This window comes from Tamandua tetradactyla, chromosome 12 (genome assembly GCF_023851605.1).
Source record: "Tamandua tetradactyla isolate mTamTet1 chromosome 12, mTamTet1.pri, whole genome shotgun sequence".
NCBI lineage: Eukaryota > Metazoa > Chordata > Mammalia > Pilosa > Myrmecophagidae > Tamandua > Tamandua tetradactyla.
In genome coordinates, this window is record NC_135338.1 from 20412808 (window position 1) to 20484486 (window position 71679).

Here is a 71679-nt window from a genome sequence, read left to right on the forward strand (position 1 = left end):
GGGTGGGGGAAGCCCTCCCTCCCCCTTCCCCCTCCCTCCGCCCGCCTCCCCTCCTCCCGCGTCCCAAACTGCGCAGGATAGCTCGCGGCTCCTCTGTCTATTTTGTGTCCAGCCCCGGAGCTGCCCACAATGATTCATGGCCCCAATTAGGGGCTCGCTCCAGCCACGCGGCCAAAGCCCTCTGAGGGGCCTCCTCGGGACCCGCCGCAGCCCCGTGGCGGCCGGAGCTGGTCTTTAGCTAAAGGTCAAGCGGGACGCGGGGGGGGGGGGGGGGGGCAACAGGTAAGGACACAGCGACCCCTGGAGACCCAGCCGCCATAGGATGAAAGGCAGGCCTCGGGAGGGGCCGCTGAAGGCAGACTGTCCGGTGAGGGGGTTATCCCGGCCAGAGGACCTGGCCCTGACCCCATTCTAGAGGGGACATGCAGTGAGCACCTTTTACCAGGTGCTGGGCACCTTTCAGGGGCCACTGCCCTCATTTTGGAGGCAGAGAAAAGAACCGTCCCCATGGTCCCTGTCCATGGGGGCAGAATCCTTGGCCCGGCACATGCCTTCCCCCTGCTGGCCAGAGGGCACTGGGGTCACCGACAGGGGCAAAAAGGCCCTGTGTGTCTCTGGGCTAGTGACCCAGTCTGTCTGGGACTCTTTCCTTCTCTTGTCAACAGGAGCTGCAGCTGAGATGAACTGTCCCCATGTATTTCTTGTCTATGTATATAAATATGTTGTATTTAGCAAACACATGGAGACTTCACTGGTGCTGGGCACTGTTCGAGGAGTTTAACTCGCATGGTAGTTGCTCCTCCTAATAACTCTGAGCCTCTGTCATCAGCCCCACTTTCCGGGTGGGAGAGATGAGGCACTGAAGGTTGTTGCTTTTAGAAGGGTCAGAGCGGGGATTCAAACCCAGGGAGTGGGCTCCAGGTCTGGTACCAGCCAACTGGCTGGGCTGCCTCTCACCCACTCTGCTGGGCCAGAGACCTCCATGTCGGGGGGGGTGCGGGGAACCCAGCCAGGCAATTAGGCAATTTCAGCTTCTCTGGGCCTCACATTTCCCATCTGTGAAATGATGCCCATTTCAGCCTCAAAATTCTAGGAGTCTCTGATTTCTGAGCAGTGACAGCTGTCCCAACCTGCCAGCTGGAGCTGGGAAGGCGGCCTGGTGACAAAGGTGCCAGGTTGGCCCCTCCATCCTCTGGGGCGATGACTTGTAAATAAAACTGGGCTTCCTCTTGGCAAGGAGGAGGACCATGCATTAAAAATAAACGGACATTTTAAAAGGTCAACTTATGTGTGAGACTAAAGCAAAAAATGTTTATTTGTTACAAAATTTATGTTTTGACTAGTGCATTTCCTAATATAACTTATGTAGATAGTTTGATTGAACATCATAAGTACTTGGAATCTCAGGTAGGACATGAGATTTTGTTGGTTTGTCCAGAGTGATGCCCTAATGAATCCCAGAGTGATTCAGTCAGTAAGTGGAAAAGTATTTGCAAAGCCTCCTTTGGGGAATAATGAGAATGGGGAGAAATTCAACTTCCCCAAGTTGAATTCTTGATATTCTCACAAGCAGTGTGGACAACCAAAGCTATAGGCTGAGCCCCCAGTCTTGGGGTTTGTTCATATGAAACTTAACCCCACAAAGGATAGGTCAAGTCTACTTAAAATTTAGGGAGAGGGCGGCCGCGAATACCCACTCGAGGCAGCATCGAACCTGCAGAGTAGGCGCCATGAGCAAAGCTCATCCGCCAGAGTTGAAAAAATTTATGGACAAGAAGTTATCGTTGAAGTTAACTGGTGGCAGACGTGTCCAAGGGATATTGCGAGGATTTGATCCCTTTATGAATCTCGTGATTGATGAATGTGTGGCGATGGCAGCTAGTGGACAACAGAACAATACTGGAATGGTGGTAATACGAGGAAATAGTATCATCATGTTAGAAGCCTTGCAACGAGTATAAGGAATGGTTGTGTTCAGCAGAGAAATCAATTGCTTCCACGTGTCCCCTCCCCAAAAGGCCTTTTTTTACTGTGATATAATAATTGGGTCTTGTACATTCTTAATATTAACATTTTTGTTAAACTTTTGTAATTGTCAAAAATGCTTTCTCAAGTGCTTTGAATATAAAATAGAATATTAGCTTTTATTCTGATTGTTTCTAACAGACTTTTCCTGATGCTTGTAATTTGAAACTGATTTCAAGATTTTCTGCATTAAAATGGAAAAATCTTATTAAATATGAAACATGGCAAAAAAAAAATTTAGGCCTAAGATTCACCCCCAAGAGAGCCTCTTTTGTAGCTCAGATGTGGCCTCTCCCTCCAGCCAACATGACGAGCAGTCTTACCACTCTCTCCCTCTCTGCATGGGACATGACTCCAGGGGTGTGGGCCTTCCTGGCAACGTGGGACAGAGATCCTGGAATGAGCTGAGACTCAGCATCAAGGGATTGAGGAAAACCCTAGAATGAGCTGAGACTTAACATCAAGGGATTGAGAGAACCTTCTCGACCAAAAGGGGGAAGAGTGAAATGAGACTAAATGACAATGGCTGAGAGATTTCAAACAGAGTCAAGAGGTTATCCTGGAGGTTATTCTTACACATTAAGTAGCTATCACCTTGTTATCCAAGATGTAATGGAGAGGCTGGAGGGAACTGCCTGAAAATGTAGAGCTGTGTTCTAGTAGCCATGTTTCTTGAGGATGATCGAACAATGATATGGCTTTCATAATGTGACTGTGTGGTTGTGAAAACCTTGTGTCTGATGCTCCTTTTATCTACTTTGTCAACAGATGAGTAGAACATATGGAATAAAAATAAATAATAGGGGAACAAATGTTAAAATAAATTTAGTTTGAAATGCTAGTGATCAATGAAAGCAAGGGGTAAGGGATATGGTATGTATAATCATTTTTTTTCTGTTATCATCTCATTTCTTTTCTGTTGTCTTTTTATTTCTTTTTCTGAGTTGATGCAAATGTTCTAAGAAATAATGAGTATGCAACTATGTGATGATATTAAGAATTACTGATTATATATGTAGAATGGAATGATATGTTAATGTTTTTGTTTGTTAATTTTTTTAATTAATAAAAATTTAAAAAAATAATAAATAAATAGACAAGAGGAAATGGCCACCTCTTTGGGGTCCCTGGTGGATATTCCAGGGGTCACAGTCCAGGGGTTAAAGGGAACATTGTTGCCAAAATGCTGGCACTGCCATCCCTCACCCAGGCCGGGAAAAATGCTGTGTCAGGAAAACTGTCCCAGAGACATGGGGGCAGGGCAGGAGGGTGGAGCCTGGCTCCTGGTTTTTTAATACCTGGCGAGAGGAGGGGGCTCATTAGGAAAACTGTAAAGGGGCAAGTCTATTTCACTGTGTCTCAGCCCAGCTAGGGGGGACTGTCTAGCCCCCCACACACACACATATGCACACCCCGGTGGGGTGCTGGTGAAGCAGCACCTGGGCTTAGCAGATCCAGGTGGGCCATCGAGGAGCACCTGGGCCCCTTAGGGCTTGGCACGTGTTGCCCTTTCCTCCTACAATGCTTTTCGGGCTCCAGCAGCTGAGATGTCATCCCAGAGGGGCTCCCAGTGCCGCCGGCCCCCCCCGCCCCCCAGGCCCCAGGCCTTCCCTTCGTCCTTCTCCATCTCAGCACCTGGCAGAGGAATTTGGTTTTGTTTTTCTGTCTCTTGCTCCTTGTCGGGCTCACTCCTGCCTCTCCTCCCCGAGGGCAGAGCCAGGTCTGACCTGCTCACTGTCAGTCCGGGGCCTGCCCAGCACCCCGACCTGTCCCACTCCTGTTCTGTCCCCCCTGAGCCTTGGGCAGACCCTCAAACCCCATGAGAAAGCCTCAGGTTTCTGCTCTGGCAGGGGGCAGTGGACCCCACCTCACAGACATTTTGCGTGGCTCCAGTGAGGGTGAGTGAGGCGCTGGGCAGAAGCCCTGGCCCAGAGCGGGTGCTGCTGCTTGGCCCTTCCCGGTGCGATCCAGGGGCTGGGGAGGTTCTGCCGCTGCCTGGCCACACTCTGGGAGGCAGTGGGCTGTGTGGGGGTGGCACACAAGGTGGAGCAAGGAGGGCCCAAATGGAGGGATGTGGGGTCTCCTCAGCTAAACTGGAGGGTCAGGAAAACTTCCTGAGTGTGCCATACATGTGGGCATGTGTATATACATGTGTGTATATAGGTATGTGCATGTGTGCGTGTATAGGTATGTGTGTGTGTGTGCACGTATATACATGTGCATATATAGGTACGTGTGTGTGCATGTATATAGGTATGCATGTATAGGTATGTGTGTGTGCAGGGGTGTGTATATGTATACATGTATAGGTATGTGCAAGTGTGCAACAGTGCATATACATGTGCATGTATAGGTATGTGTGTGTACATATGTGCACACATGGTTCGTGTGTGTGTGTGTAAAGCAGCCCAGGGTGGAGGCCCAGCTGGATATTCCCACAAGGACCCAATGACTCAGGAACGTCCTCTCTCCCATGTGTCAGGATCCTGGGAGCAGGTAAGCACAAATCTGAAAAGGAAGGCGGGTGAAGGTGGTTGTTCACCCGTGGGTGGGTGCCACGGGGGCAGGGCTTGACTCATCAGACTCCCACTGACTAGCCCTGTGGCTGTGCCTGGTTCCTTAACCACCCCCCACGCTGAGTTCAGTTTCCTATCTGTGAGACAGAGACAACAATACTGCAGAACTCCAAGAGCTGCGGGAGGATGACTGGAGACCACCAAGGAAAAGCACTGCCTCTTAACAGAGGAATTACCGCGGTGTTTGTGTACCCAAGTCAGATCCTCATCACACCCCAGGACCTGAGTCTACAGGTGCAGACTCCCCAAGTCTTGGCATCGAACCTGCGCTAGATTCTGTTAATATGCCCAGTGTATAGATATGTAGACTGAGGCACAAAGGAGGGAAGTTACTGGCCAAAGCCATGCAGCCAATGTTTTTGGGTTTGATCCCAGGCAGGGTGTCTCTGTCACCCCCTTGCTAGGTTCGCTGCTGAGATTAGCCCTACCCTACATCCAGAGATGCCAGTTGCTGGGCCAGGTATGGCCCAGGAAGGCCCATCCTCCCACTTCTCACCCATATCCCTAGTTTCATGCCTGAGGAAACTGAGGCCCTGGCAACTCCACGTCTAGACATGGAAAAGGCCGAGGATGTGTAGGAAAGGTGAGAACAAGCCAGGGCTCCTTTGCATTAACCCCTCCTGCCAAAAGGGCCCCAAGGGGCCTATTTCTAAAGGGAAAGTGGAAAAGGCCCAACCTCATCCAGCCATCCCTGCCGAGGGCAGCCGAGCCCACAGTCATCGTGTCCCGAGCAGAACTTCTTGCCATTCTCTGAACACTAGAACCTTCAGAAGCACAGAGACCATGCTGGGGCCCCCTCAAACCCCATAAGGCCACAGCCCTGGCTCGCTCCATCTCCAATTCCCCAGACTCTCATCTAGGGACTTGACAAAGCAAAGACAAATGCTCACAGGCCAATTGGCATTTGGCAACAGTGGAAAAAATGCCCCACACCCCATACCCCGCCCCCCAATTTTGCAGGAGACCCAAGGCTGTGGTCAGCACAGAGTATCTGGGCACAGCTCCCATTTGCAGCTCCCTTTAGGTTGTCTTAGCCCCAAAACTGCAGGAATCTGCCCTCAGCCCCACCCTGGGGAGCTGGTGTCCAGCCTCCGCAAGTACATTATTTTTTTGTATTTGTCTTTGCGCCGGCCTCTCCCACCGAGCCAGATCCACGGGGGGTCAGTTTCCCACATGCTGTCCCCCAAGGCCGGGCACCTGGTGGTGGCCCAATCGATGGATGAACCAGAGAGAGATGACCCTGCATCCACAACCCCACAGTGCCCTCATCACTGCAGAACAGCTCTGCTGCCCCTGCAGGCTCTGACTTCTCTGCCTTCCTTTCACCCGAGTGCCAGCAGTCAGCAAGAGCTTAGCCATGTGCCCCTGGCTCCTTCTGACCCCATCACCCGACTTCCCTTCTCTCCAGGGCCTTTGCCCTTTGCCTCCGCCCTCTCCACCACCCGTTCCCTCGGCCTCCCTCCCTGGACCCTTCTACCTGCTCAGGCCGCACGTCTTTGCTCTTTTAGAGGTAATGCGTCCTGTGTGCATTTGGCCTCTGGCTTTCTGGGGCCCAGATAAACAAAATTTATCATCTGACTGCCCTATTTTTCCCTTCTTCCTTTTTTTTTTCCTTAGGAATGAAGCAAGCACTTCTCTGCTATCCTCAGAAAGAGATTCAGACATGGAAGACCACAGGCAAAAATACATCCTTCTTCTTAGAAGGAAAAGGGTAACAGTAAAAATAAATAGCCATTAAAAAAAAAAAGCCCTGGGATTTGTGGAGGCCTTGGGCTCACAAACCATTTCACATCCATTTGCACCCGTATGACACACAGAGGAAGCAAGGCAGGTAGCACTGGCTCCATTTTAGAGATGGGGAAACTGAGGCTCCACAAATCAGGGCCACCATTCCTGGAGCCAGGATAAGTTCCTGGTGCCCTGGCTGGTGAAATGGCATTGTAAATGGTATGCATTCGCTGTGCTAATTTGTAAAATGTAAACATTAAAAATAAACAGCATGCAGGGGTGACCTTGCCTTAGCATTCCTTCATTTTTTAACACACAGTTGCTTCAGGGAGTGGAAGAGGTGGACCTTTTTCCATCTTGGGGTCTTGGGCCAGATGGCATGAGACAATGTATGTGGAAGCTGCAAACTGCTTTGTAAAAAAAAAAAAATCACAGCTTGCATTGTGCAGTCAAGGACCAGGGCACAGGGTACTGATTCTGTGAGGATCAGGTGGCTCCCAGCCTGGCCTGGCTCCTTTTAAGCTGGGATGAAAACAAACAAACAGAGGAGAATAGACCATTCTCCTCTCCAGTTGACACTCTTGCCCGCCCTCCCCATCTCAAAATCCAAGGATCCACAGCAGACTTAGGGGCCTCATAAAAGCCCTTTGATGAACATGGGGGCTGACTTGCCACTGGGGCTGATGGGAGAAACACTCCCCATAAATCTCGAATGCACTCAAAGGCTGCCTTACTGCTGGCTTCTCCACAGACCTCTGAGTTGCAGCCCGAAATCCACAGGAACCGTTTGTGTGGTTAGATCCCAAACTTCCAAGCCAGGAGGCTTCAGGGGAAGGTGGGACCTAAGGTGGTGGTGGTGGGGGATGGAAACCAAGGAGTGCGGTGGCAGGGTGCCCTCGGCTGCCTTTGGGGCAGGAAGCAATCCCCGTCCTCCAGCCCATAATAGTTGCAGCTGATGTTTAAAGGATGCCACACAGATGGTAGGTGACACCTTCACATCGTCATCTCCTTGGGCTCTTCCTAGAGATAGAAAACTAGGAGCTGATGTCCAGCTCCACAAGATGGGACACTGAGGCTGGGAATGGGATCCCCAAGTCACAGAGCTGGGAGGTGGTGAGCTGGATTGGCATCTGGGTGGCCTAACCCCTGTGCCGAGCTCTCACCCGCCCTGCTGTGGCCAGCCTCCCTGCTCCTTCCCAAATAAAGGTGTCCTTGTCCCTCCCTGGGTCCCGCCCGGGAGGCTGATGGTCAGGGCTTGCCTGCTGCCTGGGCATCCTGACTGTGCCCCCGCCGGCCACCCCGGCTTCCCTCACTCTCAGAAGCCTACACTCTCAGGAGTTGGAAAGGCCCAGTGGGCTGCGTCCCTGCCTCTGGCTGGCGGGTGGGCTGGGAAGACAATGGCCAGAGTCCCTCCAGCGCTTCCTCCCAGACACCGAGGCTGCTCCATGCCAGCAGCTGGCCTGCCGGCCCTGCTCTTTGATTTCTGCCATGGGTTGTTGGCCAGGGTCCCCCTTGATGTCTTACATTAAGCTGGGGTGGTGGGTTTTAAAAAACTTCTTAGTGATGTGTAACTTCCCCACGGAGAGGAGTGCATTAGCACAACTACAGAGACTAGGTTTTCACAAAGTGAACACGTGCGACCAGCACTGAGAAATAAGGCATGGCCAGCCTCCCAGAAAGCCCCCTGGTAACCCTTCCAGGCACCTCCCAGCCCCCAAGAGTAGCCACTAGAGCAGAAACTTCCAACACCAGATTGCTTTATTTAAAAAAAAACAAACAAAAAACCAAACAGCTTTATTGAGCAGAATTTAGATACCAGAAACCAGACAGTTCACCCATTGATAGTGGACAATCCACTGGCTTTTGGTATCTTCACAGAGTTGTGCAACCATCAGCACAATCACTTGTAGGACATTTTCATCACCCCAAAAAGACACATCACAAGCCTTCACTGTTACCCACTCCCTGCAAGCTCCCCTCGCCTCCCCAACCCCTGGCAACCACGAATTTATTTTCTGTCTCTGTAGATTTGCCTGTTCTGGGCCTTTCATATAAAGGAACTGCACACTGTGTGGCCCTTTGTGGTGCTTCTCTCACTCCCAGGCTGCTTTTAGGGTATATGGAAAGTGAAATAATCCAGACAGAAAAGGACAAATATTGTCTGATTCTACTGATATGAGGCATCTACACTAGGCAAATTCATAGAGACAGAGTGTAGATAAGAGGGTGCAGGGAGCCGTGGTGGGGGCAGAGGGAGGTGGAGATATTGCTTAATGGGTAGAAAGTCTTGTGTTTAGGGTGATGAAAAAAATTGGATTTTGAATGATAATGGCGCAGCATTGTAAATATAATTAAAGCCACTTTATTATATGGCACTTAAAAATGGTGAAAATAACACTTTTTAGGTTGTATATATACTTTAACACACATAAACTTATGTGTGTATGTTTAAACACATACACCACAATGAAATATTACTTCATACCCACTAGGATGTGATAATAAGTTGTGGAGAAACTAGAACCCATTTACATTGCTGATGGGCACATTAAATGGCACAGCTGTTGCCCCACTCCTCAAAAGTTAGACATGGAATTACTGTATGAATTAGTAATTCTACTCCTAGGTATATATCCAAGAAATGAAAACATATGTCCAACTGAAACTTGTACATGAGTGTTTTTAGCAGCAGTATTCATAACAGCCAAAAGGTAAAACAACCCAATGTTCACCAACATAATAGTTAAATAAATTGTGGTACATGCATACCTTTGTATATGCTTACAGTTATCCAGCTCTAAGAAGTAACTGTGTACTGACAACATGCCTCACCTTGGATGACTCAAAAACCTTATATAAAGTAAAAGAAGCTAGACAAAAAAGACCACACATTGTATGATTCCTTTTTTATGGAATTTCCAGAATAAGGAAACCCATAAATGCAGAAAGCAAATTAGAGGTTATCAGGGACTCAGAGTAGGGAAAAAGAGAAAGGATTTTTTAACAGGTGTAGGGTGTTTTTATGGAGTGATTGAAAAGTTTTGAAACTAGAGAGAGCCGTGGTTGCAAAACAGTGTAAGTACACTAAATACCACTGGAGTGTACATTTTAAAATGGTTAATTGTATGTTATGTGCATTTTCTCTCTACAAAAACAATAACAGGGGTGCATGGGTGGTTCAGCGGTATGATGCTCACCTTCCATGCAGGAGACCCAGGATCCATTCCTGGACCATGCACCCCAAAACAAACAAACAATTAACAGCAATTTTTGAAAACACTATTAGCGCTATTAAGCAAATTTGGCAAAGTTGCAGTGTAAAAGATCAACACAGACAAATTGTGTTTCTATATGCCAAGAACAATAAAAAAAAGAATTAAAGAACACAATTCCATTTATAATATGCCAAAATAAAAAAGTGCCTAGGAATAAATTTAACCAAGGAAGTGAAATACCTGTACATTGAGCACTAAAAAACATTGCTGAATAAAAGGAAAACTAAACAGTGAAAAGACATTCTATGTTCATAAATTGGAATATTTAAAGTTATTAACATGGCAATACTTCACAAAGCAATCTACACATTCAGCACAACCCCTATCAAAATTCCAGTGGCCTTTTTTAAGAAATAGAAAAGTCATTTCTCAAATCATATGGATCTTCCAAGTGGGAGCCGGGAGGGCTGTCAGAACAGTCTTAAAAAAGTAAAATAAAGTTAGAAAACTCATACTTTCCAGTTTCAAAACTTACTACAAATCTAGAGTAATCAAAATGCTGTGGTTCTGGCGGGCCGCGGTAGCTCAGCGGGCAAGAGTGCTTGCCTGCCGTGCCGGAGGACCCCGGTTCGATTCCCGGCCCCAGCCCATGTAAAAAACAAACAAACAAACAAAATATAATAAAACAAGAAAATGTTTAAAAATGTTTCCCTTTCTTCCTCCCTTCCTTCCTTCCATCCTTCCTTCCTTCTCTGTCTTTCCTTCCTTTCCTCCCTCTCTCTAAAAAAAAAAAAAAAAAAAAAAAAAAAAAAAAAAAAAAAATGCTGTGGTTCTTAAATATGTCCAACTAGGGAAAATAATGCATTGACAAAGAACTGAAGGATATTAGAACCCTGAAGAAATGAAGTGATAGGCATTATAAAAAGGAAATAGCTTCTGGGAAAATGGCAGAATAAGAGAGGCTGAGTTCACCCCTGCTGTGTGGAACAAGTACAGAAGTGACAGGAAAATGACCAGGACAGCAGTTTCAGGGTGCAAGTGACCAGAGAGGGGCCCCTGGATGAAAAAGCGGAGGAATGCTGACAGAGAGAACAGGTGAGTGGGCACAGTCATGACTCCACTGGGGGAACGAGGCAGAGCACAGGAGGCTGCATGTCCTGAGGGACCAATGCACTCCTGCACTCCTGCCTGCCCCTGCAGCCAGCTTGGAAGATCTTCCCTCACAGCTCTGCAGCCAGGAGCACCTGTGGGGAACCAAGAAGCCAGCAGACTTGCTTTCCATGTGCATGGAGCCCACCGTGCCAGTGCACAGTGCCTCCCACTCCTCTTTCCCCACAGAGGTTGCCTCACAGGAGTATATGGAGGGGCAGGGATGAGGAAGTTGAGCACCCCATGTCCCACACCCCACTCCACTGAAAGGCATTTCCAGGTTGGCACAGGGAAGGGACAACTGAAATACCCAGCCCAGCATCCCAAGGTCATTCCAAGTGGGAGCCGGAGGGCTGTCAGACTCATCAGGCTCACAAGAAGAATCTCCACTGAGGTTCTCCCCGCAGACCTGGGGTTGGTGGCTTCCAGCATGTACTAGTGGACCCGGCTAGAACTGTACTGGGTCGCTGGCTGCTGCAGGTTGGGAGAGGCACATCACAGGGGAAGAGGTGGCCCGAGAGCAGCAGAGGCTGGAGGTGAGAAGGCAGTTGGTATGATATGTTTAAGATCCTGAAAGAAAAAGACTTCCAGCCAAGAATTCTTTCTCCAACTAAGCTGCCCTTCATAAGTGAAGGAGAGAGTTAAATTTTCACAAAGACTGAGAGAATTTGTCAACAAGAGTCCTGCCCTACAAGGAATACTAAAGGGAGTTTTGTCAGTGAAAAAATAAAGACAGGAGTGGGAGATCTGGAGGAGGGCACAAAACTGAAGAGTGCAAGTAAGGAGACTTAGTGGGTAAAGAGAGAGGGAAAAGACATATAGATCTGACAAATAAAAACCAAAGGATAAGATGGTATATTCAGGAGGGGCCAAGATGGCAGCTTAGTGAGGTATGGGATTTAGTTGGTCCACCAGAGAAGCTAGCTAGTAAATAGCCAGGAATAGGACAGAATGACTGCTGGGGCCACATCAGTGACTGGACACAGCATACACCAGTCTGGACAAGCTGGACCGGCTGCAAGCTCACCCAGAACCCTGAGTCCTCCAAGCCATGGCAGCCAGCACCCCCTCCCCTAAGGCTGCTTCCCAGAGGGGAAAAGAAAGGGACTTTACTAACAGCAGGGGCTGAGCCCAACCAAATGCCAATTGTGGAATTAATTCACAAATTCTGACAACTAAAAATAGGCCCCCAGCTCAGCTGAACCTCAAGTAAAAGCTGAGGTTGCTGGGTTTTGCCCTGGTGTAGAAGGGGCAAGGGCTGACAGAAAAAGAAGAAAAAAATGAAACCAAAGATTTCTTGGCTCAGACAGCCAGAATACTAGAAAGGGGCTGGGCCCTGAAGGAAAGGAAGGGGCACATAGGACCTGGAGATACACAGAGCAATGTACCAACTTAAGCTCTTGACTGGCAAACCCAAGAATGGGGGCCCTGTTATGAAAAGGATTTTTTTCTTTTCATTTTGGTGGCTGTGCTTCTATGGCTTGACTAGTCTTTGGATACAACTGCAAGCCTTCTCAGCTGCAACTACCCCAGGCAAGGGCAGAACTAAGCTTGTCTGAGAGCCTGTCTGGAGGCTCTGCCTTCCCCAGGAGAGGGGTGGGGCCAAGCTCAGGTGGAGTCCCTCTCTCAAGGAATTCAGACCCCAGGGTCTGGAAAACTGAAGCAATTAAAGCCAGCCTACAACCTCTCCTCTGTCTCAACCATGCCCCAGATGGGAGAGTCTGCTGAAGTTAAAGGTACCGCTATGCTGGGGGGCCCCACAGGCAGACAAGCACCACATACTGGGCAGGATAAGAAAAACAGAGCCCAGAGACTTCACAGGAAAGTCTTTCAACCTGCTGGGTCTCACCCTCAGGGAAAACTGATGCAGTGACTCTTTCTTCCTGACAAGAGGCCAGTCTGGTCTGGGAAAATCTGGTTAGGGTCTATAATACCTAAGTAGACTCTCTTAATGGTAGGGGTGGGGAGGCACCATACAGGCAGGGCAAGAAACAAGAAAACAAGAACTGAAAAACACTGATGTGTTAAACAAAACCTAAGCTAGAGGTCCAGAATAAGCTGAACTGAATGTTAAAGAACAGATAGATAACAAATTCATCCAGCAAGAAAGCCCTAGGTAAAAGAAGTGAAAGCAATCTCCAGAATAAACCAGTTAAGGTAATTAGATGTCTAGATGCCAGCAAAAAATAACGAAACATACTAGGTAAATTAAAGATATGGCCCAGCCAAAGGAACAGATCAACAATTCAAATGAGATACAGGAGTTCAAACAATTAATTCAGAATGTTCAAATAGACATGGAAAACCTCATCAAAAGTCAAATCAGTGAATTGAGGGAGGATATAAAGAAGGCAAGGAATGAACAAAAAGAAGAAATTGAAAGTCTGAAAAAAACAAATCACAGAACTTATGGGGATGAAAGGCACAGTAGAAGAGATGAAAAAAACAATGGAAACCTACAATGGTAGCTTTCGAGAGACAGAACATAAAGTTAGTGAACTGGAGGATGGAACATCTGAAATCCGGAAAGAAAAAGAAAATATAAGAGAAAAAATGAAAAAATATGAGCAGGGAGTCAGGGAATTGAAGGACAATATGAAGCATATGAAGATACATGTTGTGGGTGTCCCAGAAGGAGAAGAGAAGGGAAAAGGAGGAGAAAAACTAATGGAAGAAATTATCATTGAAAATTTCCCAATTCTTATGAAAGACTTAAAATTACAGATCCAAGAAGTGCAGTGTACCCCAAACAGAATAGATCCAAATAGACATATTCCAAGACATTTCCTAATCAGAATGTCAGAGGTCAAAGAGAAAGAGAGGATCTTGAAAGCAGCAAGAGAAAAGCAATCCATCATTTACAAGGGAAACCCAATAAGACTATGTGTAGATCTTTCAGCAGAAACCATGGAGGTGAGAAGACAGTGGGATGATATATTTAAATTATTAAAAGAGAAAAACTGCCAACCAAGAATTCTATATCCAGCAAAATTGTCATCCAAAAATGAGGGAGAAATTAAAACATTTTCAGACAAAAAATCACTGAGAGAATTTGTGACCAAGAGACCAGCTCTGCAAGAAATCCTAAAGGGAGCACTAGAGACAGATGCAAAAAGACAGAAGAGAGAGGTGTGGAGAAGAGTGTAGAAAGGAAGACTATGAGTAAAGGTAAAAAGAAGGAAAATTAGATATGACATATAAAATCCAGAAGGCAAAATAGTAGAAGAAAGTACTACCCATGCAGTAATAACACTAAATGTTAATGGATTAAACCCCCCAATCAAAAGACATAGACTGGCAGAATGGATTAAAAAACAGGACCCATCTATATGCTGTCTCTACTCAAAGGACATGAGGGCAAGGACACAAATAGACATTTGCACACCAATGTTTATAGCAGCATTATTTACAATTACCAAGAGATGGAAACAGCCAAAATGTCCATTAACAGACAAGTGGCTAAAAATCTGTGGCATATACATATGATGGAATATTATGCACCTGTAAGACAGAATAAAGTTATGAAGTATGTAACAACAACAAAAAAAGACTGCCATGAGATATCACCTCACACTTATAAGAATGGCTGCTATTAAACAGGAAACCATAAATGTTGGAGAGGATGTAGAGAAACTGAAACCCTTACTCACTGCTGGTGGGAATGTATAATGGTTCAGCCACTATGGAAGATGGCTTGACAGTTCCTCAGAAAATTAAATGTCCAGTTGCCCTATGACCCAGCAATACCAGTACTTGGTATATACCCAGAAGAGCTGAAAGTAGTGGCACAGACATTGTACACCAATGTTCACAGCAGCTCTATTCACAATTGCCAAAAGAGGGAAACAATCCTAGTGCCCATCAATAGATGAGTGGATGAACAAACTGTGACATATACACACAATGGAATATTATGCAGCAGTAAGATGAAATGACATCCTGAAGCAGATGACAAGATGGGTGAACATTGAGGACATAATGCTTACTGAAATAAGCCAGACAGAATGGGAGAAAATATGTAGCAATCATATAGCAACAAGGTCTTAATATCCAGAATATATAAAGAACTCCTACAACTCAACAACAACAACAGCAACAACAACAACAACAACAAAAAAAAACAGAAACCACCCAATTTAATAATGGGCAAAGAACTTGAACAGACATTTATCCAGAGAAATTACACAAATAGCCAGCAAGCATGTAAAACATGCTCAACATCATTAGGCATTGGGGAAATGCAAATAAAAACCACCATAAAATACAATTTTTACCCTCTAGAATTGTTGCTATTTTAAAAATCTGAAAATAACAAGTACAACCCCAGAAACAGCTTTCTGAAAGCTCTGGAAAACAGAAGAGTGCAGTAACAGAGAAAGCACTGAATCAGAAAAGGCTACTTAAAAGGGGCAGGATATGATGGCACCCGCACTGGCCTTCCCTCATTCCCTCACAAGCTTAGTGCAGAACTGACCCATGTTCCCACTGCAGGTCCCTTCGGGAGTGAAGTAACCTCTGAGCATGCATATCTGTTCTAATCTGTCTGGTGGCAGCCTAAAGGGCTGAAATGGGACACTTGTCACAGGCTCGCTCTCACAAAACTTGCCCTGTGTGTGGAAGCAGTGCATGGAGCTCTCAGACAGAAGGCTGCAGAGAAAAATCAAGTTGTGGCTGTCTGAGGTAAGGAATTGCTGGCTGTGGAATCTGCAGTGTAGTGCCCAGGACCCTAATGGTTTAACCTGTTTCCTAGGGAAGAAGGAACATACTGACCCATGTCAATGGGGGAATTCCTGAGGCTACAAGCACATGCCTAGGACAAGACAAATGCCCAGAAAGGACCAGGGAGGACCTATGCTTTTGCCTCAGGCTGTTCTCTAAACTGACTCTATGGTTAAGCTCTGAAGGAGAGCACTCCAAGAGGCCATTCTGCAAAGGTTGGGAAGAGTGTTTTCTTTTTTTTTTCTGTTGCTGTTATTTCCTGGCATTCAAGGAAAGCTCTGTCATGACACTAACTGGATACAAGCTTAAGGAACAAATGCCACAGATTCTAAGTTCCACAGATAACACATTAAAAATACCAAATGTCCAGGTAGCAACAAAAAATTATGAAACATTTAAGGAAACAGGCAGCATTGGCACACAGAAAGGGAAGATTAAAGCATTAGAAACCAACAGCAAGGAGGACCAGACCTAGGACATGCCAGACAAAGACTTTTAAAATGGTCCTAAATATGCTCAGAGAGCTCCAGGAAAAAATGAACAAAGAACTAAAGGAAATCAAGAAAATGAAAGATGAACACAAAAAGAATATAAATAAATAGAAAGAAATTATGAAAATGAACCAAGCAAAGCTGAAAACTGCAGTATCAAATATAAAAAAATTCCCTAGAAGGTTTCAATTACAGATTGGAGCAAGCAGAAGAAAGAATTAGTGAAGTTGAAGATAAGATGACTGAAATTCAGTCTGAGGAGCAGAAAGAAAAAATGAATGAGGAAATGTGAACAGAGCCTGAGGAACCTGTGGGACACCATCAACCATACCAATGCACGCACTGTGGGAATCCCAGATGAGAGAAAGGGGCAGAGAGAATATTCAAAGAAATAATGACTGAAAGCCCCCCAATTTAACAAAAGACAGATATATATAAATTCAACGAACTCCAAACAGGATTCACTGAAACAAACACATACTGCAACATATTTATAATCAAACTGTTGAAGCCATGGAGAATTCTGAATGTTGCACAATATGTCATGTACAAGGGGGCCTTGATATGATTTAGTGCCAGTTTCCCATCAGAAACCATGGAGGCAAGAAGGTGGTGGGATGACATATTTAAAGTGCTGGAAGCAAAATCTGCCAGCCAAGATTTCTGTACCTGGCAAAACTGTCTATTAAAAATGAGGGAGAGATTAAGGCATTAGAAAATAAACAAAAACTGATGAAGTTCATTACTTCTAAACCAGCCCTACAAGAAATGCTAAAGAGAGTTCTGTAGGTTAAAAAGAAAGGACAATAGACAAAAGATCAAAGAAGCATAAATAAATAAAGATCTCTGGTAATGAGTATGATGTGAGTAGAGATAAAGGCCAGTGCCATAGTGCTTTTGGTTTTCAACTCCACTTTTTTTTTACTTTCTATAAGATCTAAAAGGCAAATGCATAAAATGTAATGACAAATAGTGGTTTTGGACTCATAATGTGTAAACATGTAACCTATGATAAGTGCTACATAAATGTGGTGGGTGGAAGGGAATAGGACTGTATGTGTGTATACTATTGAAGTTGGGGTCAAAGCAAATGAGACTGTTATAAATGTAGGATATTAAATTCAAACCCCATGATAACTCCAAAAAGTACTGGAGACTATGCAAGCTCATTAAGACAGAATATAGGGTGCCAAGGGAGGAAGGCAGGGGGAATGGGAAGTTAAGGCAAAATGGGTGTAGGGTTTCCTTCTGGGGAGATGGGAAAGTTCTAGTAATGGAAGGTGGCTAGAGTACTGCAGTAGTGTAAAATGAATGATACCACTGAATAGTACACTTAGGACTGGTTGAGATAGGGAAATTTATGTTGTATATATGTCCCACAAATTTTTTTTAAAAGAGCAGTTAAAGAGACAATGACAATTAAAGGCAATACATGATCCTGGACAAGATCTAATGATGGAGAAGAAAAGGGTCAAAAGAACATTATTGGGATATATTTTTTAAATGGCACATAGACTTTACATTGATGTTAAATTTCTTGAACTTGACAACTGCATTTCAGGTGGTTACAGAAGTGAATTTCCTTGTTCTTAAAAAAATGTACATAGAAGGAGCATGATGTGTCATCTTCATCTTCAAAAGTCTCAGGGGTGATGGTTGTGGAAAACTCTGTCATGGAATATAAAGATATTTTAAGACATACAAACACTTAGAAAATGCACAACCCACATTTCCTTTCTTAATGAATTATGTGATGAAATACTTTAGCAAAATGAAAAATAAATGTGTGGAAAAAATGATGGAAAATAAGAAATGATAATCGGGAAGGAACTCTGTAAAAACACAGTTACCTCTAAGTAAACCCAGCAGCTGTAAAAGTTAAATCAACTGTTCCTCCCTGTTTTTGGAAGCAACTGTTTGGTGATTCCAAAGAAAGGGAGGAAAATACCAATAAAATGATAGATTGTGGGGTAGGACAGAAGTAGTAGAATAAAAACTGATCTACTCTTGAATTTGGTAGAAAACAATGTTTAAATATTTTTGTTAAAATATTATGGGGAACTACTGAAACAGAAAAAGGCTATGCAACTTCCAAACCATTAGAGTAAAAGTGGAACAAGGTAAACTTAAAAAAAAAAGAGCAAGGAAAACAAAACAAATAGAAAATATAAAATGTTAGGATTGAGACTAAGCATATTAGTTACCACAAGTACAAATTGGTGAGATTTCCCATCACCTGTGAGTGGTGTGGTGTCTGGGGCATCCTGAGTCACCTGGGGAGAAAAGTGGGGAAGGCTGCAGCAGGATGGGTGGATAATCGATGAAAAGGAATTAATGTGGGTTCCTTGTTCTGTTCCCTCTAGATGTTTGCATTTGAAAATTTTCAACATAAAAACATTTTTTTATTAACAGACTCTCAGAAAATCCATTTATATATTGATTACAAATGAAACAGAAAGGATGAAAAAGACCAAGAAATAATAGGCAAATATTTAAAAAGAAAGCTGGACTGTCCTTATTACTTGGTTAAGGATGGGGGAAAACAAGGAATACTCCACTAAGATACAATCACCACGAAAGAGGCTTCTGGTCCTGAACACACTGCGCTGAAGGAAAGAGATCAGAACTAGTTGGGAAAACTGGGAGAGACTGAGAGGAGCAGGGTGGGAGGGCCCAGCACACCTCTCACAGCCATGTGACCGAAAATAAACTCAGGAGTCAACCTGAAACATTAGAAAAGAGGCAAAATAGCCTAAATGTCCATCATAAGTAAATGCTTATAAAAATATGATCTGTCAATACTGTGGAACATATGCAACCGAAAAAGAATGAGATGAGCTGTGTGGAAAGTTCTGTGTGATATACTGGCCTTATTTACATGAAAATGCACACAGAGAAAATATTTAGGGTACTTTTTTTAAAGCACTGTTAAGGTGTATACTTTCAGGATTTATTTCCAGAGGGCAGGAGTAAGAGCCATTTCCATTTTCTTCTTTTGAATTTTCTATATTTAAAAAATGTTTTATGACCATGAACCCCCCAAAAATGTTTTATAACAACATGTATGACTTTTGTAATAACACAGAAAAAACTATTTTACGAAATTTGAATGCTCTTCGGCTATGTTAACAGAAGTATGGTATCTACAGCAGAGTTTTGAGAATCCCTCCCTTGCTGGTCAAACATCCTGTGGCATGCATGTTCCTTTCAGGGCTGCACACCTCCAAGGCACCCGGTGGCCAGCTCAGAGGAGACAGTCAGGCTGTGATGGATCATATGGTCAGTCAAATGAGGGCTGGCTCATGTATCTCCCAGAGGAGATTCCAAGGTAGCAAAGAATCTGTCATCAAATTTGAAGGTTGTAAAGGATGAAGGAAATTCCAGGTATTTCTTATAGCTCTAAAAAGCAGAACTAGAACTAAGACTGATACCTCAGTAAGAAAAAAATTTAGTATACAGATGGCCTAATATTTTTTCCAAAATTGGAACTAATATGAGGGAAGTCAGTGCACTGAGGATTCAGGGTCAGATTTAGGAAAAAGTGCTCTCAGAGATGAACTAAAAAAGGCATCAAAACAAAACTGATGTCAATTCTAATTTGCAACAGCATCTAAAAGAATAAAAGAGCTAGGAATAAACTTAACCAAGGAGGTAAAAGACTTCTACACTGAAAACTATAAATGATGCTGAAAGAAATAAAACGACCTAAATAAATGCAAAGACATCTTGTGTTATGGATTGGAATATTTAGCACTGTCAAGATATCAATTTTGCCTAAAGCAATCTATTAATTTAATGCAATTCCCATAAACATTCCAGCAACCTTTTCTGCAGAAATGGAAGAGGTTATCTCAACATCATATGGAACTGCAAGGGGTCCCAAATAGCCAAAACAAACTTGAGAAAGAACAAAATTAGAGGACTCACACTTCTTGATTTTAAAACATATTGCAAAACTTCAATAATTTTTAAAATGTGGTATAGGTGTAACAATAGCCATTGTGCTGGTTTGAATCTGTGGTGTACCCCAGAAAAGCCATGTCCTTTAATTCTCATACAATATTGCTAGATAGAAGCTATTGATTATCCATGGTGATGTGATCCACCCAATTGTGGGTGGTAACTTTTGATTAGATAGGTTCCATGGAGATGTGTCTCCACCCATTCGAGGTGGGGTTTCTTACTGGAGCCCTTTAAGAGGAAACCATTTTGGAAAAAGCTTTAGAGCCATGAGATCTCATGCAGCCAGAGACCTTTGGAGATGAAGAAAGAACCTCCCCCCCCCCACCCTGGGGATAGCTTCATGAAGCATGAAACCTGGGGAGAAAGCTAGCAAACATCACCATGTCCAACATGTGCCCTTTCAGTTGAAAGAGAAACCCAGAACGTCATTGGCCTTCCTGAATCAAGGTATCGTTTCCTGGATGTCTTAGACTAGACATTTCTATAGCCTTGCTTTAATGTTGGACATTTTCATGACCTTAGAACTGTAAGCATGCAACTTAATAAATTCCCCCTTTTTAAAGGCCATTCCATTTCTGGTATATCACATTCAGGCAGCTTGCAAACTAGAACAACCACAGGCCCATGGAATAGAATTGAGAGTCCAGAGATAAATCCATACATCTATAGCCAGCTGATTTTTGACAGCAGTACCAAGTCCATTCAATGTGGAAAGACTAGTCTGTTCAACAAATGGTGCTGGGACACCTAGAAATCCACATGCAAAAGAATGAATGTGGGCCCTACCTCTCACCATATACAAAAATTAATTCAAAAGAGATCAAAGGTCTAAATATAAGAGCTAACATTATAAAACTCTTAAAAAACAATGTAGAGGAGTATCTTCATAGCCTTGTAGTAGGAATAGATTTTTAGATTTCACACCCAAAGCACAAGCAACAAAAGAGAAAATGGATAAATAGACTTTATCAAAAATAAAAACTTTGTGCATCAAATGGTATTATTGAGAAAACAAAAAGACAACCTTTAGAATGGGAAAAAATATTTGGTAACCATGTATCTGATAAGAGCTTAACTACCAGAATAAATAAAGAACTCCTATAACTTAAGAACAAAAAGAAAAACAATTAAAAAGAAGGCCAAGGATTTGAATATACATTTCTCCAAACAAGATATTCAGATAGTCAATACGCATATGAAAAGATGCTCAAAGTCATTAGCCAGTAGAGAATTCTAAATTGAAACTACAATGAGATACCAGTTCACACCCAACAGGATGGCTATTATTAAAACTGACAATAACAAGTGTTGGTAAGAATGAGAATAAATAGGAATATTGTACATTGTGGGAATTTAAAATGGTGCAGCTGTGGTGGAAACAGTTTGACGGTTCCTCAGAAAGTGACAAGAATTACCATATGACTTGTCCATTCCACTCTTAAGTATATATCCAAAGATGTGAAAGCAGGAACTTGGACAGATATCTGTTCATCAGTGTTCATCATGGCATTATACATAACAGCCAAGAGGGAAAAACAACCCAAATGTCCATCAACAGATAAAAGGATAAATAAAATGTGGCTATTATGGAGTATTGTTCAGCCATAAAAAGAAGTGAAGTACTGATACATGCTATAACAGGGACAAACCTTGAAGACATCATTATTGAGTGAAATAAGCCAGACACAAAGGGAAAATATTGTATGACTACTCCTATATGAAACACTTAGAATAAGCAAATCCATAGAGACGGAAAGAAAAACAGTTGCTATCATGGATTGGGGGGAGGGAAGAGTGGGGAGTTACTGCTAGATGAGTATGCATTTTGGTTTGGGATGATAAAATAGTGTGGAAATTGTGGTGGAAGGTACATAGTATTGTCGCTGCACTTAATGTCAAAGAATTGCCCACTAAAATGGACACTTTAAATGATTTTTATGTTTTGTGTATTTTACTATAATTACAAATAAATAACTAAAAATAAAATAAAGTCGATGTAATTAACCCAAAACCCTAGACAATATATGGCCCCTTTAAAGAAAAAGCTTCATAAAGGCCTCAAGTATCAGTGTAAATTATTTTTTTCCATTAACAATTAATGTTCTGTTTCTTGACTGATGGCTTGTTATTTGGATATGTTCAGTTTGTGAAAAATACATGCACTTTTCTCTGTGACTATTATATACCAATAAAAAGTTACAATATGTATATATACCAACATACTATTAAGTATAAATTTCTTATACTATAACTAGTGTACACCTGTAAAATCAAAACAAACTTATGAGTGAAACACAAAGAAAGGTGCACTCAGTAACCTTCAAGTTGGTAGCATCACTTTGCTGTGACAGAGGACGCTCTGCTGAGACTGACTGTCCCACCTCCAGCAGGGGTCAGATGCTCAGCCCTTCTGAGTCCCACACTTCTATGCCCACGTGCTCTGTGCAGACGTGGTCCTTCTCCTCCCCTCGACTGGACCCACTGCAGAGCCCTTGTCCTGCGGCGTGGCCCCAGGGCCCACTGGACTGGACTTAACACAGGGGCCAGCTCACCCAGTCCTCTTCCTCAGGGACCTGAGACGGCTGAACTAGGCCTTCCTCCTTGGGGCCAACACGTTCAGGAATACAAATGGGACTCTAGGCACTGACAACTATTCTGTCCTCATCCAGAATATGCTTTTACTATTTTTTCAGATTATCAAAATAAAACCACCAAATCAAAATGAGAAATCAGTGACATTAGAAGATATCTGTAGGATTTGCCTGGATTTCAGACTTCTAAGAGATAGTCTTTATGAAGACTTAGGGAAAATTCACATCTAAACCTTAGTGGGTGGAGGGAGCACAGCGCTGGAGTGTCCAGCCACCTTGGAGAAGTTTGGGAGCACCCTGCACAGCAACGGGGGTCACACCCACAGCTCTGCAGTTCCATGTTGCTTCCTTGGAACAACACTTCTCAGTGTGTGGTCAGATGGTCTCTGGAGGTCCTTGTGACCTTTTAGGAGAGTTCATGAAATTAAAACTATTTTCATAATTATACTAAGGTGTTATTTGGTTTTTAAACTCTCACTGATCAGTGTACAGTGGCCCTTTCCAGGGGTCACATGACACATGATACCACAGGAAACTGAATGCAGAGGCAGACAGGAGAATCCAAGTGACTTCTATAAGCCAGACATTGAGAGGTTTACAAAAATGTCAAATGAGGTACCTTTCTCACTAAATGCATTTCTTTGGAAAACATATTTCATTTAAAAAGTTATTTATATTAATATGTAATTTGTTTATTATTTTGAAATGCATTATTATACATATATTCATTTTAAATTTCTCAGTTTCAATTTCTAAGGCAGCAATTACCAACAGATACAACCCACATCAATAAAAGCTCTTTGAGGGTCTCAATTTTTAAGAGCATAAGGGGTTCTTGAGATCAAACAGTTGTGAACAACTTTTCTAGAGCAGCAGAAGCCATATGCAAGAACATACAAAGCTGCCTGAGTGCCAAAAGAGAAATATGAGAAAGATGTCTGTCAGAAGAATGGAAACATAAATGGTAGTACACTCTCTCAAAAGCAGCATACAATTCAGTACAAACTAACTCCAACTCCACAAAAGAGCTTGGATCAGTCCTAGAGCTCGGGGTTGAGGCAGAAGAGAGCATAAGGAGAATCAACAGCTGTGTTATACTTCTGCATACTGTGTTCACTCGTGGCTTATAATGTCTCATAATTTACAAAGGAATATATGCAACATACCAAATATATGAACAATGTTTCAAATACAGAGGTAAATGGACAGAGGAACTCTAATGTTAGTAAAATGGATTTATTAAATCTCAAGCTGTACACCATATAGAATAGATTTTCAAGTTCCTGGGATTTTCAAAAATGGATGGTTTGTCAGATCACAGAGAAAACCTCATGGATCCCAAAATGTACAAACAGTACAGACACTTGCATCTGGTCACATTGAAAGAAAATTGGAAATAACAGAACTAAAAAGAAATACACCAGGAACAACCTATCCACTTAGAAATTCTAAAACTCCCTCCTTAACAATTATTAGGTTAAACTGGAAATTAAAAATTATACATTAAAACTTAAGAGGCACATCTAAAGCTGTGCTGAGAGGAAAATTTATAGCCCTAAGCATTTTCATTACTAAACAAGAAAAATTAAAAGAAAGCATTTAAATAGTCAATTCAAGTTTAAAAGTGTAAATGAAACCTATAAAAGTATAAATTAAGCCAGAAGAAAACACAAGGCTGGAGTTAAGAAAGAAAGAAACAAATGAATGAATTTGAAAACAGAAGGAAAGTATAATTGATAAATTAGATCAAGAGCTGGTTACTCAAAAATAAAATACTATCAGATATGATCCACTAATGCAATAATTAAACATGACAGTGAAATTCTCGAGAAGAAAATCTTTAACATGACAAAGTACACACCTGAATAAACAGCAGTGAGTACTATGCTCAATGGTGACCGGACAAACATCCCATCTGAGGAGGAACAGGTGCCCCAACCACCCACGTGCGTTACCGACACTCTGAAAGAAGTGACCACTGCAGTTCGAGAAGAAATGAACCCCCTTCGAAAGCATCCGTTTGGAAAGCAATGAAGCAAAGGTTTTACTTGCAGATCGTATGATACTAGGCACAAAATCCCCAAGTGAACCAACTGTACAAAAATCAGTCGCTTTTTTTAAATGCCAAAAAAACAGGAAAAGGAAAAAAAAGCCAGTTGGAACAACGCGAGGCAGACACGGAGCCCGTTCAAGGGGTGCAGGAAGCCGGGGATCCGGAAGGCGCCCCAGCAGGGCCCGGCGAGGCCGGCGCGGAGCGCACAAGGGACCGCAACGCACCTTGTCCTCGGACGGGCCAGAGAAGCGGCTCCCCGAATGCGGGCTCACACTCGGCGCCACACCAGGCTGACCCGCAGCGGCCACGCTCCTCTTGCAGGGTAATCCCACCACCCAACTCGAAACTCTGGAAAGAAGACAGAAGGCAGAGGTCCAGCCGCAGGCGCGCAGGAGCCGCTGCCGGGAGCAGCAGGCGCGCGGGGCCGCCCGACGCCCGGGCCGCGCCCGGGTCGCCCCCAGGGAGCCGTGGACACCCGGGCCCTGTAGTAAGCTGGAGGGGCAGCTGGCTTTCCAGTATGCAAGCCACAGGCCAGCTCTCTAGTTGAAGGACAAGGGTCCCAGTCCCTGGGCTTGAGAGAGTGGGTGTCCTGGGGAAGGCCTAATACAGAGCCTGTGATCAAGTGACAGGCAGCCATGGGGGTGGGGGCAGGAGGGATGGGGGTGGTCAGCTGATTCGAAAGCAGAAAGTGGTGGATGCCAGGGCAGGGCCAGCAGCTGAGTCTGGAATGTTCTAAGGCTGGGCTTTGGCCTGCACCAGTAGCAGTCTGGAATCCACCCCCAGGCTTTGAGTTCAGGGAAGCAGGTGGACCTTCAAAGCTGAGAAAGGTTGACCTTGTACCTGGGAGGAAGTGTGGAGGCCTGGCTGGAGGCAGAGCTGCTGCAAGGGGCAACCCACTGTCTGGTGACTCCCAGGCTCGGCTCCCTGCCTGCCCTTTGGCTAAGACCTGTCCTCCTCCCTCTGGCGGCCTTTACCCCACAGCCCCTTACCCCTCCCCTGGGAGGATCGGTCCTTAGTGTGAAAACTGGAGCAGGGTTGCCACATGTCATGCTACAGCCCATCTGGGGCCCCGAAACCTGCTGGACCTCTCTCCTCCCCCTCCCCCTTCTAGTCCACCTAAACCCGCCCTCCTCTCGTTTGGTGTGTGGATCAGTTGGTGCAGCAGAAGCTTTACCAAGTGATCTGATTTTGAAATGCAGGCTAGCGTAGCACCACCAAAAACAGCATGTTCAGATTGGAGAAAATAGATGGGAACTCAGGCAGGGAGGGGCACAGTTGAGCTTGAGGGATCTCAGCTGGAAAAGGCTGAGCGCTCTCAGGGTCACTCCCAGAGTCCCTCTTGAAACCCACAGGGCCCAGCCAGGCAGAACAGTAGAGGGACCCCTAGCACACGCACTTCTTAGTCCTGACTTAGAGCCAAGCCCCTGGGCTGGGGGGTGGGTGGGCCGTGTTATAAAGCCCCAGGCCCTGTGCGGCCTGGTCTCTGGGAACAACAGGTAGAAATTATGGTCGGAGCAGCAGATGGGGGGTGGGGTGGGGGGCAGGCAGCAGGAGGAGTGAGACCCTGGCTAGAGAAAAGCAGAAACCATCGGGTGGAGGGCCCACCTCGATGCTCTGGTCAGACTTGGAGCTGACATCCAGGTTTCCTGGGAACCAGGTCACCTGGGGGCCTTAGACCACCAGTCAGGAGGCCCCACTGCATGACCTCGCCTAGGCCCCTCACCATATCTGAGCCTCAGTTTCCCCTTCTCTCTGGGGATGGGGGTGGAGCAGAACCTCTGGAGCCCCTTCCAGCCTGGCAAGCTGGGATTCCTTACATCTCTCTGTCCCAGCTAGGGGAAAGAGAGAGAACTGGTCCCAGGGGCCTGGACAGGTGACAGGCGGCCTCCTGCAGTGGGACCTTGTGTGTGAGGATGCCTGGAGGGGGCCGCTGGAGCAGATGAGCCACCTCCTGGGCTAGCTGCTGGGCTGTGTCCTCCTGGAGGCCATCTGTGACCAGTGAGGTGGGGCCCCCCACAGCCCAGCCCAGGCCCCTTGGGGGAAGAAGCAACACTTCTGGACTCTGAGGTGGCCTCTGTGTCCCTCGCCACCCTGCAGGTTTGGCCACCGGCCTGTGTTTGTGGGGTCCCTGGTGCTGGCCATGGTCCTGGGCACCAGCGCAGCACTGGCTGCCAGCTTCCCCACGCTGCTAGCCCTGTGGCTGCTGCTGGGGTCCGCCCTGGCAGGCACCTTCCTCGCGCTCTACGTGGCTCATGAGTACCAGGGGGGGATCTGGGGGCACCTCTGGGAGTGGCCCTACCTAGTCGAATGGGTTCTCAGGTCCCCCACCTCAGGAGGGGGTGCCAGGTAGCTAACTGCTCTGCAAGCCCTGGGGTTCATGGGCAGCCCCTGGGGTGGGGGCCTCAGCTCAGTCTGTCGGTGTCCACCCCAGGCCTGGAGCTCTGTGACCCCCTACATCACTTGGCCTTCTCCATGGGCATGGGCCTCTTCTCTCTGGCAGGCATGCTACTGCTGCCCGGGCTGGAGGTGCTTGCCCAGGACTGGTGCATCCTGCAGGGGCTGAGTGCCCAGGGGACTGGGCTCCTGCTGCTCTTTTGGGGGTGAGTGTCAGGAGTGGGACCAGGGCCACCATGTAGCAGGGACAGGTCATAGAAAGCCCAGGCTAGGTGTCCTGCCCTCGGGGTCTGGGGAGCAGCTGATCTCTGCCCCTATGGGAGCAGGAGGTGCAGCTTGGGTGCTGCGAGCCACCCTCACCCCCTTCGCAGTCTCCCAGCCCTGTTCCCTGAGTCCCCCTGCTGGCTGCTGGCCATGGGGCAACTGGCCAGAGCCGGGAAGATCCTGTGGCACTTTGCAGAGGCCAGCGGTGTGGACCCGGAGGCCAGTGCCTCGCCGGAAGGGAGCTCCCTGACAGCAGGTGGAGTACCCCCTGGGGAGGGGCACCCAGGTACCTGAGGAGGCAGGAGGGGCACGGGCCAGGCCGGCTCAGAGAGGTGCCTGACCTCTGCCCCTGCCCCTCACGTCCCCGTGGCTACAGAGCTGGTCCTGCTGTCTGCAGAGAACCCCTAGCCCCAACCCCACCCTGTCCTTGCGCTCCTGCACAGCCACGTCACCTGGCGGAACAGGTTTATCCCGGGATTCTGTTCATAAGGAGGGGAAAGGGGGCAGCGGTGGAGTTGGGGGCGAAGGTTTGGTCCCTGAGCTCTGGGGTCTGCCGGGCCCCCAGCACAGCCCTCCCTCTCAGGTTAATTGGCCAGGGTATCATGCCCTGCTTCCTGGGCGCTCTGGCCCCACGAGAGCCATCCATTTACCTGCCCTACTTCCTGGATGCTGGCCTGGAGGCGGTGACCACAGTGCTCCTGCTCCTGACAGCAGATCCCTGGGGACGCCAGCCGGTCCTGCTGCTGACCACCATGGCCACTGGCCTAGCATCCCTGCTGCTGCTCGCAGGGACCCAGTGTGAGCCCCGGCTGGTGGCCCAGGGGAGGTGACTGGGTGGCCATCATTCCTTTTATCCCAACTATCTAGCGTGTTGTGTGCTTGGGGAAACTGAGGCCCAAAGAAGGCTGCTACTTGACAGGGATAAATATCAGGATGCGGACCAGACAGGGCACAGGGTGGGGGCAGGAGCCACCACAGGTGGGGGTGGGCTGCAGTTGCCCCACCGTGCGGAGGCCAGAACAGGGTGCAGTGGGGGGCGCGGTGGGAGAGCCCTGCTGTGTGACAGGACCCTTCAAAGATCAGGAAGCTGGAGAAGGCTGGCAACGGGTGGGAAGGAGCCGGGCCTGAGCGGGTGCCTGTGCCCTCCACCTCCAGACCTGCCCGGCTGGGCCCTGCTGCCGCCCACTGCGCTGCATCTCGTGGCCTCCCCGGCCCTGTCCACACTCAGCTGCCTCTACGCAGCGGAGCTCCTGCCCAGGGTGACCTGGTGAGCACCCCGGCATGGGGAGCCCCCAGGCAGGGGAGGGGCCAGGAGGACATCCCCAGGCTTATGCACTCCTCCCAGCCCTCCTCCTGGGTGGGGGGTGGGGACCTGCTCAAAGAGGGCCCCGGTGCGATGTAGGCCGAGTGGGGGAAGAGACGGGAAAGCCTCACAGGCGTAGCAGTCGAGGGACAAGTTGGCGCCATTTTCCTCGCTACAGAGCAAAGCTCTTCCCAGGGCGGGGAGCAGTTCTTGCCCAAACCCCTCATTTATTCCTAATTTCTGGGCGCCTTGATCTCTAAGGGCTGGCTGCGCCCCGGGGCGGGTCACCGGGGGTTGACGCAGGCGGGCGTCCGTCTGTCCGTCTGTCGGCAGGGGCGCGGGCCTGGGCCTGGTGCTGGCCGCGGGCTTCCTGGGCCAGGTGGCCCCGCCCCTCTCCGCCGTCCACGGCTGCCGCGGCTTCTTCCTGCGCCACGTGCTGTTCGCCACCTCCGCACCGCACGCGCTCATCTGTGTCCCGCTGCTGCCTGAGAGCCGCGGGCACCCGCTGCCCCCGCGCCTGCCCGACGCCGAGCGCCTCCAACGCGGTCCGCTCTTCCCAGGCCGCCCGCGCCCCCAGGCCCACCAGCCCCTGCTGCCGCCCCCCAGACCCGTGTGTGGCCACCTGCGACCCTCGGCAGAACTACTCCGGCCTGGCGGAGCCCCCGCACCAGGAAGGGGTGCCCAGCTGAGCATCGCGGCGCCCAGGCCTGGGAGGGCCCCCACTGGGTGCTCGTGTCCCTGCAGTCAGGGTGGCACGCTGGGGACAGCGCAGGGCGGGCGGGGTCTCTCCTCCCAGCCACGCTGTTCATGTGAAGGGAAAAAAGTGGTTCTGCAAGGGCTCTCCCTGCTCCTTCCTCCGCTGTGGCCACAGCCCCCCACCCCGCCACGCTGAGCCCCCCACGCTCCCCAGGCTCACGACCTGACTTTGGCACTGATCCCTGAGTTGGGGCACCTTGGGATGGTGTGAGGCTGGGCGCTCCCCTCCAGGCTGACCCCTGGAAGCCCCGCTTGGGGGCATTGTGGCGCTGGAGGCCAGGGTCCACCTTGTAGAGACTATCAGGTTTTCTCTTCAAATTCGGCAAAAAGGACGGGTCGTCCTTTCAGAGGCAGACGGGGGCTGCGAGAGTGGTGAGGCAAAGGGGACAGTGGGGGACTGTGCCCCCAGCGGGGCAGCTGGGAGTGGGACTGCTTGGCCCTGGAGGTGCTGCAATCCCACCCTGGCTGCTCTATGCCCACATTTCTGGTTCTGACACTGGGACCTGGTCCACCTGCCCCAGCCAGGATCCCCCATGGTCACATGTGCCCCTGGTTCAGGGGGACGGTGCTCCTGGCTCTTTGGCTTTGGGCCGGTGGGTTCAGGTGCACACAGGAGGCAGCCTCCTGCCTCCCCGGCCTGGAAAGACTGTGGCCAGTGGCTGTCCCCTGGCCTGTCATGAATGGGCATACATGTATGCCAGCCGAGTGACGCGGGGACCCCAGTCCAGAAGGTAGTCGCAACCCTGGTCTTCGTCACCCAGGCTGGACAGGATGGAGCGCAGCATCCCCACCACAGAGCCGTCCCCTTCATAGTTACAGATGAGGGCTGTGTTGTAGGAGGGGACGCTGGGGTCACCGTCTGCAGCCTCTAGGCCCTACAGAGAGGCCCCAGAGAGCTCAGGCCCTGGCTGGCCCTGCACCATCTTCCCACACTGCAGCCACTCAGGCCAGGTGGTAGGGCCCCTTCTCCAAGTCAGCCAGGGGCATGGGCACTGCCCGATGGGGCATCAAGAGGTGGCTGGGGCACAGGGTACTGCACCACTGTCAGGAGTGCCTGCTAGGGACTCAGATTCACTTGGGCAGCTCTTCTTCCTCCCCAGACCCTTGGTGCCTCACCATGAGACGGGACTGAGCTCAGCCCTATGCCCACTCCAGCCAGAAAACCTGCCCCCACTCCACCCCTGCATCTCCCCAGCCTCCCAGCTGGTCCAAGGGCCTGCAACCCTGCCTGCCCCTCGCAGGGAGAGGAGGCCCGTGGGTGGGCCCCTGCCCCCAGCATTTGGTTTCCCACGTTGTTCGGGACATCTCCCGGCCAGGGGTGGGGAGTCAGCCTCGTGGTGCCCAGAGGAGCCACCCAGATGCCGGGCTCCTGCTGACAGCGAGTGAGGACCTCAAAACAGCCCTGGGGGCTTGGGTGGCACCCAGCACCAGCATGGCACGGCCACCCATGCGCATCTACTCCTTGATGGGCCTCCAAGGTAGAGGTGGGAGTCTAGGGCCGATGCTGGGTCCCAGACCAGGCCTGCCCTGGGTGTCTAGCTGCCCATGCCACACCCAACTGTGACAATCCGTCCCCTCTGTCAGTGTCGGGCAGAGGGCAGCCCTGCCCTGCTCTCCCCCACGGGGCTGCTCCCCCTCCAGTCTGGCTGGCTGCTGCTCTGGAACCCTCACATCCTCGGAGGCCACCCAAGGCCACACTCTGCCCTGCCTCTGTGTCCCCCCTTCCCTTCTGACCAACAGGGTGTGGGCTCTTGTTTCCTGGCCAGGCACACAGAGGACTCTCAGAAGCATGTGTCAGTGTGTATGCATGTGTGAGTGTGCATGTCAATATTTGAGTGCACTGTGAGTGTGTGTGCACATGGCTCCCAGGAGCACCTACCTCACAGATGAAGTCGGTGATGTTGACGGGGCTGCTAGGCAGCCCTCGGGGTGGCTGGGGGGGGTCTGTGGCTGAACGGGGCGTCACAGCACAGGATTGGCCGCCCCAGAGGGACACCCGGGGCCCTCAGCCCTGTTGGGTGGTGCAGCTGGTTTGTCATAGGTGTCCTACGGGGAGTGAGGGGAGCAAACCCTGGGCCACAGGGGGAGGTGCCCATGCTGAATCTCTGGGAAGCCCAAATGGGCTCCAGGAAAGGACTGGCCTGGGGCTCCTGGCCAGCTCGAGGCAGCCCTTCCTCAGGCTCAGCACCCATGCCACCCTGTCCCTCACCTGGTCTTCCTTCACGTCCCCCAGGTCATGATAGTCCAGGGCGTTGTCCAGTGGGTCGTCGTCCAGTGGCCTGTGCAGAAGGGTCTTGTCCAGAGGCTGCCGGGGGAACCTCCCAAGGAGGGCAGCCAGGAGAAGGAGCACTGGGCAGGGAAGAGGCGGGAGGCTGGGGCCGGCGGGAGGGGGAGGGGGCGGTGCCTGAAGGAGAGGGGTAGGGTGGGGCCCACGCAGCAGCAGGGCGGCGCTGGCCCGCTCGAGGAGCTGCGCCCGGAGGCTGAGACCGGCAGGAGGGCGGGGCCGGGAGGGGAGGCGGTGGAGCTGTCGGGGGCGGGGCGGGGCTCACGCAGCAGTAGGTCGGCGCTGGCCCCAGTGCAGTGAGCAGGGCCGGGAGGCTGAGGCCGGTGGGAGGGCGGGGCAGGGAGGGGGCGGGGCGGGGCTCACGCAGCAGCAGGGCGGAGCTGGCCAGCCCAGCGACCAGGGCCCGGAGGCTGAGGCCGGCGGGAGGGCGAGGCAGGGCTCATGCAGCAGCAGGGCGGCGCCGGCCAGCGCAAGGAGCAGGGCCCCGAGGCTGAGGCCGGCTCCCGCGGCCTGGCGCGCAGTGTTGGCGGGCAGGCAGGCGCCATCCTGGGCGCAGCGGCACAGGGTCACGTTCAGGGACTGCTCGCGCTGCCGGAGCGGGTGTCCTGAGTCCCGGAGCAGCAAGCTGAGGCGGAGCAGCCCCTTGGCGACCCAGAGCCGCGACCGCAGCTGCGCATGGCTCGCTGGGGGGGGGGGGCGGGGGGGCGCCGTCAGCGGATGGCGGGCCCGCGGATCCCGGGCTTCACCGTTAACCTGAGTGATGCTCCAGTTGCGGGCGAGCTCGGGGACCCCGGGGCTCAGCTGGAAGTGGAAGAGGGCCACGTGCGGGGTAGGTCCTCGTCCGTGGCCCCGAGCAGGAAGCCGGGGCCCGGTTGGGGTCGCCGCACAGGCTGCCGGCCAGCGGGCTCAGCACGGGCGCGTGGTCGTTCACCTCCTGGATCTGGATGGACAGGGTGCCGGTGGCCGTGCGCAGCGGGGGTCTGCGGGCGGGGGCACTGGCTGGGCTCGGCGTGCCCCCACCCTGAGGGGGTGTCCCAGCGGCGCCCCACCCGCGCGGCCACTCACCGTCGTCGCTGGCCAGGATGATGGCCCGGTACCAGCCGCTCTTGAGGAAGGGCAAGGCAGGGCTGAGCACCGGCCGGGTCTGGATCCGGCCCGTGGCTCCATCCACCTGCAGCCAGTCCTCAGGGTCATAGTCCTTGGGGTAGCTGGGGGCGGGTGGGGTGGCTCTGAGTCTTCCCCACCCCGGGGTCTTCTGCACCTCCCCAGGCTGGCCCCCTCGGCCCTCAGCTGGCGCTGGTACCCCTGGGGAGGTGGGGGTGGGGGTGGGGGGCAGCCAGGACCCCCAGGTGGGTGCCCACACAGCTCAGGCAGTCTGGCTGATGGGAACTGACTGGCCAAGGCGGCCCCTGTGGACGGAGCCCGTCCTGCTCAGGGACTCCAGGGCACTCCACATGCCCCCCACCGCCCAAGCACCTGGGCCCCAGGCCTGGCCGGGAAGGAGGGGTGAAGCCATCTGCACCCCCCACTGCCTCACCCCAACAAATGCAGATGCCCCAACCTGAGCCTCTGTAGGTGTTGGGTATCAGAGTCTCGGGCAGAGAAGATGGCCACGTGGGTCCCCGGGGCCGCCCCCTCAGCCAGGCTGGTCCGAAGTGCGTTCTCCAGGAAGTGGGGGGCCTCGTTGGCATCCTGCACCTGCACGCTGATAACGGCCTGGCCCCACCTGACTTTCAGGGTGGCCACATGCAGCGGGGCCTCGTTCTGCACTGCCACGCAGAGCTGGTGGAGCGCGCAGCTCTCATGGTCCAGGGGCTGTGGGAGGAGCAGGGCTGATGGCGTCTGCCTGGCACGCGGGCACCCACCCTATCCCGGGGCAGGCCCGAGATGGCCAAGGCCCAAGGCAACAGCTTCCGGACTTGTGCTGAGAGCCCTGCACTCTCTCCTTCCCTTTCTAACCTTGAAAAATAAAAAGTGTGCACAAAGGTAAAAATAATAGGCCAGGTAGCCACCACCCCAACCAAGTTTGCTGGGTGCCACGAGATCAGCTCCGTGGGTGGGCGGCTGCACAGGTGCGCTGAGGCTCTGAGCAGTCACCACCTCGCAGGTAGAGCCCAGCCTGCACCCCAGCCGTGCCTGCCCCCTGCCATCGCGAGGCCCATTCCCCACAGAAAATCCCTTTATGTGTGTGCACTTATGTGTCCATGTGTGTCTGCACATGTGTGTGTACACACACCCACATAGCCACCCCTGGCTGTGCCTCGGGCCGAGCCCTGCTTGCAGAGGTGCGCCGCATGGCCCACCTATGTTGATTCTGCCTGACACACACGCAGAACGGTGGGGGGAGCAGGTCCTGGGGCTGCACCTTCTCCCCCCTCCTGAGGACACACCCAGAATCTGTACCCGAGTCCTTTCCTCGCGTCAGTGCTGGCAACTCAGAAATGGGGGTCCCTGCCGCCCCCTGCCCTCCACACCACACATGATGGGGTGCCCCCTACCTTTGCCACAGACAGGATGCCCATGTTGGTCCCGGGGTCTGTGTGGATGGTGAAGCGGCCGTCGGGGTCACCCTCCAGGATGGAGAAGTTGGCCACGCAGTTGGGGGAGCCTGGCAGGTCCACACGCTGCACCTCGAGCCAACGTCCATGCCACTCACAGCCTCCACTGCCTCCAAGAAAAACTGAGGAAAGTGTCCTGGTTACCTGCAGGATTACAGAGTGGGGGCCTCCCACAGCCTGGGTGCCAGGGATCACTCACCTCGATCTGGACCCCCTTCTCCCAGCTCCCCTCTGCACCCCCACGCTGCGGGGAAAGATGCCCTAACTGCTTCCTCACCTTCTCCACGCCCCCGGGAAGCCCCGTGAGCCTCTGTGTATGCAGATGCTGGGGAGTTCCCTACTCCCGGGAGGCAGGGCACCCAACCCCACAGCAGGGGCCTGGGGAAAACCAGCCCCTCCTCCCGGCCCCCGGGGCTCCCAGGCACCCCTCCAGTCTCTCAACTTTGGCCCCACACTGGGACTCTGTGCCTCCCACGGGGCAGCCCTGGGGGGGTCACCTCGTCCCTGGTGAACTCAGGAACGTGGTCATTGATGTCGTCGAAGGTGATGAGGGCACAGGCCATGGCAGTGAGGCTGTACCCAAACATGTCGGCCACCTGCAGGGTCAGGTTGTCCACGGTGACCACCTGGGGGATGGGCGGTGGCATGAGAGGGTGCTGGGGGCCCTTCAGGATGGGGGGGTCAGTCCCTCCAGGGCAGTCCTACAAGCGTCCTGAGGCCCCCAAGTCTGAGCGTCCTGCCCTGTGTCCAGGCAGGGGCCAGGCAATGACACACTGTCAGCTGCTGATTCGGAGCCCAGGGCCCATGCTGGGTAGAATCATGGACATGGTCCATGGGCCGGGACAGGCCAGCACTGACACACTGGTCCCTGCCCCTGGGGACCATGATTTTGTGGCAGGGGCCAAAAGAAATGGACAAGGCCCACACAGACAGCAAGTGACCAGACAGAGCTCCATGCTGGGCAGCTGTGGGTAAACTGAGGCTGGGCCAGGTCTCAGGAGGGTTTCCCAAGAGGAATCTTCAGGCAGCAGGAGCAGTAGGTGTCCCAATAGGAGGTAGAGATGCACAAAAGACAGACAGACAGACGGGCAGACAGAAATTAGTCACTCCAGAGTGTGCCACGCAGGAAGGGAGGGGCCCTGTCATGTGCTCAGCAGGCGGATGGGAAGACACACTCCCCTAGGACTTGGGTTCTTCTCCTGGTCACTGTCCCCACTGAAGGCAGCACATGGCCAGACCAGACTCTGACTGGGCTAGGCATGAGTCCACAGCCAGCGGCTGGGCATTTGCAGCATCTTGGGGGGTGAGGGGGGACAGTGTCCCTCCAAAAGACAGGTCTGTGTCCTCACCCCAGGTGCCATGGGGGTGGCCTTGTTTGGAAAGAGGGTCTTTGCAGACGTCATCCAGTTAAGACGAGGCTGAACTGGGGCTGGGGGCCCTGGGGGGGACTCTGGACAGAGGCACACACGGGAGAGGTGCCTGGAGGGCCGCGTCCACAGGTGGGCAGACTGCATGGCTGGTTGTGGGGGGCTCACCTCGCGGTCCAGCTCCACTTGCACGGTGCAGATCTCGCCTGTGAGCTCATCAATGCTGAAGAGCTTGGGGCCCCCCTGTGCCACGACGGAGTACCGCAGTGCCGCGTTGTCCATTTCGGGGTCGTCGGCGTCCATGGCCTCGGCCTGGGTCACGAAGGTGCCTGAGAAGAGCAGAGGGTGCGTGGGGGCAGGAGGTGCCGGGGCCAAGCTCAGGGGGTCTTGGGGCCTGGGGGCCCATACTGCTGGCAGTGGTCGGCTCTGGGTGCCGGGTGCAGCCCTGGCCTCCGGGCACTTCTCCCCAAGCTGCGCGGGCCTTGGCCTGGCTTGGGCCACGTGGGTGAGGCTGGTGTCTCCTTCTACCTGCGTGGCCCCAAGCCCTTCACAAAGGGGTCCTCTGGGAGATGGCCGAGGGGCTGAGAAGAGCAGGCCCCCAGGCCCCCAGCTTCCACCCCAGCTGCATGGCATGTGCCGCCTGAGACCCGGGCAGCTCCAGGTCAGCTCGCAGGAGAGGGGACTGCAGCCAAGCCCCCTGCAGCTGTCCTCACCTGAGGCACAGGGCCGCCACCACACCCCACCCACCTGCCTGAGATGTGAGACACTAAACCAGCAAGGGGGCAGGAAGCACACAGCTGGGGGCACAGGGTGCTCCTCCTGCACAGCAGCCTCTTTGCCCGGGATGCGGGGGTGGGGGTGCTGGGGGCACGGGGGTGGGGTGGGGGCCAGCCCCAATCACGCGCGAGAGAAGCAGCCCCACCAGCGCCAGCTGGACGGACCCGTGCACACAGGCGCTGCCGGCAGGGTCCCGGGGTAGGGGCCGCTGGGGTGAAGGCCGAGCTGGAGCATGGGGTGGGGACCCCCGAGCCACGCAGCCCCCAGCCAGGGGCCCTGGGCCAGGCGCTCCCACCTGGGCTGGCAGCCCACGCCAGTCGGGCAGACACGGTTCCCCGCGGCCATGCCACTGCTCGGCCAGAGAAGAGAAGCAAGCTGGGGACAGAGGGACACGGAGCATAGTCGCAACAGCCCGAGGCCCGCCAGTCAACAGAACCCCTGCCGGGGGAACTGGGACAGGGGAGGGAACGGGGGCAGGGCCAGGGATTGGGGGACAGGACGGGAAAACAGACCAGATTAAAGGAGGCAGAAGAGGCCGTAAGCTGCAGGCAGTGCATGAGGCAGCACCGCTTTTGCTAAAAATAGGTTTTGCAGAGGACGGCAGATGGGAGGGTTAGGGTTAGGGTTGGGTTAGGGTTGGGGTTGGGGTTGGGGTTAGGGTTAAGGGTGGGGGTTGGGTTGGGGTTGGGGTTAGGGTTAGGGTTAGGGGCGCGCCACAGGAGCAGCAGTCCTAAAAGCCACAGGCTTGGCAGGTCCCAGGTCTCGGCCCCTTCAGGGATGAGGCGGGACCTGGGATGGGACCCAGGCTCCCCACGCAGCCCACCTTGAAGCAGTTATCTTCTGGCAGTCCAGCATGGTGTTGAGGAAGACCTTCCCGGAGAACTTGTCCATGGAGAAGATGCCCCGGGGCTCCTCATCCACACCCGGGCCCTGGATGCTGTAGATGATGCTGCCCAGCTGCTGCTTGTCAGACTTGATCTGCATGGGGAGACAGGCAAGGGGAGGGTTGGGAGCCCCTCCGTGCTGAGGGCAGGGGAGATGCAGGCACCCTGGGCCTAGGGGTAGGGACGCTTCAAACCCCAATCCAGAGTGGTGCTGGCACAGGGGGGTCCTGAAGCCTGCCCCAGGACACAGCCTGGGCGGACATGGGCCCTTGTCTCTAGGGCCTCACCCGAATCTGTGGGTCCACAGGGAAGTGTGTGCGGGGGTGGGGAGAGTGTGCATGGGGGAGCGTGTGCACGGGGAGGGGGAGTGTGTGCACAGGGGAGTATGTGCACAGGGGAGGGTGTGCACAGGGGAGGGTGTATGCAGGGAGAGCATGCGCACAGGGAGGAGGGAGCATGTACGGAGGGGGAGTGTGTCACAGGAGCGTGCCCACGGGGGAACACCCTTGGGGCAGAGGGAGTGCAGGGGCGCGTGGCCCTGGTTGTGGGGAGGTCTGAGCCCTGCTTTCAGCCCAGAACAAGAAAGCCCTGGAGGAAATGGGGGAGCTGGGCCCAGGGTTCCCAGAAGACATTTGGGAACAGGAGTGGGGGTGGGGTGGGGGTGGACAGAGCCTCCATGCAGACCTTTGAGGGACGAAGAAGACACCTCAGCTCCTGCCCTGCACATCCCGCCCTGTGCCCCCTGCCCCTCACCTGCACCAGGGTGTAAGGGATGCGCTTGTAGTTTTCAGACACGCTGATGGTGGGGATGACCCAGGCTCTCCGCACATGCCCGGGCACCCGGTGCCGGGGGTACAGGGTGCTGGGACCCCCGGGGACTCCTCGAGACAGGCCCAGGCCCTGCAACAAGAAACCAGAGCACGGTCGCACCTGGCTGGCGCTGGGCGGGGGGCACCAGTTCCACTCACCTCTGCCACAGCCCCAGAAGCCCCTCCAGCCGCCCCTCTCAGGGATCCCAGTCCGGGGCTGCCCCAGGCGCTGACTGTGCTTTCCGGGGTTCAGGATTGGGGTTCTGAGCCCTTGGTGCCCAAGTCCAGTTTGTGTGTCTAGGGGCGCAGGGCTCGGCCAGGAGGGGCAGTGGGGAGTTTCGGGGTGGCTGCGCAGCACAGAGGTGGCCGAGCAGGTCTGGGAGTCACAGATGAGTGGGCGCCACTGCTGCACCCTGCCAAGGGGGGCCCACAGTGGTGAAGAGGCCAGGCCCCCGACATTCCCCTGCCAGCTCCCAGCACGCTGGCCCACCAGGGACCCCACAAGGTGGGGGGGGGGTGGGGGTGTCCGTGGGCCCTTCAGAGGGATGGAGCAGCAGCAGGGACTGCGCACACCTGGGGCCTGCGGGGCAGACCCAGCAGCTTCCCTGGTTCTGTGTGTGGGGTGGGGGCAGCAACAGTCCTGCAAGCAGGAGCCTCGACCTGGGGGAGGCAGTCAGCACCCAGGCCTTCACTGGGCACGTACAGGCCCGTGCCCTCCCTGTGGGCACCCCTCCCCATGAACCCCTCCCCGCATGCCCTCTCCCCACGGGGCCCCTCCCGCCTGTGCCTTTTTCCTCGAGCTGTGGATGGCCGTGGGATTCTCACCCCAACACTTCAATTCCAGGAAATGGGGCCCCTTGGGGTGCGCTCCCTCCCTCTCTGGACCCCGGGCCCTGCTGCCAGGGCCGGCCAGCAGTGCAGAGGGACGGAGGGAGGACGGCCGAGATGGGGCTGCTGCGCCCCGTTCTGTTTCAGAGCCGGGGAGACCTGGGACCCAGAGCACGGTGGGCAGGTGGAGAGACGCCCGGGGTGGGGTGGGGGGGCAGCCCCGGCCTGGGAGCAGGGCGGGGTGGGGAGGCAGCCCCTGCGACTGCTTCAAGGCACTCCCCCAACTGCTCCCCAAGCGCGTGGCTCTCTGCTGGGACCAGGAACGCCCCCCTCCCGTGGGGAGACGGAGACCCCCAGGGACCGCCAGGCAAGGCAGTGGTGGCACGGGCACCGGCCCCCCAAAACACCCTGATTTCCTGGGACTGTCCTGAGCTCCCCTCCGTCCCGGGTGCACGGTCTATGAAGTCGCAGGAACCCCAGACGCGCGCCCCTGGGGGAGTAGGAGGCAGGCGCCCGCGGGCCCCTGGGACAGGCCGCCACCAGCCTGGCGGGGGGGTTGGTGGCCTGCGTGGTGGCTTGAGCTGCCCGAGGACACGCTGCCCACCAGCCAGCACTGCCCCGGGCTCCGGGGCCGCCCACCGCCCAGCACCCGCAGCAGCTCCGGGGCCGTGAAAGGTGCGATCGCGGTGGGGGGGTCAGGTCCCCGCATGGGTCTGGCGCAAGGCCGCCCGCTCGCCTTCTTGGTTCTGCCCCGTGAGCCCCCACGCCCTGGACACTGCACGGCCCACACAGCAGCTCAGCCTCTGCCCTCAGGAGGCACAGAGATGTAGGGTCTTCCCAGGGCCCCCCAAGCATGTGAGGCTGCCCGGGCTGGGACCCTGTGCAGAACCGCCCACTCAGATAGGGGGGTCAGGGCTGGGGGCCGGGTGGGCTGGGGACGAGAGATGGGGCTAGGGGCCTGGCTCCCTGTGGGACCCCCAGGCTTGCCCACCTCCCTGCCCCACACCCCAAGCCCGAGTCAGGAGGGTTGGGGTCCACAGAGAAGGCGGCCCTTCCGAATCCTTGGCCCCTCCCCTGCAGGTCAGCAGGAAGCCGGGAGCACAGGGCAGCCCCAGGCCCCTCCCCCTGCTGATGTTCCCGAGGGTGGGGGGCTCCAATCTGGGGGGTGGTGATAGTCCTGCCCCTGAACTCCAACCCCGTCGGCCTTTCTGCCCAGCTGTATCCACCCAGTCAGGAATCAGACTCCCTTCTTCCCAGCGGCAAGCAGGCGGGGCATGGCTGGGGTCGTGGGTGGCAGGTGGGAGCTGGGGGCCCGCTGGCCCTGCTCAGGCTGGGCTCAGACAAGCGTACCCCTCTGAGCCTTGGGCTCCCCTTTGGAAAGATGGGCCCCAGGGAGCAGAGTGCAGGGGGTGCCGGGAGGAGGCAGAGCCAGACCTGTGGGGCCACATCCAGGGGCGCCCCGGGAGGGCAGGGCTGGAGGGCTGGGGGTCCGGGGACCGGGGGATGAGAGGTGGCCTCACGTGTCTCTGCCTCACCTGCAACCCTCGTCTCCCCACTGCCTGGTCCCAGGATGCGGCCCAGCCCCTGGAGAATGGGTTCGTCTTGTCCTCTGCTGCGCCCCCAGGCTGGCCCCCAGCAGGGCCTCGTGCATCTGCTGATGAGGGGACAGTGGCAGTCACTGCCTCTGTGGCAGCTGATGTGCTCGCTTGGCTGGCAGGATCCCAGGCACTGGGCAGGTGATGGCCCTGAGCTCCCCAGGCCCGCACTTCCACAGGAAGCCTCCTGCCCAGTGACAGATGGCCGTGCAGCCTTTGGGCCCACCTCAGGCAGGGCAGGGGCTCCTTGCCAAGGCACCAGCTGCCTCCAGGCCAGGGGCGGCCCTGCTGCCAAGCGGGACTCACCAGCCCAGGCAGGAGCCAAGCAGCAGGGCTGGTGTGGCACGGGGATGCCTTCCTGCTCAGGCCTCACTACCCCTCTCACCCCTTCCCCTCCCTCCACCCTCCCCATCCCACATTCCCCACGCTCCCCCTCCCCCCCTTCTCTCCATCTCCCCATCCCCGCTCCCCCACTCCCTGGCAAGGTTCAGAGAGGCTGGGCTGCTGGCGAAAGGCCACACAGCCAGAATGTGGCAGCCAGACCTGCAAGGGATCACCCAGAGCCCTGCGGGGCCCGAGGACCCTCCAAATCCCCAGGCTCAGGGGAGTGGACCCTGGCTCTGCAGAGCCCATGTGGTCAAGCCCTTGTCCCCGTCCAGGTACTGCCAAGCCTGGCCCCTCCGACCCAAGCAGAGCCGCTGGCCATCTCCCTGGCGCCCAGCAGGCCCCCCAGACTTGCGGCTTTTGGCTTCAGCAGCTTCTCTACCCCACAGTGGGTGGAAGGTGGGCCCGCAGCCACCTTGGGGGGCAGGGACACCCCCCCATGACAAAACCACATCCATGGACCTTCGGCTCCCTGGACAGAACGGACAGCAGACCCGCTGCCCTCGAGCCCGTGCTGTGGCCCTGCCCCTAGCCAAGGACCCTGAAGGAATGGTCTTGAAGCTTTAGGAGGGTCCTGGGCTGCGAAGTCCCAAGCCCTGTGCCCAGCACCCCAGGGACTGCTGAGACCACCTCCCTCAGGTCTTCCTACCTGCCAGGCTTGAGGGGTGCCTCATAAGCACCCTGATTCCCAGAAGAGGAGGCCAAGGCTAGGATGGCTGCTAGCAAGGGCCGTGAATGCTCAAGCCACAAGCCTGTGGCCAGGCTTCCTTCCGGCACTTTCCCGGCCCCTGGCACCATGGCTTCCATGCTCAGGGCCTGGTCAGGGTCGCCCCGGGTGCCCTCCGCGCTGTGCTGAAGCACAAACCCACTGGCCCTAGGAGCCCCCACTTCTCCACCTCGCCCTGCTGCCGGCTCTCAGGAGGTCCTGGGGACCTGTGTTCAGCTCAAGGAATCTCATGCCTGGTCCTGACTGAGAAGCCCTGGGTGGAGGTGCTGCCCCATCGGGCTGAGACTGAGCCAGGCGGGGGGCAGGAGATGCCCAGCCTGGGCCCTTCTAGCTTCTGAGGCAGAGCCCCTCCCCCGGGCTGGAATCCAGCTCTCAGTTTCCTGGATAGCCCAGCAGGTGGCGAGAGTGCCAGGAAAGGACCCAGCTGTCGGCCTGGCCCCAGAGGCCACCCTGTCCCGCTACCACAGGCTTTCAGGCTGCCGAGAGGGCAGAGGCCAGACAGGCCAGGGGTGGAGAGAGGTGGGGGCTCAGCAGTTCCCCCATCCTTGCTGGGAGACACATGTCTTCCCACGGGTGGGGGTGAGCTCTGTGTGCCCCCAGCCCCACCCAGGGCCCCAATCTACACTGGACAGAGCACAGGCCCAAGGGCCACTCCACTCTGCTGCCTGGGTGACCCTCCAACTGGCAGGCAGTCCCTCCTGCTGGCCCTGGGGGGTGTGCTGTGTCCTGGGGGCCCAGGACTGGACATGGTGTTTCCTTTCCCCTCCCCCCACGGACACACTGCCTCTGTCACACAAAGTGTGGGGCCACTACCCCCGCACCTTCTTGTGGGTCCCAGGTGTGGGCCAGCCTACCGGGGACACAGGGTGGTGAGCTCACCCGCTGGTAGCCCCCTGAGGGTCAGACAGGCCAGGGGAGGCGGGTCCAGGGCCCAGGTGCCCAAGCGAGGGCGGGGGCCCCACATCCAGGCCATCCCAGGCCAACCAGCTTGAAAGCTGAGCAGGTGGGGGAGGGGCCGGTTCCTGTTGCACACACTTGGCAGACCCAGGAGACCCCCTCCCAGTGGAGCTAATGGGAGCCCCATGTGCTCCCCACACTCCTGGGGACCTGCCTCCAGCTGTCTGGGGAGGGGGCGCATTTTGCAGTAGCCCTGGGAGAGGGGGAAGGAAGGAAAAGTTCAGAGGTGTCAAACTCCCCTTCCTCCAGAAAAGTCCACTTGGGGTCCCATGGAAAGGCAGTGCCAACCCCCAAAGAGAAGGAGGCTTTCACATTGCACGGGTGCAGTTGATGGGGAAGTGCTGTGCTAAGAACAAGCGGGGGGGGGCAGCACTGGGGGCTCAGCATCTTCCAAAGGGGATCCCAATGTGTGTGGGCAGCGGGTGGGGTGTCCAGGCCCTGCAGAGGGGCGGGCCCCCAGGCAGAGGGCGGGAGCAGTGGCAGCCGTGGACAGTCAGGGGCAGGCGGCTGTCTCTGCAGGGCCGGCTGGCCAGGCACCAGGACGGTGGCCAGAGGGTGAGACCCAAGCCTGCCTGCCTGGCCCCTTGGGAAGTCCTGGGGGTGCTGCCTGATCCGCACCCGGCGCAGCCTCTCGGGCAACTGCCCGCCCTATGCGCCCACGCGCTGCCAGGGAGGAGGCGTCCGATTGGCAGCTCTGAACCCACAGATGCTCCAACCACGGTCGGCCCCGGCCCCCTGAAGGCAGTGGGTCCCTAAGACCCACCCACAGTGCGGACCGGGGGCTCTGAAGGCCTGCCCGCACCCCAGAGAGAGCCGAGTACAAGGGGTCGAGGGCGGAGATCTGTGGAACCCAGGCCCCACCCTGCCCCCTGCAGCTGTTGCTGAGCTCTACGCGGACACAAAGGCATGGCCAGCTGTCCTGGCCGGAGACGATGTGGGGGCACGCAGGGTGCGGGGGTAGGGGTGGGCCTGGGTGTTCAGGGGAACCCCTGCTGTCCCGGCATGGGGGTGATGGGGTGGAGGGTTTGGACACTCCCAGGCCTGGCCCTCCTGGGGGACACCCTGCTGCATCCCTGCTAAAGTGGGAGCCTGGGGGGCTCCAGCTGGGCCCTCCGTTCTGGGTGATCCCATCAAAGTCCCTCCATCTCCCTCCTCCCCACACCTGGGACTCAGCTGGGCATGGAGCAGCCTCCTGGGGGCACACTACCCCAACCCCAGCAGCCCAGCAGCCCACCCGGGGCCCCTCAGCTTGCAGGACCCCTGAAAGGCAGTGGGCGAAGCCTGGGGCGCCCCACGTTATGGCTCGGGGAGCAGGCTCTCCCCAAGGGGTGCAAGGCCTTACCTGGGCCAGCAGCCCAAGAGCGAGGAGCGCGGCGTCCATGGGCAACTGTCCGGGCTCAGTGGACAAGGGCGCCTCCCGGTCGCGACCCGAAAGGCGGCCTCAGCACAAGTGTGGCGGGGCGGGACTGGGAGGCAGCACGTGTGCGGGTGGGCGGGGCCGGGAGGCAGCACGTGGGCGGGTGGGTGGGGCAGAGGCTGAGTGACAGCACAGCGTGCAGGGCTTTTGGAGTCAGACGGTGGGCAGAGGCTCAGGCAGGGTGCAGAGACTGCCCAAAAAATGGGGTGGGGGTAGGTTAGGGACCGGATTGGACTCACTCACTCACTCACTCACTCTTGGGTTGTGGGAACTTGGCCGCTGGGGGCTTGGCAGGGCTCTCCACCTGGAATGCGTGCCCCTCGCTCTGCTGGGGGCTGGCTCCCTGGGCCCCTGGGTTCGGGTTTGGGGAGAAATGCACCTCCTCACCCTATTGAAAGCCAGCGCCTGCCCTTGCCAGCAAGGATCGCATCTGTCGTTTCCCTGGTGTCTCCCTCGGGGTGGGAGCCCCACAGGGGCTCAACTCATGTGTCAACTTGGCCAGGTGGTGGTACCTGCTTGTCTGGTTGGACAAGTGCTGTCCTGTCTGATGGGATGAGGACATTTCATAGAATTAAATCATGATCATGTCAGCTGCATCCACAGCTGGTTACATTTGTAATCAGCCAGAGGAGAGTCTTCTGCAATGAGTGATGCTTAATCTAACCACTGGAAGCCTTTTAAGGAGGATTCAGAGAAGACAGTTGGTCTTCCTCCTCTTCTGTGGAGTTCGTCCAGACCCTCCAACGGAATCATTGGCTTCACAGCCTACCCTGCGGATTTTGGACTCTGCGTCCCCACAGTCATGTGAGACACTTTTATAAATTTTATATTTGCGAGTGTTCCCTGTTGATTCTGTTGCTCTAGAGAACCTTAATATGATGTGGTACCCAGAACAAAATGCCTTGAACCAGGGTATATTTTCACCACTTCAAAGAAGTGGGACATGGATCCTTCATTCTTTCTGTTGTCCAGAAGTCAACTAATATGCCCTAAAAATGTAACAGATTTTCTAGCATTCACATTCTGATCTGAAATATATTATATGTACTACCAACCAACTTACTTCAATCTTATTTGTCTCTAAATTTATATCATAAACATTATATAAACATTAACCCTATATATTCTTTCAAAGCAGAGTATGAGAATTCAGTCTCTCATTTCATGTTATTAATCCATTTTTAAAATAGGTTTCACCCCACTAATTTTCAATATACCTACTTATTCCAGAGCCCGAGATTATTTTCCACTGTGGGAAAGTCAGGGTCTTGTGACTGGCCAAGTCTTCTGCAACCGAGGTGACAAGAGACATCAGCTGAACTTGGTCAAAATTTGGTCACCAAGGGGATCAAATAGAGATGGTAAAATCAAACAGAAGAGGAACAGGAAAGTTTTTGAATTTTCTCTTCATCTTTGGTCATGTGTCCATGGAGAACATTTTCAGAATTAATTTCAAATACTTGTAATTTTTCAAAAATAAATAGAACAGGGCCATTTTCTGTAGATGCTATTTGTTTGGTTACTTTCCAATTTTATAACTTGAGTGTCAAGTCACTTATTCTATTTGGGCTTTATTTTTGTGTTTGTCCATTCTTTGCAGCTTTTTTTTACAGATATATTTTATATACCACAAAATTACTCAATGTAAGTGGATGATTCAATGATGTGCTGGTTTAAAAACTGTTATGTATCCCAGAAAAGCCATGTTCTTTTAACCCAGTTTTGTGGGAGGCAGACTTATTGTTTAGGGCTGGACCCTTTGATTAGGTAGTTTCCATGGAGATATGACCCCACCATCCAAGTGGGTCTTAATACATTTACTGGAGTCCTTTAAGAGAGCTCACTCATGGCCAAGAGGGGTCAGACACAAATACAATGGCTGCTAAGCAAGAGCTCACAGAAATAGCCAGAACCTGGAGAGAGCCATGGGGCAAACTCTGGATTTCACCTCTTAGCTTCCTTTGGCTCTCTCCAGGTTCTGGAGATGCTTGGAGATAAAGCCACTGAAATCAGAAGCTGGAAACAATGAACCAGTAGCAAGGACTTCCGATGCCAATCACATGCTTTCCCAGCTGACAGAGGCGTCCTGGATGCTGGCTGTCTTTCCTCCAAGAAGGTATCCTCTTGTTGGTACCTTAATTTGGACACTGTCGTGGCCTTAGAACTGTAACTTGTAACTTAATAAATTCCCTTTATAAAAGTGAATCCATTTCTGGTATATTGCATTCTGGCAGCTATAGCAAACCAAAAAAAATGATACCTAATAAATTTATGTAATTGTGCTAGAATCACCACAATTCTGGAGTAGCACATAACTGTCACTAACCCTGAACACTTCCCCACCCCATGATTTTTTCTGCAAGCCCTTTAACAGGCAATCCTATCTCTAACACCCAGCTCCTGGAAACAGCTGTGGATTATCTTTATAAACCTGCCTTTTCTGTATATTTTATGTAAATGGAATTATATAGCTTACACATTTTTGTATCTGAACTCTTTTACTTATTACAGATGCTGGAAAACTGCAGCAATACAAATAATTTTTTTTGATGATTTTCTTGAACACTGCTTTGGGAGATTGAATTATGCATTCTAGGGCTGGGTGGAGAGTCTCAATCTATTTTCCTGTGGGGTAGAACCCATTGTAAGTAGGATCTTTTGAAGATTGTGCTGTTGGTTAAGGTGTGGCCCTACTGAATGAGGTTGGGCTTTAATCTATATTACTGGAGTCTTTCATATGCAGAAGAAATTCAGACAGTGCCAGAAACCCATGTGGAGGAGCCAGAAGCAGGAAGTTCACTGAACCCAGAAAAGAAAGGGGAAGACCTCACCATGGGACCACAAAGCCAAGGAAACCCGAAACTGTTGGCCAGCCAGATTGCTATTGACCCTGGAGAAATCAAGCCTTCCAGCCTCTGAAATCATATGCCAATAATTTCCTGTTGTTAAGGGACCATATTGGGTCGTATTTGCCATAGCAGCCGGGAAACTAATACAGTGTCATTCCCATTCCTTTGTGCATTGTCTGTGGCTGCTTCTTTGCTACAACAGGGAGTTACTGTAACAGAGACCTGCGAGGTCTGCAAGGCCTAAACTATTTGTTACCAGGCAGTTTAAGAAAAAGGACTGAGCATAATGTTTTGAGCTTCATCCATCTGATAATGTGTATTGATAGTTCATTCATTTTATTGTTGAATACTATTCTGATATATGAATACATCTCATTTTGTTTATCCATTCACCAATTGATGGATATTTGGAATGTCTTCATGTTTTGACTATAATAAATAATTCTGTAATATATGTTCACATACAAGTTTTTGTGTTGACATTCATCCCCCCCCACTGTACATTCCTAGGAAAGGAATTATTGAGTTGTGTGATAACTATATATGTTACTTTTCAAGAAACTGCCAAATTATTTTCCAGAGTTGCTTTACCATTTTCTATCCATTCCAGCAACATATGAGCCTTAGTTTCTTCACATCTTTGCCAACTTGGTATTATCTTTCACATCATCAGCATCGTAGTAGGTGAATGGTACTCTAAACCTGTGCTCATAGTTTGAATTGTATAACTTGATTACTGGTATCAGACAGCTTTGCATATGCTTTTTAGCTACATAAATGTCTTCATTGTTGAAGGCCTATTCAAGTATTTTGTCCATTTTTAAGTAGGGTTGTTTGTCTTCTTATGTAAGATTTCTTAATATATTCTGACTACAAGTCCTTTAATAGATGAATGATTTGGAAATATTTTTTCCCCAATCTGTGGTTTGATGTTCTATTTTAACGTTTTCTTTTGAAGTGCTGAAAGTTTTTAAATTGCAACAAAGGCTGATTTGCTTTTTTAAAAATACTTTTATTGTCTGTTCATTTGGTGTCGCATCTAAGAACTCTTCTAATCCAAGGTCATACAGATTTTCTTCTATGGTTTCTTTTAAGAAGAGCTCTTCTACTGGATCTTATGTATAGATCTATAATCTATTTTGAGCTTTTTTATCTATAATGTAAGGTAATGGTTTTTAATTTTTATTTGTGGGTTGTTTTTGATTGTTTGTTTGTCTTTTGCATATAGACATCCAATTGTCTTGACACCTTTCATGAAAAGATGATCATTTTCTCATTGAATTGTATGGGCACTTTTGTCAAAAAGCAATTAACCATTGATGTAAAGGTTAATTTCTGGACTCCAATTCTTTTCTATTGACCTTTAAGCCAATCCTGTTGCCAACAGTACAGTCTTCATTGTTCTAACTTTATAGTATGCTGGAAATTGTGCATGTAAGTTGTCCAACTTTCTTCAACTTTACTGAAAATGTTTTGGCTTCTAGGATATTTGCATTTTTATCAATTTTAAACACCTACAAAAGAGTTTTGATAGGATTCTGTTAAAATCTATAGATCAATATTGGGAGAAAATAATGTCTTAACTTCAACTCTTCCAACCATGAGCATAGAATTTCTTTACAATTATTTAGATTTTTAATTACTTTCAGGAATATTTTGTAGTTTTCAATGTACTAAATCTGTTCCTAAGTATTTTAATATCTTTGATGCTGTTGTGAATAGATTGATTTTTGTATGCTGATCTAGTATCCTGCAACCTTGCAAAACTTATACGTTGGTTTATTGGTTTTACATGCATATTTCAATTTTTGGCTTTTAATATATGTCATGAGAAGTTTATATTAAATATATCATAGGACATCCTAAACTCCCATTTGTTCTACATGTTTGTTCTTAATTACTTAAGGGAACCTTGCATATCTTAGGTTTGTTTCACTTACTTTAGCAACAACCAAGAGATCATTATAACCAAAGGGTTGTTTTTTCTACTTAAAGGGTAAAATAAATTCAAATTTGATTAAGGAATAGTAATACCTCCTAAATAGCTTTAGTCTATGTATTTTTTTATAGTTTTTTATTGCTTTTACACATTTTATCTTAATTGGTTCTGATAAGGAGATAATACCAGTATAAATATTCTGTATTCAAAAGAATCAAAGTAAAGATGAGAGGGTTTTAGGACTTAGCAAACTCTCTGAGAGAATCAGCAATCCCTGACCTGTCTTTAGAGCTCATTCCATGGCACCACCATACAGTCCCTTCATTTTGAAGGCAGTACATAAAAGTGTATACTGTCATACTATATGGAGGGGCTGTCTTTTTAGTTAACACTTTCCTTGACTTGGGAATCTCAAGTTACACTTAATCATCTGCAGATTTTTCTCAAAAATTGAAATTTGGATCTATGGCTGAATCACAAATTCACTAATGTCATTCCAACTTGGAAAATGTTACAGTTCTGTTATTGCCTATAGAAAACATGCACCAGCTTTTTCTAAGTATTGATTGACTGTAAAAGTTCTCCTTGAATTTATAAAAGTTTATGCATTATTTTTATAAGGGTCAAGTTTAGAAAACAGGGGATGCTTCTAATTTATAGTCAATGTAATCATCTATTATCTATTTAAGCCAGATAAAGAAAATGAGATTCAGGAAATAAGCATCAATTTGCACTAGCTATTAACTTTTCCAGGGGTATGCTATTAGAACTAAAAAAGGTTTGTTGAGATTGTCCTTCGGTTTAATTTCATTCAGTAATATCCCTAACAACCCCATTAAAGACACTAAAAGTTTCTTTTCTGATCAATCTGTGGAGTTTACTTGAACTCAGTAAAGTACCTACTGCTACCCAGCTAACTGAATCAAGATGACCTTTGTGATGCCATCCTAAAGCTAATTGTATGTACAAGCCTTGTTTTGCAACTCTTATACAAGGTTAGTTATTTTTGTTAAACAGCAGGATTGGACCAGTCAAAATTAATTATCTTGTCTATTCAGCAATCTATTCTCTGGGCAAGTTTACTCAGGAAGACTTGTATTAAATTGGAAGAAAAGTCAAGGTCACCTTTCTAACCTGTTTTGAATTGCAGCACCCCTTGTATGTATTGTATTCAACATTTGATTGGATGTTTCTAATTTACAGCATGAAAGTGAGTGTGTAAGCAAGAATAAATTCCTTTATATTCCTCTCTTCTTCTGTTTTATCAAAGGGTAATCTTTGTTTTAGACCAGTTACTTATCAGTGATGTGAAAACACTCTGCTATTGAGTCAAGGTGCAAATATTTGACCAAGGTATTGAAATTCCTGGTTTAAAATATTGTTGTTTTCTCAAAATATAGTTTCTCTTTCTCTCTCACACTACATTGCTCCTACTCTTCTATTCAAGGACTTCTCACCATATTTCTATTTATTTAACAAAAAGAGATGAATTATCACATAGATTGTGGATCAGAAAATATTTATTATTGTGCTTTAATTAAATTTAATTAAACTTTTAATTAATTGCCTCACTTTGTAAGGGAGGTGCTCTAGTTTGCTAGTTGACGGAATGCAATGTACCAGAAACAGAATGGCTTTTAAAAAGGGAAATTTAATGAGTTGCTAGTTTACAGTTCTAAGGCCAAGAAAATGTCCCAATTAAAACAAGTCTGTAGAAATCTAAGGCATCCAGGGAAAGACACCTTGGTTCAAGAAGGCCGATGAAGTTCAGGGTTCCTCTCTCAAGTGGAAGGGCACATGGTGAACACAATCACAGTTTCTCCCTCATCTGGAAGGATACATGATGAACACAGCATCATCTGCCAGCTTCTTCTCCTGGTTTCCTGTTTCATGAAGCTCCCAGGAGGCATTTTCCTTCTTCATCTCTGAAGGTCACTGGTTGGCACACTCCACTTCTCATGGCTATGTCGTTCTGCTCTGCTCTCTCTGAATCATTCATTCTCAAAAATGTTTCCTCTTTTATAGGACTTCAGAAACTAATCAAGACCCACCCAAATGGGTGGAGACATGTCATCACCTAATCCAGCTAAACAACCACTCTTAATTAAATTGCATCTCCAGGGAGATGATCTAATTACAGTTTCAAACACACAATACTGAATAGGGATTAGAAGAATTGGCTACCTTTACAAAATGGGACTAGGATTAAAATATGGCTTTTCTGGGGGACATGCATCCTTTCAAACCAGCACAAGAGGCAACTATGGTAGCAAATACTGACTATTTTTTCTATAAATGTGATAGAATTAGTGGCCTAAGAAGGACTTAAAAACATTTCTACTGATGCCCAGTTATTGCAGTTGGATTTCCTGAAAAGCAAATAGTGAGCAGGGAATATAATGGAGAATTTTGGGGAGATGTAAAGGAGATAGATTTGGACAATGGAAGAATTTGACCTGGGCAGTACTCCCACAAAAACCTCAACCTGTAAAACTGAAATGCCCACCCACCCCTCACCCCCAACATTGTCCCAATTGGTGCAAGGGAGCTAGGCTTTTCTCCTTTACACTGACCAATCATTTGATGTCAGCTGCCCCATGAAGGATTTATAGTCTTGCTGCAAAGTGGTTTCCTTCAGCCAAGGGCAGCTTTCAGAGAGGGACCCAAATGAGAGCTGCTTGTTGGCAGTACTTCCAGCAGCCAAGGAATGGGTTCTTTTTACTGGAGGGGTGGTCAGGTGGTACACCAGAATATTCACTTCAGAGTTGCATAGTTAACTGAAGTATCACCTCCCATCTTGTTAAATGTGAAACATTGAAAGAAACAGACTTAACAATCACCTTAAAATTCTCCTCTGGGGAAATTGACTTCCCAGTGACAACAGCGGAGGTCTGCTAACCTGACCCACAGTGAAACTGGTGAAAACTATTAAACATATGCACGTGCGTACACACACGTAAAGTCACTGGGAATGGTTCTAAAGGCAAACAGCAAAGTGAAGAACCATATATTAAAGAACTTGTATGAAATCTGAGTAAGAAAAGTATCTGTGGTATTTGATAAAAGGTTACTCCCTCCTTTCTTCTTCCTGGTTCAACAAGGTGGAGATTCCGATGCAGAATACAAAAGCTAAGAACATAGGCTCCCCTTCCACCAGCTTCCAGCTGGAGGGCTTTTTCCCTGGAGTAACAGGACATGAGCATTTGTCATCCAGTGCTCAACTGTCTGTCGCTAGGGCTGAGTGCTGGATGAGTGAGTCTGAGAGGCGGTACTCTCTCCTGCCATCCAAAACCCACTTGTGGAATATGGGCTTTACATTGGATGCTGCAGGCTAATGATCCTTTCTCCAGATCATGAGACCAATATGCAGAGTTGCTACAATGTAAGTACAAAAAGTTCAGTTTCCAGCAAAAAAATGTGAGATGCAAAGAAACAAGAAAATATGATCCACACACCAGAAATTAAAGCAGGAAACAAGAAAACTCCTGTAAGGTGGCCAGATTTCAGATTTCTTGGAAAAGGGCTTCAACATAACCATTATAAACATGTTCACAGAACTAAAGGAAACTATGAGTGAAGGAGTAAAGAAAGGTAAGATGTCAATGTCACATCAAATAGAGGATGTCTATAAAGAGATAGAAATTATTTTAAAAAATCAAATGGAAATTTTGGAGTTAAATACAATAACAAAAAATTCACTAAAGGAGCTCAATTTATTTAACTGGAAGCAAAAAGAATAAGTGAATTTAAAGATACAGTGATAAAGATTATGTAAACAAAGACAATAGAAAGAAAAATAATGAAGAAAAATGAAGACGTCCTCAGAGAAACATGGGAAACTACTAAATACATGAAAATAGATGTAATGGGAGCGCCAGGAGAAGAGGAAAGAGAAAAAGGAGAAAACTATTAGGTGCTATAATGGCCGAAACCTCCCCAGCAACAACAAGCTGCCATCCAGAAATCTCAGTGAACTCCAGGTAGGTTAAAAAAAAAGAGGTCCACAAACAGACACATCTTAGTAAAACGCTGGAAATCAAATATAAGAATAAAACCTTTAAGCACCAAGATTTGATGCTTCCAGTGAACCACAATGACATTGATAGTTGCCTTCTCGGGAGAAACAATGGAAGCCAGAAGGTATCAGAATAAAATATTCAAAGTTCTCACACAAAAAGAACTCTCAACCAAGAATCTTACATCCAGCAAAACTACCTTTCAAATATGAAAGTGAAACAGTGACTTTCTAAATGAATGAAAATCTGGAAGAATTTATTGCTGGAAGATTTACCTTATAATAAATACTAAAGCAAATTCTTTAGGCTGAAAGCAAGTAATAACTTGAATCTATGCAAAACAAAACAAAACAAAAACAAAGAGAACCAGTAAAGGTAATTATGTAAGTTCAAAAGGCTGTTTAAATGTGGAATTAATCTTTCTTTTCTTAAATAATTAAAAAAAACAAGTATAAAACTTACTTATATAATGTATTGTTGAACAATGCTGTAAACCAGCTAGATCTAACAGACATTTATAGGATGCTCCATCTAAGAACAACAGAATATATATTCTTTACAAGTGCCTCTGGAATAGTCTCCAGAATCAATCATACAGCAGTCCATACAACAAATTTCAATAAATTTAAAATGATAGGAACAATGCAAAGTAAGTTCCTCAGATCATAATGGAATGAAAGTATAAATCAGTAGCAGGTAATATTCATTAAATTTCACAAACATGTGGAAATTATATAAAACACTCCTAACAAACCAGGGGACAAGCAATAAATCAGACATGAAATTGGAAAATACTTTGAGATGAACAAAAATGAAAACAGCATATCAAAATAGTGAGGTACAGCAAAATTGGTGCATAGAAGGAAATTTAAAGCTGTAAATGTCTAAATTAAGAAGGAAAAAAACCTCAAAAAAATCTAATTTTTTCCCTTAAGATACTGGAAAAAGAAGGAAAACCAAACAAAGTAAACAAAATGAAGGGATAGTAATATTAGAGCAGAAATTAATGAGAGTATAGAAAAATGAAGCCTAATGAAACCAAATGCTGGTTCTTTGAAAAGATCAACAAAATTGATCTGTTTTTGGTTAGATTAAGCAAGATAAAAAGGGAGAGGACTCAAAATACTAAAATCAGATTTTAAAGTGGGGTTATTACATTTTACCTTAGAGAAATACAAGGGATTAAATGAATACTGTGAACAATTGAACACCAGCAAATTCAATAACTTAGATGGAATTGACAAATTTCTAGAAAGACACAAACTATGAAAACTAACTGAAGAAGAAATAAAAACCTGATCAGACCCTTAACAAGTGAAGAAATTGAATTGGTAATTACAATAATGATAAAACTATCCAGAAGGAAAATGCAGGCTCAGAAGGTTTTACCTCTAAATTCTACCAAACAAACATATAAATAAAAAATAATATAAAATTTTCACCAAGTCTTCCAAAAAATATAAGAAGAGGGACCACTCCCCATCTCATTTTACAAGATCTGTATTACCCTGCATCAAAATCAGATCAAGCCATCACAAGAAAACAAAACTTTTTTGTTAAAATTTTTTATGTGTTCTTTTAATGACTTAGAGATTGTTTCCTTCTTCCTTTGTGTTCTCAAAGCCAAGTCTGGACCTCAGGGAATTAATCTCAATGCTGTCTGTGCTTTGTGTGGCTGAGTTCTGCCACACAGAAGCTGCCTGCTTGGTTGCTTTAAGTCTCTAGTGCACATTCTGGTGCTGCTTGTCCCAGACATCTGAAGCCTTGTCTCAGCTCACTGCTGGCTTAAATTTGGCTGGCTTCTCTGGGACCAGAGAGGGTTGGATTCTTCTTTTCCTTTTTCTTCTCAGGGTTTCCATCAGCTGCCAGGTGTTGGCCTTGAGGAAGTAGAGTTCATCAAACTTCATGCTGATGTCCTCGATGGACAGGTGTAGCAGGTCCCAGAAATCTGCCAGGTCCTGGGTTGGCATTGGGGTTGGCATTGGGGTTCATGTTTTGCTCACAGAGGCTCCAGAACTGTGGAATTCTGGGACATCAGTAGCTGGGCACGGCCCACAGCACTGAGGGCTTTTCTTAAGACTTCTTCAGAAAGGTGGTTCTCTTGTTTTCTTATCCATCTGGCAGCACCAGCCTTTCAGCCACTTCTTCTCAGCCTGCAGTAGCTTCGAGAGCCAGTAGCCATCTTGGCAGCAGGCTCCTGGCTGTGCTGGTTCTGCAGGACACAGGAAGAGGTCACCAGCCAGGAGTCAGGTGGGGGCAGTGAGAAAGAGGAAACAGGTTCCAAATGTTTGAACTAGAGTAAGTAGGAAAATGGTCCCTGATAGGCTGTGGGGAGTGAGGGAGTGAGAGGCTAGAGAGATGACCACAAGTCTTTGACTTGGGTATGTGGGAAGAGGACAATGCCAGACAAAATATAAAGCCTTGAATCATAGAAAAATGTTGACTGTGGTGTCAAAGTGCAAGATTAAACTAATCTACCATTGTTTCATTGGCAAGGACACAGGAGACAAGCTGTGGAGCAGTGCTTATATAATAAAAGATAATCTAAAGAATGAAGAAAAAAGTCTCATGAATTTGGACACAAAATCCTCAACTAAATACTAGTATACCAAATCAAGAAATACTTACAATGAATTACACACCAGAAACAAGTGGAATTTAACCCAAAATACAAGTTTAGTCTTTAACATCTGAAAAAGTTAATATAATACATTATGTCAATAGGATAAAAGACAAAAATCACACGGTCATCTCAATGGATCCAGAAAAAACGTTTGACAAAATCTAACACACTTTCATGATAAAGACACTAAAAATATGAGGTATAAAGAAGAACTCCCTTGACATGATAAATGACCTCTGTCTAAATCCATAATTGAAATTATACTTAATATTGAAAGATTGAATAATTTCCCCCTCTGATCAGGAACAAGACAGGGATATTTGTTTCACTATTTATATTCATCATTGGAGTTTCTAGCTAGGGCAATTATTTAAGCAAGAGAAACTGACTGGAAATGAAGACTTTATTTCTATTCTGTATGAAACTGACTCTGTATATAGAAAATCCTAAGAAATCCACCAAAAAACTATTCAAAATAATAAACAAGATTAACAAGGTTGCAGGGTGCAAGATCTGTATACAAGATCAATTGTATTTTTATACATTTGCAATGAACAATCCAAAAATGAAATGAAGAAAGCAATTCCTTTTATATTAGCATCAAAAAGAATAAAATGTTTAGGAATAAATTTAACAAAGTAGGAGTAAAGGAACAAAATTTTGCTCTTAAAACTATAAAATGTTGCTGAAATAAATTTTAAAAGTTCCAGATGATTGTAAAAAACTCCCCATTTCATGGACAGAAACCTTAACATCATTAAAATGGCAATACTCCCTCAAATTGATCTACAAATGAAATGCCATTAAATATCAGAATCCAGCTGATCCTTTGTAGCAATAGACTAACTAATTATCGAATTCATATGGAATTGTAATGGACCCAGAATAGCTAAAACAATCTTGAAGAAAAGAACAAAGTGGGAGAAGTCACACTTCCCGATTTTAAAACAGTCTGCAAAGCAATGGTAACCAAAACACTGTGAAACTGGCATGTGATAAGCATATGAATCAGTGGAATGAAAATGAGAGTCCAGAAATAAATCCTTATACCCACGGTTAACTGATTATGCACAAAGGTGCCAAGATCATACAGTTTCTTCAAGAAATGGCATTAAGGCAACTGGGTATGTACATGGGAAAGACTGAAATCGGGCCCCTATATCACACTATATGTACAAATTAAGTAAATGGATCAAAGACTAAATATAAGAACAAACTAAAAACTATTAGAGTAAAACATAGACATAAACTTTCGTAACCATGAATTTGGCAGATGACTTATAGATATGACACCAAAAAGAACGAACAGAAGGGAAAATAGGTAAATCGGCCTTCATCCAAGTTAAAAATGTTTGTGCTTCGCCCTCAGGAAAGTGAAAAGACAACATGCAGAATAGGAAGGAAATGTTTGCAAGTTCATATATATATATATATATATATATGGTGAGGAATTTGTATTCAAAATATATAAACAACTCCTACATCTCAATAATTAAAAACACAAATAATCCAATTAAAATTTGGCAAAGGTAATAGACTTTTTCCAAAAAAAGGCATATATATGCCCAAATAAGCACATCTAAGGATGTTTGATATCATTAGTCATCAGAAGAGAGCAGATTAAATCCAAAAGATGATTTCACTTCACACTCAATGGTATGGCTAGAATTTTAAAAAGTCAGATAACTATAAGCATTGGAAAAGAGATGTAAAAATTAGAATACTTATCATGTTGGCATTAAAGTAAAATGGCACAGCCCCTTTGAAAACAATCCACAGATCCTCCAATGATTAAACATAGAGTTAGTATATGACCCAGCAATTCCATTCTTAGGGATAGACCCAAGGGAAATGAAAACTTATGTCCACACAGACACATGTACACAAATGTTTAGAGAAACATTATTCTTAACAGTACAAAAGTTGTGAACAGTCCAGATGTCCAATCAACTGATCAATATATATAAATAAACAAAATGGGATATAGCCACACAATGAAATATTATTCATCCATGAAAAGGAATAATGTACTGACACATTATATTAAGTGAAAGAAAATAGGCATAAAAGATCACATATTATAGAATTCCATTCCCATGAAATGTCCAAAATGGGGATATAAAGACAGAGAATAGATTAATGGTTGCCTGGGGAGCCTATATAGGGTTTATTTGGGGGGAGATGAAAATATTCTAAAATTGACTGTAGCAATGGCTGGGCACATCTACAAATGTACTAAAAGGCACTGATTTTGAAGCTTTGAGTGAATTTTACATATGTGAACTATATCTCAATGATGCTGTTAAAAATATGGTCCTCTACTATATTTTCTCCCATTAGAACAAAAGTAGAACAAGTAGGGGTATTTAGAATAATGGTTTTGAAAACTATCAGACAACTTGTGGAAATTACTTTTTAAATATACTTTATTTATCTTGGTCTAAAAATTAGACTACTCAATATTTCTGGAAAAGCAGAGGTAGAAATAATTAGGTAATTAATTGTTAAATATAGCTATTATATGAATTCATTCTCCTACTCATACTTGTCATTGCAATTAATGAAAAAAATCATAAATCATCAAATGTTTCCATAAATACAAAGGTTTTTTTGAGGTTTGTCTTCGACCACATGCTCATCATCAGTATATCATGTATATAACATACATATCATAACAGCAAATACAAAAATGAAAAAGATAAAAACAAATGCAGAAATTGTGCTTTCACTACCAACAGAGGACACCAATACACAAAAACAATTCATTATACCAAGGAACCCATGTATTGTACACAGGAAAATACATGTAAAAACTCTCCTAAATTTGATCTATTTGAAACTAGTCTTGGAGACATAATAAACTTCCATTTATAATCTAATCAAAATATTTTGTTTGCTTTGGAAATAGCAGGGAATTGAATAATGGTTTAATTAAATCATATTCTTTAAAAAATACTGCATGCAGGATATCTGATCAATATATATAATACATACATACTGATGTCTCCCATTTCCAGCTAACCATTTCTTTCTCTGGCAAGCAGACACATTATAATGCTCTCTGTTGACCTTAGGGTTGCTTCATAGTAATTTTCTAGACATTTCATAAATGCCTGTGGTTGCTATCATCTTCATGATGGTGATACTTTTCCTGGTGAAAGATATTTTTAAATGTAAGACCTGATCTAACATTTCACTCTTCACTTCCTCTCATTTTCTCCATTTAGTAAGAGCTGACTTCAATATCTGACCCCTGAAAAGTCACTAGGAAACTGGTACCTACAACTGAGTTGATAAATGACTCAGCTTTGATAGGCAGGACAAAAGTTGCTGTGCTATTAACTCTTAAAGCGCAGAGATGAATTAAGGCTTAATCCACTTTAGTTAGAAAAATGAGGCAATACAATCCAGGAGGACAACTGAAATCCAGCAAAGCATTTTTGCTTTAGAAATCAAAAGAAAATGTAGAACTTCAAATAACAAATTGCAAGCAGAATTTGATTGGAACATGATACTCTGGTCTACTGGTTAGAAGGATCTCTCTCTTTCACTTTATTTTGTTCAAATATTTATGGATCATCTCTAAAACTCTCCATTGAAATGAAAGATTACTTTGTCAAATAGAAACTATATTTTTCCTTTAGATTTATAAAAATATGAATAAACATAATACCGTTATGAGTCTATAAAGGTAACAAATAAATTAGGACATCAAGGCACAGAATGTTGACTGATTACCCAGAGTTACATTATGAGTTACTAATGGAAACAGTATTTGGTATTCCATTACAATATGTTGGTGGCCTTAATGGTTTCCTCATTTCTCTGATGCCCTGTTCATTTTCCTTAGTTTCTCTGTAACTACTCTAATACGTGCTCCACGATAACCAAATGCCACTTCCTACTGAAATATGCAAAGCCAAAGTTGGAATGGCCTGTGTGCCAAGGGAGAAGGCTCTATTTGGCAATTCAAGAGTGTACAACCTAGTAATCAAATAGAAAATCTATTTTTGGATATAGGTTCATTACTGAGAGAGAAGCCTATCACACTGTGGGAATGAGGGATACAAGAATTATGAGATCATGGGGACAGCTAGTGGGTGCAGAAGTTAAAGAGAAATTCAGAACAGCAGGTACTAAGGAACACACAGAAGCTACAGGGCACTGTCACCATCTTTGAAATTCAATCCAGTGGTGCTCATCAGAGATGAATGAGAGGACCTACAAAACAACATGTGAGGGAAAGTCAGACAGATTTAAACATTTGCTTGTTCCAAAGAGGCTAAACTCTTAGAAAAATGATAATCAAGAATTTCATGAAAGTCTTCTGCTTTCAGAGAAGAAGAAGTCATAGGAACCAGATCTACCCTCTCACCTGTAGCTTGTCAAACAAACTTGGACAATATTTGTAGAACAACAGGTTTCAAGACATTGGCAATAAGGCAGCAAGTACAGTAATTCCTGACAGGAGAGAAACAAATGGGGTGAGTCCTAACACTGCCCCAGTTTAATGCCTTAAAAGAGTTTCCTATCTGATGTCCAGGGATGGAGAATCAAGCTATGTTGAGTTGAGGAGATAGACCTGAATACTCAGATATACCACAACAGATGGGCAGGGTTTCAGAGGAGAGAGAGCTGCACAGGGAGAGTACACCAAAGAGCCACAGAGAATCATCCTCAAATAGTCAACAAAGAGCTGATCTGCACATTCATTTGAAGAAGATTTCTGAGCCAGGGGAAAGAACTAATCCAAAACATTAGCAATAACAGTGCATGTGCTCACACAAGCCAGAAATCGCACCTGTTCCCATAAGCCAGATGGAAGACATTTACCATTCATGAGGCAGGCAGTACAGTAGAAGGAAGGCCTTGCCTGAGTAGTGAGAAATCATTAGCCCTGGAGTGTCAAGCAATCCATAAAAATTAAAACCTGAAAGGATCAAATCATTTCCAAGTAAATGAATTGTATCCTAGCAGGAAGCTCAAAAAGATGGATATGAACACAAAAATAGCCATCATCCAAACCAGGTAACATTCACAATGTCTGACAGCTGATCCTAAGTTAACAGGCATACACAAAAGCAGAAATTACAACCCATAAAGATGAGGGATGATAATCGATTAAATGTCCTAAAATGGGCATAGATTTTAGATTAGCTGAAAAGGATATGAATAAAGTTAGTATCTGTTTTGCAATTATTGTACATGTTAAATGGAAAGATGAAAGATATTAAAAGACTCATATAAGACTCCTAGATATGAAAATTGTGAAAATGAAAAGTATAGTGAATGATACAAACACTTGATTAGACATTTCAAAAGATAACAGTAGCTACATAACAGTAGAAACTATTGAAAATAAAAGACAAGGAGAACAAGGCCGGTGCGACCAATAGCAATATGATAGATTCAAGCCTAACAGTTTCAGTAACCATATTAAAGATAAATTATCTAAACATCCCAATCAAAAGGCAGAGGTGGTCAGACTAGGTAAAAATCAATATTCACATATATGCTCTTTAATAAAAATGTACCTTAAAATTAAAAATGCATGTAAACTGAAGGGAAGTGGGTGGGGAAAATATACCATGCTAGTCCTACTCAAAGAAAGCTGGAGTGATATTAATATCAAAGTGATTTCAGAGCAACTAATTTTACCAGAAATAAAAAAGAAATTCTATAATATTAAATCATTTAATGTATTTGACTAAAAATCTAAATATTTGTGGATATAAAAGAGCTTCAAAATACGGAGGCAAAACTGATAGTACTACAAGGAGAAAGGAACCAATTCAAAATTATGGTCAGATATTTCAAATACATTCTCTCAAGAACTGTCAATAAACAGAAATCACTGACAATACAGAAGATGTGAGAAGCACAATGTATTTTGAAGTAAACAAAAATGAAAACACAACACATCAAAATTAGTGGTTTGCAGCACAAAGAGTCTCTTGTGGAATTTTTAAAAGCACTAAACAATGTATCAGAAAAATAGAAAGACTTCTCATCAATGACCTTAGCTTCTTCACCTTAAGAAACGAGAAGAATAAACAAAGCAAATGATGAGCAAAGTAAGCAGAATATAGAATATAATTTTTAAAAAGAGAAGATACATTTAAGCAAAACAAGGACCAAAGAAGACAGAAAGCAATAGTGTAAATGAATAAAACTAAAAGCTAGTCTTTTCAGAAAGTTAATAACTTTGCTAAACTTCTAGCCAGACTGACAGAGAAAACAGAGAGAGTAGACAGATACCAGTGTAGGAAACAAAATAGGGGATATCCATTAGTGCTTGTTCAACACGCATAATAACCCTGACTCTATCCATGCTTTATGATGGAGGCAGAAGTGAGTTGCTCAGGTCAGTGGGGTATATTTGGCTCCTCCGTGGCTGAGCTGCAGAGTGTGGTGGGGCCCCAGCCGAGCATGGGCCCTTTAGACAGTAAGGCCTGCTGCCTCTGTACAGGCACCATTTTCTCTGCAAGCAGTTTTCTCAACTCCTAAGTATAGAGGGAAGAGAAAGCAGACTGCCAGAGTCATGGGTCTCAGAGAGTATAAGAGTACTTGGAATGTGTGTTTCTGCCACATATAACTAAAAGATCTCTTTGATTTTATATTTTATTTCAGAGATTTTCAAATGTAAAAACTAATAAAGAACAACTTAGAATTCATGAAATAAAAGAAGTAGCAAGTCCTCTGTGTAGGCAAAAGAAAAGAGAGTCAAGGAAAAGATTAGGTGTTATATTTTTCCCCTCTCTGAAGAAATGTATTTCACAGTCTATACAGAAATCCTCCCCAAATAATAAAAAGAGTGTCTTTTATTCGGAGCAAAGAGAATCAATGATCAAGATGATTTTTATTGTGCTTAGATTTTTATTTGAATTTAATTGTCCTCTCAGTTCTTGGGGAAAATAATGCATTGAGGAGACAATGAAGTTAACCCATTTTTAGTGAGTGTGAGAAAACTTCATGTAACAATTTTAAGAACCTTTTACATTTTAATACTGGGAAAATCTGGCACACCAGGTAAAGACATCATGTTGTTCTTTTTTTTTTAATGTATTTCTAAAGCTGTTTTCAACAAAATGATCTGTTCTTTAACATTTCAATGCTTGTCAAATTAAGCTAGAGAGATAACAATATAATTGTAAAAGAAGTATATTTCAAACAATATCCTGAAAAATAATAGTCCATTTATTTCACTGCTATATAGAAACAATAAAAGTAGAAAAATTAAAAATTGTATCTGTCATTTTTATATATCATCTATTAATGCAATAAAATTCTAATGACCAAGCCCATTTTCTTTGTGGGGAACTAATCCATGACTGTCTGGGAATAATAGCTATTGCCAATCAGATTATGGCAATGGTTGAAGAACACACAGAACTATAAAGTACTGATGTTGACAAAAAGTATAAAGAGTTGCTGGTCAGCAAACCTATCAATTCAATGAACATATTGTTTTGGGATTCCTTTAAAACTTCTAGTACAAGGCTGTACATATTCTGGCTGCCCAAGAATTCAGATGGATAAATAAACTGTTTCAAACAATTGCTGGAGTGGGTACCACAGATTTCTTATGACTGAAGCTAACATGTGCAGGAGAAAAAATTCCCAGATACAGCTGCTCAAATATATTTTTGCATAATCCTATATTCTTGAGTCCCTAAAGGGCAATTCCACAAGGCAGGTGCTTCAAGCAGAATTTATCTGACACTAGGTGCATCATTTACCCTCATCTCAACCACTCCTACTTTCTCATGAGGAGGAGTCTCCTTACACTCAGTATTAAGGGTCAAGGCAATTAGAAATTGAATGTCTAGGAAATAGTCTCTTTGTTAGTCTTTTTATTAGATTATGAGATATACTCTCTTTAAAGAAATGGTCCAACCAAGTGTTTTGCCAAAATGAGGCTGGTACTTTCTTAAGAGAATTAGTATTGCAAAAGTGTATGTTTGTCAAAAATGGACAGCACAATAATACCTAATTGTAATGTAATTATGTTAAAACACTGAATGAAGCTGCATCTGAGCTATAGTTTTTTTGTTTGTTTGTTTGTGTCTTTTGTTTTTTATTATTATTTTTATTTTTTCTCTATATTAACATTCTATATCTTTTTTTGTTGTTTTGCTAGTTCTTTTCCTAAATTGATGCAAATGTACTAAGAAATGATGATCATACATCTATGTGATGATGTTAAGAATTACTGATTGCATATGTAGAATGGAATGATTTCTAAATGTTGTGTTAATTTCTTTTTTTCTTTAATTAATAAAAAAAGTGTATGTTTGTCATGTTTGCTTATGTCCTCTTGCATCAGTCCCCATTGTGTTGGTGGGGCCAGCATCCAGTTCATACTCTAGAATTGAACTGTTGTCTTTGATTCTTTTCTACTCTATTTTGCTGTTTTAGAGATTGTGTTGTTATCCTGAAGGAGATAAACAGGGAAGAATGTTAATCATCAAAATAAATCTAGCATTTTTAGAAACAGTTGGGAAGTGTTGAGTTGTTTAAAAATATAATCATAAATCCATGAAGACTGAGGCTGTGATAATGAGGTAAAAAAGAAAAGGAGAAATTTGAATTGTATTTAAAAAACAAACAATCCACAGGACTTTGTGACTTTTTGGACAAAAAAACTGAGGAGAAGTTTGTTAAGAATATTTTGAAGGTTTGGATGCATGAAGGTCAGAAAGATCAATTAGCCACTAAGAGAGGTCTTACAAGGGAGGAGAAAAAGTCAGTGAGTCCTATTTTAGCCAAATGAGTTAAATTCAAGCAGAAAAACTGAAATTTAGAAAACAGAGCAGAACTCTACAGAAAAGTCACATTTGGAGCTGGTGAGAGACAGCTCTGAAACCTGGCTTGGTCTCTTCTGGGATGGGTGCCCTTGTGCAAATCCCTTCTATTCTGTGGACCACGATTTTTTTTATTTGCACAATTGAGATGTCATAAATTGCTCCTTCACAAATGTCAGACCCTGCAAAAAGTGTCTGAGGGCTCTCATTCCTCTGACTCCCTCCTCTTTATTCTTTATAGACGTGTTCTTCAATGAATCTCTTGCACATCTAATTCTGTATCCTCTACTGCTTTGCAGAAAGCTCAAACTAACACATGCACAAGTGGTGCTAGGAATTGTCTAAGAAAACAGCTGGTAAGATACTGCTTTGGGATTGGCTTCTCACTCCCCAATGGACAAAAAAGATGCCACCCTGTCTTATAAGTGAGGTATGGATATTCACTGACACTAGGTAACAGGAAAACTGATAAGACATCACCAGTGGTGACTTAGGGAAACATCTTGGTAAAGGAGAATGCACTTGCAAGTGTGATGAGTCAGGCATATGGAGCAGAAATGCTTATATTAGAATTGTCTGTTAGACTCATGTTTCACTGATACACTGCAAAGAGATAAAGAGAAGCTGATAATCATTACAAAGGAAAAAAAATGAATAAAAGCTTAGTGCAAGAGCCAGTGACCTCTGTAGTTGTTTACAAAGAAGCCCTTATATCTGGTTCAGGCACAGCTGAGGAGCAAACTGAGGATTTGATGGAGTCACAGAGCTTCTAAGATATGTAAACGCTCAGCTAAAGGCAAGGAGGTAGCTCAGGACCCTAGGAAACCTTGTAGCCCTGAAATGGGGGATAAGGATACCTAGATCAATGCCCCTAAGGACACTGACCTCCTCTACCCACCCTTCGATTGTACAGAGGCAGACAGCACTTCTCTAGCGAGAGCCAGGATTTCCCTCGGGCTGGAAGTGGCTGCTCCTCAAAGCCATTGTGGCCTCTTCAGGGTCTGCTCCCGTCATTTGCTGGTTTGCAAGGGCAGCTCAGGGTGCTTGATCTGCATGGAGTTTTACAGAGTTTAGAGGATATTACATCCAATAAATAGAAGGATATAAGTATGGGTAAAAAAGGTTTTGCTTATTAACTGCACCAGAAAACAAAGAAGGAATAAAGTTTAAGGAATTAATTAATCAAAAAGAGTGTGCATTTATATAGGATGCACAGGACTGTGTTAACTATTAACTCATTGCCTGTCCTAATAAAGTTGTAAGATGTCTATTGGATCTGTATATCCCACAGAGCATCATATTGATCCGCTACATCAGGGTCTGGTAAGCTGCAGCCTCTGGGACAAATATGGTCCAACCACCTGTGTTTTATTGGAACACATCCCCATGCATTCATTTACATATTGTCTATAGCTATTTTTACATTACAAAAGCAGAATTGAGAAGCCATGACACACACTGTACACAAGTACTAAAATATATATGACCATTTAGAGAAAAATTTTCCAACCCCTGCTCTATATCTATGACAGGGGCTGATGAGACAAGATGAGCAAAAGGTGGCTAGGGTGCTGGAGGCTTGGTAATATACATTTACTCCAGGGCTTGGCACACTATATTATGTAGTTTTAGGGACCTGCCCTTCAGTAAAGTTTGCAGAAGTCTAGTGGTTGAGGGTGTGCAGAATATCTCCTCCAAAATAAAAGACAAATTGCTAAATCATAAGTCCCCTACCACAATACAGGGAGTGCAGTGTTTGGTAAGTTGGCCATTTTGGTTCTAGAGGTAACACATTCCACACGGAGCTGACATCATCATGTGATGATAAACATGTGGTGCAGCTATGACTCACATACTATGCTTCTAGGAAATTTGGTAAATTTTGTTTAATGTACATTTTGAATGCTTTTTTTAAAATTAATTCCATGAAAGATTTCAGTTTTGGAAACAAACAGGTTTGGAAAAGAAAAAATTTTCTCAGTCCACCAGTGAAATAAACCCATTCAATGTAAATATAATCCAAACTATTGCAGTTGTAATCATTTTAGCATACTTTTACTCTTTTTTTTTTTTTTCATATTTCAGGTGCAGCTTCATTCAGTGTTCCAACATAGTTACATTACACTTAGGTATTATTGTGCTGTCCATTTTTGAGTTTTTGTATCTAGTCCTGTTGCACAGTCTGTATCCCTTCAGCTCCAATTGCCCATTATCTTACCCTGTTTCTAACTCCTGCTGGTCTCTGTTACCAATGATATATTCCAAGCTGATTCTCGAATGTCGGTTCACATCAGTGGGACCTTACAGTATTTGTCCTTTAGTTTTGGGCTAGACTCACTCAGCATAATGTTCTCTAGGCCCATCCATGTTATTACATGCTTCATAAGTTTAGTCTGTCTTAAAGCTGCATAATATTCCATCGTAGGTATACGCCACAGTTTGTTTACCCACTCGTCTGTTGATGAACATTTTGGCTGTTTCCATCTCTTTGCAATTGTAGATAATGCTGCTCTAAACACTGGTGTGCAAATGTCCATCTGTATCTTTGCCCTTAAGTCCTTTGAGTAGATACCTAGCAGTGGTATTGCTGGGTCGTAATCCATTCTGCCATTCTATGTCTTTTGATTGGGAAATTCAGTCCATTAACTTTTAGTATTATTACTGTTTGGATAATATTTTCCTCTACCATTTTGGCTTTTGTATTATATATATCATATCTGATTTTCCTTCTTTCTACACTTTACTCCATACCTCTCTCTTCTGTCTTTTCGTATCTGACTCTAGTGCTCCCTTTAGTATTTCTTGCAGAGCTGGTCTCTTGGTCACAAATTCTCTCAGTGACTTTTTGTCTATAAATGTTTTAATTTCTCCTTCATTTTTGAAGGACAATTTTGCTGGATATAGAAGTCTTGGTTGGCAGTTTTTCTCTTTTAGTAATTTAAATATATCATCCCACTGTCTTCTAGCTTCCATGGTTTCTGCTGAGAAATCTACACATAGTCTTATGGGTTTCCCTTGTATGTGACAGATTGTTTTTCTCTTGCTGCTTTCAAGATCCTCTCTTTCTCTTTGACCTCTGACATTCTAACTAGTGTCTTGGAGAACGCCTATTTGGGTCTATTCTCTTTGGGGTGCGCTGCACTTCTTGGATCTGCAAATTTAGGTCTTTCATAAGAGTTGGGAAATTTTCAGTGATAATTTCTTCCATTAGTTTTTCTCCTCCTTTTCCCTTCTCTTCTCCTTCTGGGACACCCACGACACGTATATTTGTGCGCTTCATATTGTCATTCAGTTCCCTGATCCCCTGCTCAAGTTTTTCCATTCTTTTCCCTATAGTTTCTCTTTCTTTTTGGGATTCAGATGTTCCATCCTCCAGTTCACTAATTGTAGCTTCTGTCTCTTTAGATCTACCATTGTAGGTATCCATTGTTTTTTCCATTTTTTCTTCTTTGTCCTTCACTCCCATAAGTTCTGTGATTTGTTTTTTCAGATTTTCTATTTCTTCTTTTTGTTCAGCCCATGTCTTCTTCATGTCCTCCCTCAATTTATTGATTTGGTTTTTGAAGAATTTTTCCATTTCTGTTCGTATATTCAGCATTAGTTGTCTCAGCTCCTGTATCTCATTTGAACTATTGGTTTGTTCCTTTGACTGGGCCATATCTTCAATTTTCCGAGCGTCATCCATTATTTTCTGCTGGTGTCTGGGCATTTGATCAGATTTCCCTGGGTGTGGGACCCAGCTGGTTGAAAGCTTTTTCTGTGAAATCTCTGGGCTCTGTTTTTCTTTTCCTGCCCAGTAGGTGGCGCTCATGGCGCTCGTCTGTCTGCACGGCAGTCGGCCCGGGAAACCGCGCGTGGAGGTGGGGGTCGCTGGCCGCCGCGGCTTGGGAGAGTGCCGGTCCCAATTGCCCAGCTGGCCCGAAACGCCAAGCGTGACGGGAGGGCCCCGCTATCCAATGTTCCCAGTCAGACCAGGGAGCCACGTGCGTGGAGGGGACCCCAGTCGCCAGCCGCCCTGGCCGGGAAACCGCGCGCCCCTTGGGTATCTCACCGCAGCAGATTCTCCCTGCCTGTTCAGCTGTTCCAGAATGGGGTACGCTGTCTTTTTGGTCTCTGTCGTGACTCCGGGAGCTGTTTCGTATTGTTTCTGTTTCTTTAGTTGTTTTTCTGGAGGAGGAACTAAGACCCGCGCGTCTTACTAAGCCGCCATCTTCTCCGGAAGTCCATACTTTTACTCTTTGAAGCTTCCTGAATATAAAATATATGGTCAACTTACCTATGAGTTCCTAAAAGGTCATATATGAAGTTATTCATTGCACTTTTCTTTTTTCTTTTTTGGCACCAGGGGATTGGAAGCAAGCTATGATCACATATGAGTCAGTCAGGGCAGAGTTTAGCATCACTTACTCTATTTGGAAACATACATATCCTATGACAATGAGAGTCCACTACTATATTTATAACCTAGAGAAATGTGCACATATATACCAAACATTGCAATGGAAGAACAGATAACTACATGGAGATATTGTGATTCAATGGAATATTAAAGGCAATGGAAATGAATAAATGAATTACCTTAATCATCATGGATGAGTCTTAAGTGTAAGTACTGGGGAAGAAAAACTGGTCACAAAATACTTCCAGTATATTTCCATTTAAAAAAGAGCAAAACTGGCAAAATTACACACACATAAGTAAATACACAAAAATAAATCACATATAGAGAGAGGGATAGAATAAAAGTGAGATCTGTTAGCAAAATTGTTTCAGGAATATGATTAGCTCTGTGGGAAAGGGATGAAAAATACAAAGCAGAAGAGGCACAGGGCAGTTCATAGAATAGAGTAATGTCATTTTTCTTAACCTGAATGTTAGGAACATGATGTCCCTTTTATTACCCTTAAAATATCCATCTCTACTTTATAGGCCTTCATGAGCCTGTGCTATGCTTTATAATATATCTATAAAACAGCGCTTGAGATAAAATGCTAGATTATTTATGAGAATTTTTAGAGACAAGTATGGTTAAAAAGTATAAGCAATATTCACCTGCTTAACTTGATGGAATTTTGTACCTAATTGCTGCTATATGCAGGCTATCCACTAACCAGAAAGAAATTAAGTTTCAGTAGAAAGTGCGTGTTATTCAATTTCACAGTGAAAACCCTTAGGTAACACTTTCCAGTCTTGGCCATCTGGTCTCCTGGAGGAAAAGTAATGGAACAGTTGCATCTTTGGAACTATTTCCTCCAACTAACCACCTACCACTGAAATTCCATTATTCTTCCCATCCTAATTACTGTAATGCACTTTTTCTCCTTCTAAATTATGATTAAAAATACCAAATCTCACTCAAAAATATGACTACTGTTTGCAAGATATTTCCCTATAAAGCTAGAACAAACCAAGACCAACCAGTGAGTGGAAAATGGCAAAGTGTATTGCTGTTGGGGATATTAGAATGCACTTCACTTCACCAATATTCTCAATGATAGCAAAGTCAAACTTACGACCAAAAAAAGCAGAGCTATTTGTCATAAGGAAGACCTTGGCAGAGAAGATAACACACAAAGTGGCACCCCTCCATACCATGGGTGGGTGGGACCCCAGCAAGCTCTAGCTCCCATGTAGCTGGTCCCTGTTCAGCACCTCTCCCGTTCCCCCCAGGGACCTTTCAGGCATGCTTGTGCACCTTCCTCGGGCCTCTTGGCCCTCAGGCCTCTTCTCCAGCCTCCACAGCCTTGACTCTTTGAGGATGATGATGCCTCCAGTAAACTGAGAAATTAGATCACAGAGGCTGCCCCGCCACCACCACCACTATTTCCCACCTACTAACTTAACTCCATGATACCTACTCCTTATCAGCCCCACCCCTGGTCTCAAAAGATTGGGTCAGCCTTCTTTTACAAGGCCACCCTCTCCCTTAGAGTCCTATCAGTCCCCTGTCTTTGCTATTATTGCATCCTTTCTACTCTTTTTCTCCTCAGCCCATAGACTTGATAAAAATCCTTCCAATTCAAAGTAAAAAAAATTCAATAAAAATGCACAAACACATACACACCCCTCCCTTTAACCTCTTCCAACCACTGTCCATTGCTCTTCTAAGTTATGACCCTTCAGATCATCTTTTTTTTTTAACATTCGCATCACTCCAGCCAAAGAAATAAAAAAGAAAACTCATTACATATTATACCCCTTACCCTTCCCTCTCATTGACCACTAGTATTTCCATCTGCTCAATTTGTTTTAACCTTTGTTCCTCCTATTATTAGTTTATTTTTATCCATGTTTTTTACTCATCTGTCCATATCCTAGATAAAAGGAGCAACAGACACAAGGTTTTTATATTCACAGTCACATTGTAAAAGCTATATCATTATACAGTCATCTTCAAGAAACATGGCTACTGGAACACTGCTCTACAGTTTCAGGTACTTCTCTGTAGTCACTCCAATACACCAGAAACTAAAAAGGGTGTACCTATACAGTGCATAAGAATAATCTCCAGGATAACCTCTCAACTCTGTTTGAAATCTCTCAGCCACTGACACTGTATTTTGTCTCATTTCTCTCTTCCCCCTTTTTGTCAAGAAGGTTTTAGCAATCTCTTGATGTTGGGTCCCAGCTCATCCTAGGATTTCTGCCCCATGTTACCAGGGAGATTTACACCCCTGGAGTCATGTCCTACATGAAGGGGGAGGGCAGTGATTTCCATGTGCTTCCTCAATTTCATTCAGTCCTCAACACTGACTCTTGCCTCTCCCTCCCTCACTCCCCTGAAACATGCTATCATTAAAGTCACCAATGACCTTGATGTTTCCAAATTCCATGGAAACTTTTTTATCCTTATCTTTTGTATTTGACACAGTTGCCTTTTCACTGCTTCTTGAATCTCTCCATTTCCTTTGTCTCCATGTCCCCTGGTTCTCCTCCTGTCTCACTGACTATCCCATTACTGATCCCATTGTGAAACCACGTGTCCTCTCCTTCTGGAAGCTTCCATGACATCCTGGGCTGAACTACTGTGATTTTCCTCTGTGCTCTCTGAGCACTCTGGCCCTTACTAAATTATATCAAAATTCTCTGTTTGTGCTTTTGTTTCCCCCATTAAGTGAGAAGGCTCCAAAAGGAAGTGGCTGTGCTCATTCATCTTTCTACCCTCAGCACTTGTTACAAAGTACAGCACTCACAGGTATGTAATCATGTTCAACCATCTCAGGCAAATGTTAAAGACAAAGTAGATTGATTGTCATCATAACAGTTTATTTAGGATTTCATTTTACTGCACACACATTGTTTCTCATTTATTCAGAGCCCCAGATTCTAAAGGGAGTACAGGTTATGAAATTGACCTGTGGTGAGGACAATTGAGATTAGAGCTCTACTTTCAAAGAGAAACTTCCAAGCCCTATTCAATTAAGATCTTCCTTGGTCCACTTTTTTAGCTTGCACCATGTGACTATCTTCTATTGCCCTGCCCTTGTGTTTGTTTGTGGGTGCTCAGTTCTTACTGAACAGAATGTGGCACACAAATTATGCAGCCAGCTCTGCTCTTAAGCAATTCTGTGTTCACCATTGGTAATCCTTTCCTATATTTGTAACTGCAGTGGTTACTATGTAGACCAAAGTTA

At 47.1% G+C, this 71679-nt stretch overlaps 2 protein-coding genes and 2 pseudogenes across 2 annotated transcripts; 2 read left to right on the forward strand and 2 right to left on the reverse strand.

The window, feature by feature from the left end:
• Positions 1-1679: 1679 nt before the first annotated feature.
• Positions 1680-2966, forward strand: LOC143651254 (small nuclear ribonucleoprotein G pseudogene; annotated as a pseudogene).
• A 7654-nt stretch (positions 2967-10620) lies between these two features.
• Positions 10621-29413, forward strand: LOC143651371 (putative solute carrier family 22 member 31). Its single transcript, XM_077122301.1, is given in 13 exon segments — positions 10621-10639; positions 10745-10855; positions 11174-11229; positions 24832-24997; positions 26343-26508; positions 26608-26762; positions 26942-27110; positions 27276-27424; positions 27545-27649; positions 27739-27966; positions 28324-28435; positions 28805-29148; positions 29343-29413. Coding segments are annotated over 13 exon segments (1851 nt in total).
• Positions 29414-29901: 488 nt separating this feature from the next.
• On the reverse strand, positions 29902-43778 carry LOC143651372 (cadherin-15-like). Its single transcript, XM_077122303.1, is given in 20 exon segments — positions 29902-30102; positions 31107-31181; positions 31183-31261; positions 31263-31273; positions 31437-31578; positions 31957-32194; positions 32258-32341; positions 32344-32382; positions 32385-32510; positions 32577-32719; positions 33073-33326; positions 34010-34146; positions 34149-34191; positions 34567-34695; positions 35605-35964; positions 36184-36297; positions 36388-36562; positions 37037-37191; positions 37851-37997; positions 43740-43778. Coding segments are annotated over 20 exon segments (2691 nt in total).
• A 10426-nt stretch (positions 43779-54204) lies between these two features.
• The window catches only part of LOC143651373 (disks large-associated protein 4 pseudogene), a 24462-nt pseudogene continuing 6987 nt past the window's right edge, over positions 54205-71679 (reverse strand).